This window comes from Sarcophilus harrisii, chromosome 1 (assembly GCF_902635505.1).
Source record: "Sarcophilus harrisii chromosome 1, mSarHar1.11, whole genome shotgun sequence".
Classification (NCBI taxonomy): Eukaryota; Metazoa; Chordata; class Mammalia; order Dasyuromorphia; family Dasyuridae; genus Sarcophilus; species Sarcophilus harrisii.
This window is the reverse complement of record NC_045426.1, coordinates 584455044-584515991: the sequence shown is the minus strand read 5'-3', so window position 1 is coordinate 584515991 and position 60948 is coordinate 584455044. Positions and strand designations below refer to the sequence as shown.

General features: G+C 35.6%; 1 protein-coding gene across 1 annotated transcript; it reads right to left on the bottom strand.

Moving 5' to 3' along the window:
* Nucleotides 1–11240: 11240 nt before the first annotated feature.
* Nucleotides 11241–34457, bottom strand: ODF1 (outer dense fiber of sperm tails 1). The gene is made up of 2 exons (XM_012541740.2): nt 34003–34457; nt 11241–12415 (listed from the first exon to the last, which is right to left on the bottom strand). Exons 1-2 carry the CDS (start codon nt 34317–34319, stop codon nt 11734–11736), a joined length of 999 nt encoding a protein of 332 aa, XP_012397194.2. The 5' UTR covers nt 34320–34457; the 3' UTR covers nt 11241–11733.
* Nucleotides 34458–60948: the final 26491 nt, after the last annotated feature.

The following is a 60948-nucleotide window of genomic DNA, read 5'->3' as shown; positions in this document are numbered from 1 at the left end:
TAAGGTAAAGTGACTTGCCCAGAGTCATATAGCTAGGAAGTGCCTGAGGCCAATTTGAACTCAAGTTTTTCCTAACTCCAGGTCTAGCACTTTATCCACTGTGCCACCAACCTGTTCAAAGACTAAATAGGTCAAGGAAAGAAAAACTAATTCAAATTTAATTAAAGGCTCCAATCCCTATTTTTTTTTTTTTACTCAAATTTAGTGAATTTTTTGTTTCTTATACAATCAGCATTTTCAAGACATTTTACAAATTTTGACAATATTTTAAATATATATTATTTATTATTTTATTATGTAAATTATTATTTACTAAAGGTATCAAGAAACAACTAATATTTGACTTGTGGTTCAGCCCACTATCTTGAAACAAAATAGTATTTATCATGACTTTTCAAATAGGCATAACTTCTGTTTTTTGGCAGATTTCATTGAAAATTGATGTATGGGGTGAAATTATGGAGATATTGAATTATACCAACTTATATATTTAGTATATAAAGGTATTAATTATTTAAATGATTATAGAGATAATGCCAAATAATTGTTTTTTAGCTTTATAGTAAAAATAGTTTCTATACTTCCAGTGCTTGTAGGGTTTTACCTTGCACTTTCCTTACAATGATCCTAAGAGGTAGGTTACCCAAAGGTTATCATCCTACTTTACACATAAGAAAATTGAGGTGTAAAGACTTTTAATTACTTGTTGGGACACACACAATTATTAAGTGTTGAAATCTGAGCCCAAATAGAAATTCTTCTCATCACAATTACTCTCCCTTAGAACACACTATGAGAAACTTTAGAAAAAAAATTGTTTGCTACAAACTTGTACCCAGTCTGGAACATGACACCAATGCAGGTTTTGTAGCCAATGCTTCTCTAACCTGTAGACTTAATTCAGTATGATTAAAAATAGAATCAACAGGCAGGCTCAAAATTTTTCATGTTTTACTATATCAGATATCCTTTCAGCATACATTTTAAAAGTAATGTGCTTTGTGTATAACACATTGGATTCTGAAAAAAACTTGTTTTTGGGGGGATGACTTTGAAAATGTCTGTTAATACAAAACTTCTCACTGATTTCATTTTTGTTTTCAAAATGGCTTCTTAAAAAAATTAGACATAGTGGCTTGGGGAACATTTCTCACATGATAGACAAGATATATTTAGATAATTATATATTTGAAGGTTTAGCATTCTACTAAATGAAGTTTATATATCCCCCCCCCCCCCCAAGGTTTGCTTGTTACTCTGTTATGTGTGGTATTTTCTGTTCTCCATTGTTATTAGTTCAGTAGTTTTCTGTGATATTTATCAATTTGGTTTGTCCCTATTCCTAGGTCAAATATACTACAAATCATCTCAAATTTCATCAGTATAATTCAGTGGGTTTTCTTCCTTTCGCTTTATTTCCCTTCCCTTTCTCTTTCCTTCCTCTTCTGTCTTTTTCCCTTCTCTCTTTCTTTCCTCTTTTCTCTTTCCCCTTCCCTTTCTTCCTTCTCTTTTCTCTCTCCTTTCTTCTTTTCCCTTCCCTTCTTCCTTTTTTCCTTCCTTGTCCCCTTTCCTTTTTCTTCCCTTTTCTCTCTTCTCTTCTTTGGTAATTTCAATCACTCTCAAAAAGTCAACTATTGCTTCTACATAAATAACTCCCATTTCTACATCTTCAAATCCAATCTGTCTATTGTGAGCTACTTCTTAGTTTTCAACTGTGCACTAGGCAGTTCCACCTAGATACTGCTCTAATGACTCAAACTTAAAAAGTCCAAAGTAGAAATTTATCACTTTTCCCCATGAAACTGCTTCTCTCTAATTCTTCTATTTCTAGCACTCTTCCAATCATTTCTGACTTCCGCCTTCCTCATATTTTATGTCCTATCAAATGCTAAATTTACCAATTCTCTTTGCACAGTAGCTTGTATTTATGTGTCTTTTCTTTTCATCCCTATTGCAACCACACTATTCAGGCCCTAATCTCTTCTTACCGGGACAATTGCAATAACCTCCTAAATGGACTTTCTATTTCCTAGGCTTTATTCCCCCTCCAATTCATTCTTTACACTTGAGTATGAAGTAATCTTCCTAATTCACCTTCTTATATTACATTGTTCCTGTCCTCAAAAATCTTCAATGACTGATTTCCTCATTATCTAGTAAATAAAAGTATAACTTCCAACAAAAGTCATTCAAACTCTACAATATGACTCCAACTTTTCAGCCTTAGCTCATACTCTTCTCTTTCATAGAATGTATGGGAGTACAGTAGAAAAAACCTGAGTTCTTAAGTCAGAAGAACTTCCTTTAAGTATTACTTTTTTTTTTTTTTTGCTGAAGAAATTAGGGTTAAGTGACTTGCCCAGGGTCACACAGCTAGAAAGAGTTAAGTGTCTGAGGTCAAATTTGAACTCGGGTCCTCCCGACTTTAGGACTGGTGCTCTAATCACTGCGCCACCTAGCTGCCCCCTAGGTATTATTTCTGATATTTATGTAGCCCTTTGTACCTGTAGGTCAGGAGGAAGTGGCTAAAGGCACTACGGGGCAAATGTTCAACAAATAACTCCTCCAGAAAGAGTTGTTTTCCTCTTCCTTAACCTGGGAGAAGATAGGGAAAATCTTAAACAAAATTTGGAATTACATCTCATAGGGTTCACAAGTAATTACAAATTACATTTTTGAGCAGAACCCAAAAAAGTTTTGAGTTTTTCTCCACAGGAGAAAACCTGTCTTCTTGACTCTAGCATAGAAGCAGCAGTTCAGAAGAGTTGGGGGACATAAAGGGGACAAGGCAGGGTTGGGACACAGAATCACACAGCTATGTCTGAGACCTGTTTCAGGAAGATAAACCTTTCTGATTCCAGACCTGATACTGTTCCACCTAACTGTCCATCTATCTATAACAGACATGGCAAATAGGCAATGAAATTAGGGCCAGAATTGAGAAGGAGTTGTTAATCATCCTTCATTTTTGAAGAGGACCAATATGTGGGAAAAGCAGAGCTGGTGGAATTGTCTTTGGGAAATTAAACACTGAGGTGGGCACGGTGGTATTCAATACAGAGCACAGTCAAAAGTTTCACCCAGAGGAGGAGGCAACAGAGGGAGTGACATATCAGGAGTTCAGTCTCAAGCTTGGTGAAGACTCCCTGGTTGCAGAATCTAGGTAGCAAGTATGACCCTCTTCATTCCACTTTCTCTTCTGTTAGTTTGGAGTGACCAAAAAAAATTGATTTTTCTAATTTTCCTATCCTCCACTGTCAATGGCAGTTTGTAAGCCTGATTCTTTTTCTCAATAGTATTTTATTCTTCCAATTACATATAAAAAACGTTTTCAAGATTCATTTTTGTAAGATTTCGAGTTCCAAATTTTCCTTTCTCCCTCCCTTAGCTCCCCATTCTCTAAGAGAGAAAACAATTTGATATAGATTATACATGTACGTATCATTTTAAACATATTTTAATATTAGTCATGTTGTGAAAGAAAAATCAATAAAAAGAAAAAAAACATGAAAAAGAAAAAAAAAGAAAATAGTATGCTTCAATCTTCAATTTCCATAGGACTCTCTCTGGATGTGGACAACATTTTCCTACCTTCTTGGTGTATTGGAATTGTCTTGGATCACTGTATTGCTGAAAAGAGCTAGGTCTAACATAGATCACTCCACAATTTTGCTGTTACTCTGTATAATGCTCTTTTGAGTCTGCTCTTTACTCAACATCAGAGTTCATTTAAGTCTTTCTAGACTTTTTTAAATGCTGCTTTTTTTTTTAAATAAATGAGTTTACTTTGTTGTCTACAGGCATGATATTACTAAACAGAGTATGCTTTGGGGTAGCTCTGGAGGGGTTTGTATATACACACACACACACACATATATATTTCCTACAGTATATAAACTATCTGAGCCATACTTGGGTATATTTGTGTATGCTGCTCTAGGAGTCAGGCAGATGAGTCTGAATCCTTCTTCTGATACTTACTAACCTTGCAAACATGTGTGACTAAAACAATGTTTCCTTCAGTGTTCTCATCTATAAAGTGGAGATAATAATAGTTCCTAACTCTAGGGTTGTTGAGAGGATCAAATGAGATATTTGCTTTGTGATTATTAAGAGACCTATATAAATACTTATCATTATATCATCATCATCATCATCATCATCATCTTGGTTACCCCAGGAGGCAGTGGGTTTCCATTTGTGGAGATCTTCAAGTGAATCTAAATGACACCTATTGAAGAGATTTCTGTTCAGATTTGATAAGCATCTGAAGCCCCATCCAAATCTGAGATTCCATGATTCTGGGAGTAGAGCGACTGGACGTCATGACCAGAATTAACTTTATAAGTACAAATGGAGTGAGGAAGTATGTAAGATAGAAGGACAGGAAACTAAAATGCTTCTAATTATAGAAGTGGAATAGTTCCAAATAATGATATGGAAGACTAAAATGTGTATTCTCATTTATATGAGAATATTTATGTTAGATTTATATGGAGGTGGCTAAAGTGAAGTAAAGATCTTAGGAGGTCGAAGGAGTTGAAAGAAGGCACCGGACAATGAATGGTTAACCTTTAGTCACTTTTAGGTGACTGATTCAGGGACCAAGAATTCTCCCTTCTGTTCATCTAGTTTGAGGCTGTCATTATATATCTAGGGGCCTAGGCAAGGGAGGAGTGGTATGAATTAAGAGTATGATATAAACAAACTACTCCATGTACTTATATTTTTATAAGCAAGACTGGAAAGACAAGTACAAGCTCTAGTTCCAGTCTCTTTTTAAAAATTGCTTCATGAAGGCACTTTTATGAATAAACATGTCAATCCTAAGATTGAATACCATGGGATCCACTGGGGAGTTGTTGGTCAATATTTTATGATGGCCTTAAAACCTTAGTTTAGTTCCAGCTTCTAATTCCCAGCCCCTCTGATGCAGGTTTAATTAGTGCTTGGCTTGAAATCTAGCATAGTACTATAATTCAAAGACTTTGGGGTCTAGGATATATACCATACTCCTATCATAGGAGTCCAAAACTTTAAATTCAATCATTGTGCTCTAGAGGGGAGGAGGAAAGGTCCAAATGACTAAAGGGAGGGAGAGAATATGGTGTTATGTAAGCCAGATCTGAGGAAAAATAAAGCATGAATAAATAATTCATGAAAACAAAAATGACTCCATTTACAGCTATCATAATTCAGGACTAACATATTCATAGAAAGACATAACAGTAGGACAGAGGGGATTGATGTTAAGGAATCAAATGAACTTGGGGTCAAGTTCTCCTTCTGACTCACTTTGGCTGTGACACCATGGGTAAGCCATTTAGCTTCTTAATACCGTGGGACAACTCCCCAAGACTATAAATCACAGGGGAATTTTTGATCTGCATGAGAGAAGGAGTTTCTTACTCATCATCGATGAAATCACAGTTCTGGACCAAACATATTTATATGTGCACTGGAACTGTACATCTGTCTAGCTCTATCCATAAATATAGTTCTAACTATACAACTAGGGATAATGCACATGTATATGAGAATGAGGGGCAGGGTAGGGAAAGAGAAGAGAGGAAAAAGCAAGAGATATATGGATAGCCACTATTAACTATTAGAAAAAGCTAGATTCAAATTACACTTCTAAAACAGGGACTATGGAATAGTGGATAATTTACATAATTTCTCAAACTACTCTCTTTGACTTTAACTTGCAGAACAGGTGATAATCTTTGGTGGAGGGATTTTCCTCCCTGGGAGTTCCCATTACTATAAAATCAGAGATATGACTCAAAGTGTATATGTGTGTATATATGTGTTGTTGTGCCTGATTTGCTCCATGATTCTTAAGAAATTAGACTGTCAGCTCCTTGAGAGCACCATACTAATGTGGTTTTTTGGGGGGTTTTGCCTTTATTCTCAGCACTTATCACAGTGCCTAGCACATAGCAGGCACTTAATAAATGTTTGTTGAATGAATGACTGAAAACAAAACAAACAATCCCTTCTAACCACTGGATATTGATATTGAGTTAGCCCATTCCTAAAATGGGGAAAATTTCAGCTCATGATACATTAATTAAGTACCTCTTAAGCTCTAAAATATATTCAGTATTCATAGAGTTGTGCAATTAACCTCTTTTCCATGCTTAATTCTATAATATTTACCCAGCATGCTTATTAGTCAGGGTTTATTTACCTAATTTGTGTTTACATTTATTAGATTTACTCTACAACCAAGTCAAAGTCTGTGTGATTTTTCCTGGAACAAGGCAAAAACACATTCCCTCCTTACAACAATGTGAATGAACAACCCCCTAAAAGGAAGCCAAGCTTTCATTGATGAGAGAAAGAACAAAGAAGGACAAGAGAAGATTTTGGCAATGAAATCCTTTCCTTCCCCTGGCACAGAAGTGGGGTACTAGTAGGATGGAATACTGCATGCATTGTTAAGAAACATGCTCTGTAACTGGATGTTTTAAAATTGTTTTTCTTCGTTTCAAGGGAAAGTTCAATCTGGGTGGAGGTGGTGAAAAATAACTGATGCAAAGGCAAAAAGCATCAGTAAACATATATTTTTAAAAGTTCAGTTTAGATTTTTGTCCTGCAATTCCATTGCAGAAGAAATTTGTTTTCAATAACCTTCATCATCTCTTTTTTTTTTTTTTTTTTTTTTTAATCTCCTTTACCCTCTCTCTGCCCCATTTCCAGGCATCTGTTGCCTTCATTCTACTAATTCTAACTCCTTCCCAAGTCCTCTCTAGATAGTTACTCAGATTCCAAAATAATTCCTATTCCCAGTCCCTTCTTGCTCCCAACATAGAAAATACATTCCTGCAATGCTTTGATATCAACTAACTGTAGCATATGAAAACTGACTAATTCACACTAATGTCCCATAAATGATGAACCATTAAAGTGCTATCTCTCCCAAAAATATTTGCATTTTAGAAGAACACTCTTGGAGAAGTCTGCTTTAGCCAGAGGAATAACTGTAAGAGCTGAATTTCAGGCTACATATCAATCAACTTGAAGAGCTATATGGCCCAATGGATAGAAAACTGGGCTTGGAGTCAAGAAGCCTTCAGGTCAAATGTGGCCTCAGACACTTAATAATTGTGTGATCCTGTGTGACACTTAATCCTGTTTGCCTCAGTTTTCACATTTATAAATTGAGTTGTAGAAGGAAATGGCAACCACTCCAATATCATTGCCAAGATAAGTCCAAATGGGATCACAAAGAGTCATGACAGAAAAACAACTGAACCACAAAATCAATCATATCAGTGATGGAGGCAGAAGATAAGATGCACAAATGGGCACAATATTTGGGGACAGGGAGAAATAAGTAAATGACATCAAGCCTGCACATAAGCCATATCATGATTTCTCTGGAAAAAATCCTTGGTATAGTAAGGATCAACCCTTAGAGAAGACATGTTCTCTGGAAAATCAGCAGTGAGTTCATCACCATGGAATGTGCAGTGGTGGTCAAGAATTTACATAAACTTATTTCTTGTAACTGAGTAAAAGTTTTCTCAAGACAGGGCCATTATTTATAATGGGTTGAGGGAGAGGGATAAAAAAGCTGACTGGCTTGGTGGAAGATTCCAGCCTAAGAAATGATTTTTTCAATACATCAATAAACATGTTTTGAGTGTCTACTGTGTGTTTAGCACTATATTAAGTTCTGTAGGGAGACAGAAAAAGGATGACTTGGGTTCTCACTTTTAAATCCATTTAGGGGAGACCAAACATATGTATATATGAAATGACTAGTGGGCAAGAAATCATATATACATGAAGGAGCTGATATTTCACTGAATATTATTCAGTGAATTATAAACCAGATATAATCAAATAGACAGAGATGCCTGAAGCCCAGAATATAAAGGACTTTCTAGTACCACAGATTCCAAAATAGAATTTGAATCAATTTTCCTGACTCCAGATCCATCTATCCCCATGCTTGATCATGCTGATTCTCTCACTACTGTGTAATGATAAAATAAAAAACTAATCTGGGTAGCAGAAAGGAACAAATTGTCAGAAAGACTTATCAGTATGAGTAGAATCAGGGATGTGCTGAAACTAGGTCATACTATCTTATCAGAGTCAATTGTTAAAATTTTAGTGTAAGCATAATCAAGCCTGGTAAATCAGCAAACACTATAAACTAGGATTTGATTTTGTTGTTGTTGATCGTCTAGACTTCAGGAAATGATGGAGAAAATGTTAATCATGGCAATTAAATTTAAATGTATGTCCTACATAATTTTCTTCCCCAGAGATCCAATTTTAAAACATTTAGTAGAGCATCATTGGGTGCGTAATCAGTAAAGATTGCATGGTGGACATGAGATTTATGGTGACTTCTGTAGAAAGAGTAGGCTAAGGAGAAATGTACTTTTGCGGATTTAGGGGTGTTTGGGGAATGTATTGAAAAGAAGAGAAGATAGGGAGAAAAGATAGCTTTTTAAAGATAAGGAAGAATGAGAAAACCAGAAGTTAAGAAAGTTGAAATGAAAGATTGTAACCATTATTTTATCAATAATCTACAACTATCATTATGGCTTTTACATTGAAGAGGAATATTGTTTATTGAAAACAAATCTCTGATGAACCAGTCATCAATGCAATGAAACCATAGCTGACAGATTATTCTATCAGATAAGAGAGGGTCATATGATTTTATGTGAAGACTTGTTTTTTTGAGAAGTGTTCATTTAGATATTTGGGAGATTAGATGAAAGATCGTTATATTTTTCAATTAAAATTTTTTGTTAATAACTATAAAGAGAGGAGAAGCTAAAAGCTACCCTGGCCTCTTCCCTTTTCTCTAGATCAGGATTCTTAACCTGAATGGATTTCAGGGGATCTATGAACTTAGATAGGAAAAAAAAAAAGATCAATTAAAAATTTAAATGATTTAACTGAAATTTGCCACATCCTTTAGTTTTTTGGAAGAATATTCTAAACTATGTCTAAATCCTAATTATTTATTAGATATATTCCAATTCTACAATCTATTTGTTCTAAACCATATTCTAGGCAGCTAGATGGCGCAGTGGATAGAACTCTCAACTGCAGTCAGGAACATCTGATTTCAGATAAGACCTCAGATACTAGGTGTGTGCCTCTAAACAAGACACATAATCTGTCTGCTTTGGTTTCCTCACCTATAAAATGGGAATAATAATAGAACCTACCTCTCAGGATTACAGTGAGGATAATATTTTAAAGCTTTGTAAGCCTTGAATATGTAGATATTCATATAAACTCATAAATAAAATTCATATAAATAAGAAGTTGTTGTTGTTGTTATAAGAGGAGGTCCAAAGGCTTCACTAGATTGCCAGAGCGGTCCAAGACCCAACAAATTTAAGAACTCCTGCCATAGGATAATAGGATAATCATGTTTATGCTATCCTCATTAAACTTATATGTCCAAATTTACAAAGGGTAGAAGAAAAATGATTGAAAACCAGTGACCTTGAGTTACCTGAAGCATCCTTTGATATACTCTTGAGAGGTGCTATTTGTCACCCTGCAGCAACAATTAACAGTGATTATTTGGGGGAATAAGTAGAAATCTGGACACAAATTCTCTGTATTTTAAAGATAGGTTTGTACTATTCTCTAATAATTTTGTGTGTATCAATCTACTTACCCTGGTTAGATTACAAGTTCATTGAGAAAGCTCTTTTTGAGATTCCCCACAAGATCTAGCACAAAGTAGACACTCAGTAATGGCTTATTGATTGAACAAGTCCACTTCTCTGTGAATAGAAGTGACCAATCTATCTACCTATTCACCAAAAGAACATATATTTGGTTCTGATCTCACAGGACAGTGACACAGTACAGGACAGTGATAGTTTCTGTGGATCATTCACACTCAAGAGTGATTTTAACAATGCAGTCTGGGGACGTATAAGGATAAAAAAAGTTCTTTTCCTAGTCACCTATAAACAAGAGGAGGGAGAAGATTGGTAATAGCCCCTTTCTCCTTATATGTATACATACCTCCACACACACAAGCACAAACACATACACCCATACACACACATTTATGCACACACATTTCTGAGGGCTATATTTAAGTCTTCATATTCATACCCTGTTTGTACAATGAGCTTAATTCATCAGTGGAATTCTATTGACTGGAAGGAGAGGCTGTAATCCAAAAGCACTCCTAAACCTCCAATTCAATTCAACAAACATTTATTAGGTATTTGTTGTGTGCAAGGCTCTGTGCAAGGTGTTGAGGATACAAAGACAAAATAAAATAGTTTCTGCCCTCAAGGAGCTTACAGTCTACTGGGGGAGGGGAGGGATAGGACACAAATTGGTATAACACTAAGGTATAATATTAAAGGGGTTTGGGTGGGGGGAGCTCCAAATAATATTTGTTCAAAGAAAATTGAAGAGGGAAAGAATACTTTCAAATGAGGGGCTCAGGGAAGGCTTAATAGAGAAGTTGATAGTTGAATTGAACACTAAAGGTAGATTGGGATTTTGATAGATAAGAGATGAAAAAAGAAAGGTCTTCTAGACTATGGAATAGCCTGAATAAATATACAGAGGAGAGAGATAGAATGTTGGTTTGAGGGAGAACTGGGATTCTTGTATGTAGTGTGTGTAGAAGTAAGTAGTATGAAAAGCCTGGAAAGGTAAACTGGAGCCAGATTATGGAGGGCCTTAAATGCCAGGCTAAATTTTTGCTATTTTTAGGCAACTAATTGAAGGTTTTTGAAGCTGGGAAGTGATCATGTCCAAATCTCTTAATTCCTCAGATCAGGAAATGAGCTGATAAAAAGTTAAGGGACTTTTCCAGGATTATATAGCTAGTTAACTGTCTGATTTAGAATTTGAACTTGGATCTTCCTGACTCTCAGATCAGCCATTGTGCTGCTCAGCTGCCATATTGTGGCACCCATTGTGCCACCCAGGTGCCTAGGCCAAGAAGAGCAAGGGATTCAAGGGAGAGAGAACCTTATTAAAGTGGGCAGGGGGTGGGAGATGGGGTCAACAACACAGGCAAGACTATGAGGGAGGCAAGTCAAGACCAAAAATGAATGGGAAATAGATAGCCTTTGCACAGGGAACAAAAATATCTCAAGACAACTGTTGTGTTGACACCAATGTTCTTCAGTCCTGAACCTGAAGAAGCAGCCAGGAGATATTCAGCTTAGGAAAAAATTCTAGGTCCATTTAGCCCATCACATCACAACTCAGACTGGTTAAACAATATTTATAGTGCAAACTTTATGGTTTTTGTGATATCTTCCAGGGACAGGTTGAAATCAACAACTTACTCCCTTTTTTTGGCCTCTCCCAAGTAAGTCCCTTTTTCATTCACTTCTTGGTCTTTTCCCAGGAATCCAGCATATAATATGGTCTGTCTTCATGATTTGGGGCATTTCAAATATTCCACTTTTCTTTAATTCCTAGGTAGAGTTCCCAAGGACCATCATTGAATAATCCATGCCTGGGTCTTTGTGAATGGATCTCCCATGCCATTTTTCTTTCCTACCATTCCTTGGAACCCAGGAATTGTGTGGGGATAACCCCACTCAGCGGCAGGCAGAGCGGAAAGATTCTCACACAACACCAACATATTTGCAGTTATGTATTATGGCGCCTATGAATTTCAGAAAGCAGGGAAAGAGAAACACTGAAAGAGCTGCCTCATGTTAAAACTAACTAACTCCTAACCAGCCTATTGATTATACCCCTCTATGTTATGATCTTCCGGTAGGAAATTCGGCTTCCACATGGATAGCATGGATCGCACGGATCGCAAGGATCACAAGGATCGCATGGACTGCATGGGTCGCATGGGTCGCACGGATCACACGGGTCACACGGATCACAGGGATTGCACGGATCGCAGGGACTGCACGGATCGCAGGGACTGCATGGGTCGCAGGGACTGCAGGGACTGCATGGATTGCATGGGTTGCATGGGTTGCATGGGTTGCACGGAACGCATGGGTTGCAAGGGCCACATGGGTTGCATGGAACGCATGGGTTGCAAGGGCCACACGGATTGCATGGAACGCATGGGTTGCAAGGGCCACATGGATTGCATGGCACGCATGGGTCACATGGACCGCATGGAAGGCATGGGGCACAAGGGGCTTCAATGTTCACACAACTGCCAAGTCCATAAGAATAAATCACGTCTTTCTCATCCACACAAGGGGGCAAGGTAAACTCTTTGCAGATGTTCATGTAGCTGTATTTTTTCGATCCTAGGCAATCGTATCTATTCTCGCGTTCCGCTGACACAAACACCTTTCCATCTTTTACTTTGACTTTGACTTGGTCAGGCTCAAAGCCGCACACATTCACTGACCCTAGTAAGTTACTACTGCAACAGGATGCTGCCAGAATCTTGTTTGTTGTTCTTCTTAGTCTGTAATTAAAAAATAAAAAAAAGGCAGCTCAGAGCAGATAATACTTTAAGAAGGAGACAGTTATGTCATTTTAAGTGGAGATGGGAGTGAGGATAAAGTAGTCATCTAGAGGTTATGAGATGCACATGGGATTTGGGATCCGGAGACCTAGGATTATAGTATCCAGCTCTGCTACTTAGTAGGTGGATATCTTTAGACAGTCAATTAACTGTCTGGGTCCTGATCTTCTCATCTGTAAAATGAGAGAATGGAGTTGTAGGGTTACTGCTGTCCCTTCCAGGGACTCACAAAGACTCAAAGTCAGTTATTCAGAGGTGAGTATCTAGTTGGCTGCCTATCTCAGAATAGCTTATGCAGAGCCAATGGTATATTTGGATTAAATAGTATGACTGCTCAGATCCTGGACTTTGTTAAATGGGATTTAAAGGATCCTTTGATCTCTGGATCAGGAATGAGTTATACTTTCCTTCATTCTTATAGTAGGCTACATATCATAGCTACAGCTGCTGCATTTCCCCATTCTCTCAGGAGTATGAGTTTTCCTTTGGAGAAGGGTGGGTGGTTTCCTGAATATTCCCAGATTGGGAATTTTGGGAATTCCTGAATATTATCAGATTGGCAGTAACCTGTGCCCCACCCACTATGTCTCATAGGGGAAAGCAGATTACCTCCTGCTATCCCTGACTTGACATTGGGATTTCTTTAGCTCTTTACCACTTGTTGAATGCAATTGGTGCCATTACCTGATTCTAGAGCTTTGACTTGCCCAACAATTATCAAAATCAGTTTAAACAAAAAGAATGTCGATTACAGACATCAGAAAGGGACACCTGACTTTGAACTCAACAATTTTCAGGATTGGAGGAGGTTTAAACCAATTTCCCTGTGGCTGGATCTGGAGTCCAAATCTGCTGTTCTGATGAGATGTTACTCCTCTCCCCAAGCTTCCCTCAGCTTTCTCTATGGAATTTTGGTTGTTATATGAAAGAACTTATGTAACAGCTTCTTGAAGTTGTATCTCCATTTAGATTCCCTTCCCATTGAAATAATTTAACCCTGCCCTTTCCTCTATCCCAGATTAATTTTTTTTTTCCTTTTCCCCTTTGTAGTCTGAGATAGAGGAGGGAAAAGACATAGTAATAGAATATTATGGGATCCAAAAATAGGAAAAAGTTACAAAAATTTTTTTTTGAGATGGTTTTTTCCTCCAGATGCTCTCTTTCCCCTCTTCAAACAATTAATTTGAATAAGCCCCTTACCTTTGATCATGTTGCTCACTGAGATATATAAATCTTTGCCAAAAAGGAAAAATTGCCAGAAAGGTAATTTACACAAAGGGGCAATTGCAGGGTGCAAACACCTTGATTTTTTTTAACTTGCATTTAACTAATTTGCTTCTAACTAACTGAAATTTTAATTAGGAATTGATCTTGAATATTAGAAATTATAAATCTAGATTTAATTGAACATGAAAATTAAGGTTTATAGATTATGTTGAAATTGAATCTGGCGAACTGTCTGGCTTCTCATCCACCAAATAGAGTTTTAAGTATTAACTCATGGAAAAGAGAAAAGTTTGGTGAATTGGGGATCAACCAAAAGATAAATTGGATTTGATTGCAAAATCTAAACTGAATATGTGGGAATGATAATATAAATTAATTTAGAAATAATTTTTGAATTGGGGTATATGTGTGTGTTTTTAAACTTAGAAATTTTGTTGTAATTTATATGAGATTTCCACCCATTTTTTATAATCAATTACATATTTACATTTTAGGGAACTCTTTTGCTTGGTGCACACACAAAAAAGACAAGCTTACTTAAGAAAGCAACTTGAAATGTACATGAAATTTATTTAGAAAAATGTTATTTCTCTGAATAATATACCAACATTTAATTGTTATTAGAATAAGTTAAGTTTTTGTAAGCTGTAAAAAGTTTTCATAATGTTAATACTTTCTAAACAGGTTTTTGGTGTCTTCATTTTCATCTTGTAACTGATTGGCCATAACTCAACAGTTTAGTTGTTACAGGTATACTGATAATTATTATAGCACTTTGAGAGTAAAAGTCAAATGATTAGTTTTATTTAACAATATAGTATGTGCCAAAATTTTAAAGGAAATTTTTCAGTGGAATGAATACAGACTGGGTTATTGTAGAAATGTGAGGAATGTAGGATTTGAAAAAAAGGTGTGGATCACTAGAGGGGTGTGTGTGTGTGTGTGTGTGTGTGTGTGTGTGTGTGTGTGTGTGTTTGAAGAGAAAGAAAGAGAGGGAGAGAGAAAAAGTTGAGAAAGGTTTCTAATTTGGTAGAAAGAATAAAAGATATGGGAAACTTCCATGTGGTTATTCTTTGTGACATGCAGCTTGGAATTCCTGGGTTCTGTAGTTGGGAACTGAGAATGGGAAACTTATTCTTATCTGGAAAACCTCAGATAGTAAAATGAATCCTGAGACTAAGAATTGGTCTAGCTCTTTGAGGAAATAAGGTTGGATAAACATACACCTTTCAGGATAGTTTGTAAGAAGCTTTTATAGAATACTTAATATCAGGTTTTGCCTGATATTATATATCAAGTACTATAAAAATGTTTAGTTATTGTGATTTTAAGTGTTCTATTCATTGTATTAATTCTCTTTGTGAAAATTCTGCAGTAAAAATTAATTACAATGTATAATGTGAAATTTAGTAACACTAACATAGAAGAATGACTTCTTGTAATTTAGAAATAAAGTCAATTGTTGAAGAGTTGTCTTAAAGCTGCTAATTACTTTTGTTGAATTTATTTTTTAAATCTCTTCATTTTATCTAGTAAGATCTATGAGACTTGCTATTTTGACAGTTCCAGTGGTGACAGTATAAGTTCTAGAATTCTCACAGCTAAGAAATACCTTTCAAAGTTGGTTCTTCCTATCATTGTGAAGCAGAATTCACCTTGCATTGGATTGTTTACCTAAGAATCTTCAGGGTTGTAAGCAGGAAGTGTCAGAAAAGTTACCACAGGGATTGGCTTGTGGAAGCCAAGTGATCATAGCAAACTCCCTTTCTGATAGAAGCCAAGGGATCATAGCAAACTCCCTTTTGGAAGGAAGTTTCACCTAAATTTGTTCTGTTGTATTAAAGTCAATTGTGATTTTATATGTAAGGTAATTTTGAAATGCATTCAAGTGAATTGAGGTCAACTCAGAATTGATTCAAGATTAATAGATTTTGTTTCAACTTTCAAATTCATCATCACTTTTAAAAATTGTACAGTTTTGTGAAAGATTTGTATATTGGTCCACTTAGAAAACTGCTTTTCCTTCCCCAATGCAAATGCTCCTTATGAGAGGAGGAGAGTAAGCAGACATTTGTTTATGGTATAAGACTATTTATTGTGAATTAGAAAGTTATATCTAAAATAGTCTATATTGATATTATATCTTTAACCAACTTGGTCTTATTTGTAGAGTGTTGAAACTCTGAAAAGGTGTACTTGAATCAGACAGCAGAGCACTCAAGGCTAATTACCTATTTGATGTGAGATAATGGTTCCATATACATGTATTTAGATGAGATGGTGATGTGATGGCTCTCCTCACTCTGCCAGAGGATGAGGAGGAGACTGACTTCAGGATCCAGACTCCAGAGTCCAGTATTCATCTTTGGGAAACCACGTGGCAGCTTGCCTGCCTCCTTCAATTCTTCCCCTAAAGACCAAGGACTTTGATTGATCCTGACTCTGACTGATCTTGAAGCCCTTTCCAGGGAGCTAGCCTGGACATAATACTAATTAGACTAGTCTTAGAAATGTATTTTTGCCTTAAAGGATGAGTAACTTTATTAAATTCTAATAACTGCTTTTTTTTTTGTCAGGCTGAATTTTAACTTGTATTTGAAAAGAAAAGCATGTTACACAAAATCTTTTATATGATTTATTAAAGACCTGATAACTTTTTATTTGCTAGCTACTTTATTGCAACAGCTTGACCCTGTTGATAACAATTGTGTCCAACCCCACTGTGGTTAGTGAGACTTTGTGGTCTGAGGTGAAATCTTTTGGGGCCTTGAATTTTTTTTTAACTTCTTTTAATTTAGGTTTATTATGTCTTTGAGCCAAGCTTTCACTGCTCAAGGAAAATGCCAGCAACTCAATAGAAGTGAAGTCTATGACTACAGTCAGTGGATATCTGTTCTTAGGGAAAAGATTGGGAGAGTAGCCTTGGAAAGGCCAAATGAGGACCTTCTTAAGTCAGCTTGCCATAAAAGAAATCTTTCTGCCTGGTTGATTCTGAGCCAGGCTGTCGTATCTCATGATATATTTGGCTGCTTATGTTTATTCTTATCTAAAAGCAATTGGAATTATGCATGTTTTAGCCATTGTGGAGTCCTTGAGCTTCATCCTAGAGTCTGTTAAAATGGTCCCAATCTGCTTCTTCCTCTCCTAGCAAAATCTTTATAACCACTGCAAGTCCTTCTTCATGTTGTTGTAATACCTTAGCACGCCCTATTGTTTTCAATCTGAGATTCCATACCCTAAATAACCAAATGAATGGTCATGGCATCTGCCTGTCTATATTTATATATTCATGTATATGATAAGTTCCTTAAATTTTCCAAAATGTAATGGAAATAATTAGACATACATACAGGAACACATATTTACATATGTATATATACATACATATTAATTAATTCATAGTCAAATCTCAAACATCTTTAATTTTGTTTTTAAAAGATTAATTTTAGAAGAGAATAATAATTTTTGCACTATCCTGAAAGGGAATTATAATTTAATGTAGGATTAACATTTGTATAGAAAGCATCTGAAATGCAAAGAAATAGCACAAGGATTTCAAAGAGGATTTGAGAGCAGTGGTATATGTGGATATATTATCCAGTTCATTTGAGTCTAGTTATAGACAATTCATTTGAGAAAATCTGGAATGATTTACTTACTCTACATGATACCCCACACCACAGCCTTTTTAAAAAATCAGCATCTTTTGGATGAATTCATTTATGTGACCATTCTTGGCAGCACCTCAATCTCCTAAGGGAGAATGAGTGATCCCATTTTTTTCCCTGTAAGCATTATAGATATTTCAATTTTTCATGCTCTTGGCATTCAAATATTATGATGGCTCTGTGAATTTGTTTGATATTTTTTGACATGTACTTGAGGAAGCACTTTATTAAAAATACTTTTTATTTAAAACAATATTTTAAAGTAATAGATACATAAGAGTATTACAAATTAAACACCTTGTGTTCTGTGTGTAGGAAGATTGTTTTGTTTCACAATAGAATATCTAATTAGTATTTGTTTTATTACTATTTGGTATTTCTTTTTTTTTAAAGAAAATTTATACCATTTAAATATTTTTCTTTCCATTACCATTATTTTGTTTCATTGCTGAATTTATGAATTCTTGTAATCTCTGTTCAGTTTTTAGTTTTTGTCTACCTAACTTTTTAAATGTTGTCTTACTTACATCAGTATAATGGTATTCTTAAACAAACCATTTTTTACCCAGTGTGACATATTAGATCCAACCTAAATGAAGTATCTTGTATTTTAATTTTTTTTCTTTCCTCTCTTAAGGTAATTAAACATCTTTAAATCTGCCATAATATTTCAATATATATAAGCAGCCATTATTATAATATATAATATCACAGTAATATGTAATAGATTAATACAATGTAATAATACATAACATATTATTACATTATATATATATATATATATATATATATATATATATTATATAAGCTATAAACAGCCCTTGTAGTATATGTAACTGCTGAAGGAATTTCTAGTGATTACTGTAATTTCTAATGAAAATGTAAAAAGATGCTGCTAAAAACATGTTATACATTAAATTAAATAAAGATGGATCATGAAATTAATGTCTACTACTACTCTATGCATCAATGCCAAATGATTTAAAATCCATCAAGACATTTCAATCAGTACAATAATGTTTCATGACTGTTGTTGCTAACACTGTAGACAATTCTTCATTGAATGCCTTACAATAATTTAAAATCAAATTCATGTAAGGTCCACTGTTAAACAGTGGAGTTCAATTTTGCTTAGATAGATATAAGTTATAGAGATAGATAGATATCTATACACATGCATACTTAAAGAGTCATCTGTTCCTTTTGATAATTTGATTATAGATTTTATTTCATAAGTCAGAATCTCATAGATCCTTTTAGTTTCCTCCTTTTGCTTGTTATTGGCCATGTTCAGAATTTCTAAGGAGGGACATTTCCAGAAGACTGATGACTGCAGTTCTCAGAAACTAGACAATTGTATGAGAAATCTGAGCCCTAAGATATGATGGACTAATGAAATGGACAGTGGGGATGGACTACCTTTCTTGTACTTTCAATGTGCTTTATAAGGCCCTGCTTGCTGAAAGGAGACTGCCCTCAAAGACTCTTGTCAATATGTCAGTCTATCTCTTTGCTTTTCCCCTTGCATACTATTTTTTTCCCTCATAGTTCTGTACTTTGCTCCTTCTTGGGGGTGGGGGGGGCGGGTTAAGGGGATTAAATGTTGCCTACATGTCTCTCCTTGTGGTCCATGCTACTGTCATGGTCCAGCAGCTCATCAAATTCCTCAATGTTTCCCTGGGTCAACAATAGAATTTGTCTTGACCAAAAGTGGGGAATGTTGAATGCAGCCACTGATCTTGCCTGATGCTAGAACTATGAATTGCTTGAGGGTTACTGAAGCCAATTTTAAAAAAGAATGTTGAATTGAGGGTTCAAAAGAGGCAACCTGACTTTGATCTCAATTGTCCCTGTAATTGGAGCAGGTCTAAAAGAGTTTCCTTATTGTTGCACTTGAAGCTGAGACCTGATGTTCTGACCAGAAATCACTCCTCCCTCTCAGCCTTCTTTATGAACTTTTAGTTGTTATATACCACAACTTATATTAACAGCTTCTTAAGACTGTGCCTCTATTGAGACTCCTCCCTGTTGAAATACATTTAACCCTGCCCTTCTTGCGTACTGTCCAGTATTGTGGCACTACTTAGTGACCCTGGGTTGTAATTCCCTTTTCTCAGTTAAAATACTATAGTTTGGCACTATCCTTTATTTCAGTTATTCAATAATTTCCAGTTATTTCAGCCTCCAATATGGCTTTCTAAAATCCTGCATAGAATGACCTCTCTGGGTGACAAAGGAAATCTAGACTGCATTTATACATCATTTTGTTTGTCTCAGAATTTTAAACATATTCTGATTTTTGCTACATTAGGAATTTATTTTTGTTTTCCTTGGGAAAAAAAACTGAAAAAAAAATAGCCTAGTTTAAGAAAAACACTTTGATATATAAAAGAATTATTCATGTGTACTTAAATGTTGTTAAGGACCATGCTTAAGTGAAGGAGCAGGTCAATTCTCCAAAAGCCTCCATAGCTATAAATCATAAACTTGAAGGGGTTGCAAAGCAGCCTTCACAGATGTTCCTTGTGGATTGGGAATGAAATAAATTGGAGGCAGAGGGAAAAGAAGGTCAGAGAACGCAACTGCCTCTCAGTCTCCTTGTATCATCATCATCCTTTCACATGAAGAGGTCCATTCTGCAGGTCTGAGTTAGACCTCCAGCAACCACTGGCAGGTGGTTCCCATATCACAACAAAATGTGAACTTAAAAGCAGAGCAATTAAATCTTTAAGCAAGTAGTCTAAGTCACTAGCCTGCTAAGTAACAAACAGCCAAATTTCCAAAGTGCTTTCAAGTCAGACATTGACATATAAAGCTCTTTTCTTACAAAGGACCTCAGAATAGAAAAAGGTCATTGTCATGAAGCTCTACTCTTTCTTTGGAGCTCACCAAAGTGCTAGAGATACATACTCTCGGACACTAAGGAGAAATCCACCAGTAGAATATGCCATTTATATGAAAAAGGATGCCATGAAATCCCTTCCTACTTCTCCCTGGGCTATGTGCTCTTTTGCAAGAAGCCAAGTCAAGAACTGACTCACAGATGCTGTAACAATGTTCAGTATTCAACTTGGGCATGGGGAGAGGCAGCTTCTCTTTCCAACACATAATAATACCACCCCAAGGAGATGGGAGTATAGGGAAAGGAAAAACAAATTGGGTCGATAATGCTGCAGATGCAGAAACCATACCTGTAAGGTAAGTAGGAAGCAAATATAATATCACTATTAAGAAAGCTGCTGGAGGGCGAGCAAATATAATAAAGATGACAATATTACCTAAACTAATCTATTTATTTAGCGCTATACCAATCAGACTCCCAAAAAACTATTTTAATGACCTAGAAAAAATAACAACAAAGTTCAAAAAATAACAACAAAAGGTCAAGAATTTCAAGGGAATTAATGAAAAAAAAATCAAATGATGGTGGCTTAGCTGTACCAGATCTAAAACTATATTATAGAGCAGCAGTTACCAAAACTATTTAGGTATTGGCTAAGAATAGATTAGTTGATCAGTGGAATAGATTGGGTTCAAGGATAAAACAGGCAACAAATATAGCAACCTAGTCTTTGACAAACCCAAAGATCCCAGCTTTTGGGATAAGAACTTACTGTTTGATAAAAATTGCTGGGAAAATTGGAAACTAATATGGCAGAAACTAGGCATTGATCCATACTTAACGCCGTACACCAAGATAAGGTCAAAATGGGTTCATGACCTAGGCATAAAGAATGAAATTATTAATAAATTAGAGGAACATAGGATAGTTTACCTCTCAGACCTGTGGAAGGGAAGGTCTTTATGACCAAAGCAGAACTAGAGATCATTACTGATCACAAAATAGAAAATTTTGATTATACCAAACTGAAAAGTTTTTGTACAAACAAAACTAATGCAGACAAGATTAGAAGGGAAGCAATAAACTGGGAAAATATTTTTACAGTCAAAGGTTCTGATAAAGGCCTCATTTCCAAAATATATAGAAATTAACTCTAATTTATAAAAAATCAAGCCATTCTCAATTGAAAAATGGTCAAAGGATATGAACAGACAATTCTCAGATGAAGAAATTGAAACTATTTCTAGTCATATGAAAAGATGCTCCAAGTCATTATTAATCAGAGAAATGCAAATTAAGACAACTCTAAGATACCACTACACACCTGTCAGATTGGCTAAGATGACAGGAAAAATAATGATGATTGTTGGAGGGATGTGGAAAACTGGGACATTGATTCATTGTTGGTGGAGTTGTGAATGAATCAACCATTTTGGAGAGTAGTTTGGAACTATGCTCAAAAGTTATCAAACTGTGCATACCCTTTGATCCAGCAGTGTTACTACTGGGATTATATCCCAAAGAGATTATAAAGAAGGGAAAGGGACCTGTATGTGCACGAATGTTTGTGGCAGCCCTTTTGTAGTGCTAGAAACTGGAAACTGAATGGATGTCCATCAGTTGGAGAATGGCTGAATAAATTGTGGTATATGAAAATTATGGAATATTACTGTTCTGTAGAAATGACCAACAGGATGATTTCAGAAGGCCTGGAGAGACTTACACGAACTGATGCTGAGTGAAATGAGCAGGACCAGGAGATCATTATATACTTCAACAACAATACTAGATGATGACTAGTCCTGATGGATCAGGCCATCCTCAGCAACAAGATCAACCAAATCATTTCTAATGGAGCAGTAATGAACTGAACTAGCTATACCCAGAAAAAGAACTCTGGGAGATGACTAAAACCATTACATTGAATTCCCAATCCCTATATTTATGCCCACCTGCATCTTTGATTTCCTTCAAAGCTAATTGTACAATAATTCAGAGTCTGATTCTTTTGTACAGCAAAATAATGTTTTGTCATGTATACTTATTGTGTATCTAAGTTATATTTAATATATTTAACATCTACTGGTCATCCTGCCATCTAGGGAGGGTTGGGGGTAAGAGGTGAAAAATTGGAACAAGAGGTTTGGCAATTGTTAATGCTGTAAAGTTACCCATGTATATATCCTGTAAATAAAAGGCTATTAAATAAAAAAAAAAAAAAAAAAAAAGAAAGCTGCTGGGCTAGTAAAAAAGAAAGCTGACAGAAACCCAGTGTTTCCAGATAGGAAATAGCTCAAACAAGCAGCTCTGAGCTAACTTGGAAATTCTAGGTACCAGGCTTCCTGGAGCTGAGAAGAGGATTTGGAAGGGGCAAGTTCTTATCTCTTTTGATGGGAGCAGCCTAGACTGAAGGTTCCAAGGAAGTATGCAGACCCTGTTCTATTCCTAATTGGAAGGGGGAATCTTACCCAGCTCAGGAGGGCTTCTTCCTGTCTTTAATGGGAAAAATGCAAAAATGCTTTCTTTCCCACACCTACAAATATACTCATATTTCACCTTTTAAAATAAACATGAATGATTAAAAACCCTCAATGAACAATTTTTTTCACCCCCTTAAATTTTTTCTGTGTTTTCCTTCCCTATCCCAGTCAATACAATGATTGTCTCAATCTATTAGTCAATCAACAAACATTTATTAAGCACCTACTTAGTGCTATGCATTGTACTAAACTCTGGGAATAGAAGTAGTGGTGGTTCTCCTTCATTTTTGAAGAGGACCAAGATGACATCAATAAGTTGGGGTCAAGCTACAGTGTGTCCAACTATGATTTCTCATACCAATACTAGCCTGGAAAGCTCTGTCACAAATCTGGCACAAATAGTCCATATGAACATTTGGAGTCTCTAAATTTGTGCATCTCACATCTCTTTTGAGCTATTGCAATTTTGGGATAGAAATACAAAAAAATTAAAAAATGTCTACTTGCTATAAGGCTTACAAATTCTAATGTAAAAATGTATAAAGTTAGCAAATATATGCAAACACACAGCCTAGATGTGTTTGGGAGTATTTGTGTTTATATCCATATGTATGAACATGTATGTGCATAAATGTGTATATTTATACAAAATAATTAAATGCCGACTAATAATTTGGGAGGGAGAGCATTAGTAGTAAAAAGGAAGTGGTCAGAAAAAATTTCATGCAGAGGATAGTGCCTACGTTACATCTTAAAGAAAGAGATGGAAGGAAAGAGGGAGTGCCATTTCAGACATAGGAGATGGCAGTGCACAGAGACATATGGAACAGTGTCTTGAGTAAGGAACAAGGTAGCCAGTTTTTCATTTTTCTTAGTCATTTCCTTTCTTCTCACTCATCAAGTCATTGCAATGTGGCTTCCAACTTTGCTTCTCAACTGAAACCACTTTCTACAAAATTACCCAAAATCTCTTAAATACCAGACAGTCTTGTCTCAATCCTCATTTTTTCCTAACATCTCTGCATCATTTAATTCTATTACCCCCTCTCCCCCTTCTCTTGGATACTCTCTTTGCTCTGGTTTTTTGGTAACTCTTCTTCCTACCTGTCTGAACACTCCTCAGCCTCTTCCTATGTTGAATGATCCTCTATATCGCGGCCCCTAACTTTGAATGTTCCTCTAGGCTCTATTCTTGACCAGCTCTTTTTATTTTATATGTTCTCTCTTGTGGATCTTACCTATTTCCATTGATTTAATTGTTATCTTTATGCAGATGACTTGCAGAAATTTTTATTTTTATTTTATTTTGCCTTGGTCTTTTTCTCCTAAATTTGCATGTTTCTGAGTTGTCTTTCTCCAACTGTCAACTCGAAATTTCCAATAGAATGTCCCACAAACCTCTTAAGTTGAACATTTCTTAAACAGAACTCATTATCTTTCTCCCCAAATTTATTCCTTTTCTGAACTTCCTATTTCTGTTGCTACCATCCAATCAGTCAGTCACTCAGAGGCTTTATAGTGTTGGCATTGCCACTGATTCCTTACTTCCCCTCTCCTCACATGTCCAACTTGGAATTTCTACATCTACATCTTTTGTATATGTTCCCTTTCTTACTTCTCATAGGGGCACTGCCTTCATTCAGAATTTGCTCATCTCTCACTTGTACTATTCCAATTCTAATTAGTCACACCTCCTCCAGTGTCGTCCTAATCCCACCACACATCAGAGTTGCCAAAGTGATTATCCTAAAGAATAATTTTCATCTTGTCAGCTCTTTTAGTCTATAAAACTCCAGTGAATTTCTATTACCTTTAGGATCAAATATAATCTTCTCTGTTTGACATATAAAACCTTTCATCACATGATCCTTATTTACCTGTATAACCTTATTATACATTAGTTACTTTCTTGTACTCTATGGGTTAACCATACTGACCTTATTATTGATACTCCATCATCCCCATATCTCTACACACTATCCCTTCATGCAAGGAGAATATATTCCTTCCCCACCTTCATCTCTTAAAATCATGTTTCCCTCAAAATTCGGCTTGAGTACCATGTTTTTTCTATGTGAAGCCTTTCATTGTCCCTCTGTCTTTTAGCATTCTGCCCCAACTCCCCCATCATAACTTTGCATTTAATTTAAAAAGTTTATATTCTTATGTTGGTTCTTCCCAATGAAATGTAAGCTCTTTGAGATCAAGGGCTATTTAATTTTTTCCTTTTGTATTTCCAGTACCTCCATCAATGCTGAGACAAAGCAAGAACTTAATAAATGCTTATTGATTGATTGGAACTGAATCTCAGCTTAGTCAGAAGTTCTGTTGCCTAAAGTGGGGTGTGGCAAGAATACAATCCCTTTCTCAAATTATAAGAGATTGACAGCTCAGTGGCTCAATAGATAGAATGTTTAGCCTGGAGTTAGGAAGACTGATCTTTCTGAATTCAAATCTTGCTTCAGACACTCACTAGCTATAACTAGGCAATTCACTTAATCTGGTTTGCATCAGTTTCCTCATCTGTAAAATGAGTGGAGAAGGAAATGGCAAACCACTGCAGTATTTTTGCCAAGAAAATCTCAAATGAGCTCATGAAGAGAGCTGGCCATGATCAAAATAACTGAACAGCAGCAACAGCACCCTAGGCCTTAGAGCCTCTCAAATTTTTCCTCACCATTTAATAGGAGGAAGCAAGAGGTGGCCTTCCTCCTCCTGTATTTGAATTACTCCTGTTCCTGCTCTCCTTCACAATATAGGAATCAAAGAAAGTCTGGTCTTGTGGAAATGGTCCTAATTTGACTCCTTCCAAAAAATACTCGGTCATTCCCTTATCTTGTTTTTGAGTTGACACAACTGAAAAATAAATGAGCAACTAAACCACAACAAAAGCCAAAGCTTTGCTGTGGACAAAGTTTATTCACCAGATTAAGGATAGGGATTGGAGTTGTGAATATTAGTATAGGGAACTCTCAGATGAGAAAACTTCCTTTCCCCAATATGCAGGTCAGCATCTTCTTGGCCATTGTGAGGCACAGAGTTGCAACCAGCATTGATAGATTAAATAACTTAATCCAGTTTCACAGAGATAGTCCCAGAGGACTTGAATCCAGGTCTTTCTACTACCACAATCAGCTATGGGTAAAGAACCATGCTGTCATAATGCCGTGATATTTCTCATTCACCAAAGCCCACTATAACATAACTCTTTCAGGATTATCATGCTCTGTATATATGCCATCTCATTTGATCCTCACAACAACCTTGAATGGCATATATTTATTATTATCCTCATTTCATAGATGAAGAAACTGAGATTCACATGAGACTTGTATAGTGGACTCTGAAGTCATCCCACTTCCCACCATATAATGGATCATCACTCCCGTGTCCTAGCCACAGGAGAAATCCTGTAATTCCATCATTAAGAGAAAGTTCAGTTGCAATGATCTTAGATTTTAACCAGATTTAGAGCATAAATGACAGCCTTAGAAACCATCAAAAGTCTAATGCTCTCATTTTATTAATGAAGAAAAGTATTTGTTCAAGATCACACACAGAGTGAATAGCCAAGCTAAGCTTTAAACTTAGGTTCTCAGATTCTGAAGTCAGCGTCCTTTCCACTATCCCATCTTAACAGAAAGAGGTGACTTTCTGTTCTTTGACTGGAATCTTACAAGAACAGGCAGTGCTGGGAAGAGGGCTATACTCAGGACTCACATCTCCTTCTACTTGCCATTCCATAGGGTTGCAGTTTTAAAGCTGACCAATCCTTTTGTTTTATAGAAAAGGAAGAGAAAGCCTCAGTTACTCAGAGACTGAGGTGGGATTTGAAGTCATCTAGTGGATCGAGTGCCAGACAGGAAATCGGGAAGACCTGAGTTCAAATGTGAGTCTAGACACTAGCTGTATGATCCACACAAGTCACTTCACCCCTGAAGTTTTTCATCAGTAAAATGGACTGGAGAAGGAAATGACAAACTACTCCAATATTTTTGCCAAGAAAACCCCAAAGGGGATCATGAAGACTAGGACAAAACTGAAATGACTAAACAAAAAAATGTTCTTCCTCTAGAACAGTGCTTTCCCCACTATTCCACATTATAGATGACTGCCATATCTTTGGAGGAGGAGTTTGGGACTTGGGGTTCACAGTAAGGGGATCTGAAAAGTGGACCAAAAAGAACCAAATCTTTGGTTCTTTGGGGGAAGGACAATTATAAACTTATTCCCTCGTTTCTCCGTGGATTTAAATAATTCCAAAGGTCTATTTCTGACTTTCTTTTCTGTTTCATCTCCTCCAAGTCCCAAAATGGCACTTGGGCAAGCATTAAGTTGGGGTGGTATGCATAATTAGGGGTCAAATAAAAGAATTGTTCCAGTCTTTTTTTAAAATAGCATCTGAAGCTTTAAAGAGATTGTAATCTGAATCACCAGCTACAAATCAATGTGACCTGTATATGAGTGTTCAGGTCAGGTGGTGATGAATACTATTCTCCTAAACAGCAAGGTCATGGCACAGAGTGCAGTGGAATTAAATTTAGAACTAAAATTGGTAAGCATGAAATAATTCTTTTTTTGTGCAGCCATTGAGTGGCTGAATGATGATTGGAAAGGACTAAGGAGAAAGCACATAGCATGACCTTTTGATACACAATCCCTGCTGCTCTTATGGATGAGAGAAGGTAGATTGTCTCATTCCACCATAAACCTGACTTTAAGACTTTATTCTGAAGGTTTTCTGCAATTCAGCCTGGGCTTTAACCCTTGGCATCAGATAATGGACTTACTCAATTATACATAATAACTAACTTTTCCATAACCTTTTTCATTTCCAAAGTACTTTCACTACATTATCTCATTTGATCTTTTCAATGATCTTGTGAAGTAGGTACTACTGATATTAATTCCCATTTTCTGAATGGGAAAATTGAGGCTCACGGATGTTAAGTAACTCGCCCATGAAGTGAGAAAAACAATAATTTATTGGAGCTAAGATTTGAGATTTTTAGTTTCCTGGCTGCAAGCAGAGTCCTACCTATTCTGCCTTGGTGCCTTGTTTACCATTTATGTTAGGAATACCATTTGTGTATTTTTTTACTATATTTTTATAACTCCCCCAAAAGAAACCCAACCTGATTTAATATAAACATTAAATTTAGAGCAGGTTGGTGTCTAGGTACCTGGGAACCAAAGTTTCTCATTATTTATTTCCTCATAACACTAATTGTTCACCAGTCTCTACTCAAAGTAAAGTTGATGGAAGAGGAAATAAGGGAATGGAAACTTCTTGAGGCTATGATGCCTAATGTGTTTGAGGATTTTCTCCTAAAACAAAAAACACAATGCTTTGCATAGAAAATGTAAAACGATAAGTTCAAGAATTTAAGAAAAAATGCTTAATAAGCATTTTTATATGAATGAATGGATTTATGCTTGAGAATTTGAGATCAGCTAGAGAAATGATAGATTTAGTGGGGGTAACCCAATATAGAAAATAACATCTTTATGGATATTTGATAAGTAAAAAAGCCATGTTTCATTTTTCTAGGTTGATTTCAGTCACAACCCCTTTCTTATTATGCAGCTATTATCAAAGCTTACATAATAACAAAGTTATTTATACATAGAGATGGAGGAATTTCAGAAGCCACCTAGTTTTACCTTCACATTTTACAGATGAGAAGACTGAGGCCCAGGAATTTTAAGGAACTAACACATTAAATACTAGAGAGAGGTTTTGAACCCAGGTTCTCTTATTTCAAGATCAATAGCTCTCTCCACTCTAACATGCTGCCTCTAATTGCACAGTTTTTAAGTTCATGAAGCATTTATTTATTACATTATACATTCTGAAAGGGTAAGATTTATATAGCTATCTTTGTGCATTTATCAAATGGAAAGACAAAGACAAATGAGATGAAGGCCAACCTCAAAATTCTGATAACTAAAAAAATAAAATCAGAGAAAAATCTTATAGAGGGATTTAAAGTAAATCCAGGATCAATGATTCTTTACAACAAAGGAAAGGTAGGGAGTAAGAGGAATCTTTATGGGGTGAAGGATGTTTAGTGCATCTTTCGCTTCACTTTTTATTGATGAGATAAAGATTTAATTTCCAATCATCTCTTGAAGTCACAGGTTGGACTATAAAGGTCAGATATAGGTAAAGACAGAGGACCTTCTCAACCCAACTAAACATATATGTATGTGCCTATGTGAGATTGTATATATATGTGTACAGAGAAATACACACAGTGCTATATATACAATATGATATACATTATATTATACACTCAAGTGTGTATTATACTATATATATTATATATGTGCATATGGATAGAGATAGATAAACACAGACAGATAATTATAATGGAATGGAAGGACATGGAGCTAGGACTTCTAAAAAAAAACTTCATTAAGAAATTATGAACTATTTGATTAAAAAAAAAAAACCTTTGCAATTTGTTGCAAAGGGGCCCCAAGGCTAGAATTTCTTTGGCTATTTTCAATGGCCACATATGCTCAAACATTGTTATACTAGAAGGTCGGTGTTTGGCTTAGAAGCTTGACCATTCAGAGCTAATGCTGCAAAGGGCATTATAGAAACTACTGGAGGCATACTAATGGAATCAGTAATAAATATGCAAGATCACTGAACATCTAAGCATAATTAGAATCTTTTTTTAAAAAATTTAATAGCCTTTTATTTACAGGTTATATGTATGGGTAACTTTACAGCAATTTTCCCCCTCTTACCCCTCCCCTCCCCCCCGATGGCAGGATGACCAGTAGATCATATCTTAAATTTCCTTCAAAGCTCATGTCAATCACCATCTTTTATTTGAGATCTTTTCTAAATGCTTTTAGACTGGTCCTTCCAGCTGCCAATGCCCTGACTTCCTTTCCCACTAATTACCTTATATTTCTATGCCTTCCCCAATACAATGTAAGCTCCCTAAGGAAAGGAACTGTTTAATTTTTAGGTTTTTTGTTTTTTAATCCACAGTACTTAATATAGGACCTGACTATATATAATAGGTTCTTGTTGAATGTTTGTTGATTAATTGACCAACAACCTTTGCAGATAAGTAAGAGGGTTTCTACAAGGAGAAATATAGCTTACTCTATTCAGGGCCCAGGAATTAAGAAGCCTCTTGATGAGGATGAAAGAAGAAAGTGTAAAAGCTGGCTTGAAGTTTAACATTTTAAAAAGTGAAGATCATGGGAAGTGTTCCCATCACTACTTGGCAAACAGAAAGAGAAGAAATGGAAGCATTTTCTGTTCTTGGGCTCAGAGATCATTGCATTGCAGATAGTAACTCTAGCCATGAAATTAATTTCATGGCTAGAGTTACTATCTGCAATGCAAATATGGCAAATCTGGATAGCATGCTAAAAAGCAAAGGCATCACCTTGCCAACAAAGGTTCCTATAGTCAGAGTTATATATATATATATATATATATATATATATATATATTCCAGTAGTAATGTAGGGTTATGAGAATCGGACACAAAGGAGAGCTGAGAACCACAGAATCAACATTTTTGAATTGTGCTAGAGAAGACTTGTGAGACCCTATTGACAGCAAGGAGATCAAATCAGCCAATAATTAAATTAATTCAAACTACTTATTGGAAAGATAAATGCTGAAGCTGAAGCTGAAATCGTTTGATCACATAATGAGAAGATGATATTTACTGGAAAAGACCCTGATGTTGGAAAAGGGTAAGGTAAAGGAAGAAGGGGATGGCAAAGAATGACATGGATAGATAGTGTGATAGAAGCAATGAACATGAGCTTGGAAAGACTTTGCAAGATAGAGAAGGATACAAGAGCCTGGCATGTTATAGTCCATAGGATCAAGAAAAGTTGGAATTGATGGAATGAATGAAGAACAGCATAGATAGTTTGGAGAACATCCAGAGAAAGGAGACCTAGATAGTGGAGAATCTTGAATTCATACAATGTATGGGTTAATTGAAAGAACTGTGGATGTTATCCTGAAGAGAAGTTCAGATAGGGACATAATAGCTGTTTTCTAATGCTTTAAGGGCACTTTTGATAGCATCTAGATCAATTTTACTCTTTTTGGTTGCAGAGGTCAGACCTGAGAGCAATGGGCAAAAGATGCAATAGGTTCCCCCTCTTTTCCTTTTTAAGCAAACGCTGGTTCACCATTTTTAAGGTATGTTAAAATATGGATTCTTTTTCAAATATAAGTTTGAACTGAATAAGCTATGAGACTTCTTTCAGCTCTGAGATAGTGCAGTTCTGTGAATGGGACTGACTTGTATCTTTTAAATGCCATAGAAGAGGGTTCTACATCAAAAATTATTCTAAAAAATGTCATCTTGACATGTGAGGTATGGGACCATCTTTTGAGAACTCAGGGGTAAAATTCCTATGACTATTTCTATGAATAATCATACATTCCTTTAGAAGTATTTTCTAGGGTGGAGGAATTTTTCATAGGTGCTAGGATAAGTTTTATTTGATTTTTTTTCTTCAAAGCCTTAAGAAAATTAAAGAATTATATCTGGAGATGATACCAAGTTTTTCTACTTAGTGAAATGCCAAAACATCAGAGACAGAGGTGAACAGACAAGGAAGTGTAAAATGAATTTCTATATGGGCCAGGTAATGGATTTGGGGTAAAATAATTGAGAAATAAATAAAAATCATTTATAAATTGAATATATATTGAATTGAATTCAATAAATTGCATGCAATTATAAATTGAATGATTGATAATTGGTAATATGAATATTATCAGAATATTTACCCATGAATACAAGAAGAGAATTAGGAGTTACTGTAGACTGGACTATTGTAGCTCAAAAGAACCAACAACATCATACTGAGTATTTTTAAAATACCACAATCAGAATAGAATAAAGTAGAAATCATGAACCTGTTACATATAACATCACAGGATGGTCACACCAGGTAATTATAATATAGCCAGTGGAATCTAATCCCTGTATCTCCAGAAAAATGTAGCAAAGCTAGAGATCAAGATAATGGAGATGCTTCTTCATAATATTCCAATATTACCATCCAGCTACCCCAAGAATGAATTATTAAGGGAAATGCAGCCTAATCTTTCTAGGTAGATTATAAAAAATGAGTATGTCCTTCAGATAAACATCCCTTGATGTTGTTGTCAAATCATTGTAATATTGGACTGATGGAATATGCATGGATCTGACCCACTATTTTTACATTGGTTGTGCTTTCACTTTTTTCCTGTAATATAAAAAATGGGACAAAAGAAATAATATGACCAAATAGAATGTGCTAAATGATTTTTATCTTTTCAAAAACAAGTTCATTTGATGACATCTGAGATTTGTTTGTTTTTTAAATGAACACTTCTGAATCTTTCATAACTGGACCTTTCTCTTGCACCTTCATCATCATTCAATTCTTGTACCTTCCTGTTGTAGTGAATGTGGTGAATTCTATTCTCCTATATCCTGAAGTGTGTCAAACATGAGAAAGGGTCACATAAAAGGCCTTCAACAAATGAGAGAATGATGCTTCAGTGTACAAGGGAGCATGGCATTGCCTACACTCCCTCCTTCCATGCCAATGGGAGAATGGTGCTCTCTTTCTCTGTCAGCATGTGTGACGCAGCATTGCCTACTTCTTCCTATTAGTGAGAGGTCTTCAAGCACTAATTTTCATCAATAGGAACAGCTAAACTTACACTGTAATCAAATGGACAGAAGGAAAAAAAAGTTACAAAGGAAGATTTGGTCTGGGAAAAAAAGAAAAATATAACCTCCCCAAAAAGAAGTTTAAAAAATCTGCACTTAAAAGTTTTGCTCCCTTTAAAACTGAAGTATTTTAGAGTATAGTCTGAAAACAAGCAGCAATTTTAGATCAGCTCTATAAAATGTAAAGCCAGAGATAAGATCCTGGAGAGCCAGAGATGTCAAACTGCAAGCATCCAGAAACTCCAGAGTGCTACCTGAATCAAAAGATCAAAATATAATTAAGAGATATTTAACAAAATCAATAAAATACTGTATTGATGAGGCTAATTTGCACTTTTCTACGTCAATAGGCAAGGATACCACTCTAGTCCAATACTCTCATTTTACAGATGGGAAAACTGAGGACCAAGGAGGGACACTTTTCCAGGGTGACAGGTATTAAGTGATAGATATAAATAAGAAATATTTAACAAAATAAAAAATGCTGCATTGATTAGGCTAATTTGCAGTTTTCTAAGTCAATATTTTTTTGATACCATACTCCAATATTCTCATTTTTCAGATGGGGAAACTGAGAACCAAGGAGGGACATCTCTGAGATCAGTTTGAACTCAGGTTCTCCTGACTTCAGGGCTGGTGCTCTATCCACTACACCAACTAGCTGTCCCTCTAGCATATGTTTCTTTCTGTTTTCTGATACCTTACTATTTGGGGTTAAGGAAGCAATGCAATAAATACAAATTTCAAGACATCATTTGGCCTTTTGGTGGGGAAATTGTTATTGCTTGTATTATATCATCTTTGCTCCCTTGCTGCCAAAACCTAAAGCATATATTAAGACATCTTTTATCATTACTCCCCCCATTGTTATTTCTCTAATTTCAAAGAGATTCAATTTACTTATCCCCTAGGCAGGAAAAGATGCTGAGTTTGTTGCCTTCAATCATTCGGAGCCCCACACTATTCCCTCAAACCTGGCTGGTTGTTGCCCCTCCTTCTTGAAGATTTAGAGTAGTTTTACAGTATGTCTGAGCTCAGAATGCTCTTCCACAGGTAGGACACAAATAGATCCTGCACTCTCTAACTTTGCACATCTCATGTTTCTTCTGAGCTAATTCAATTCTATTTTGCACCTTCTCTGATGAGGGCACACTGTGCTGGGAGGTCCTGTGCCAGTGTCTCCCCTATCCTACAATTAATTCTAAACCTCTTAAGAGAGACCTTGAGAGTGTCCTTGTATCACTTTTTTTGACCACCTTATGAGCACTTGCCCTCCATCAAATAACCTTTTTGGCAAGCACCAGTATTCCATCAGCTAGCACTACACCATCTGTCTGTGGAACCATCTTCAAACCTAATTATAATCATAATAGTAATACTATAAACTCACGTTCACATCACACAGTCACTTTTACTACCTCCCTTTCCTCCTTGAACTCATTGTCTTTCTTTTCCTTGCTAAGGCATCCTTTTTATTCCCAAGCATCATTTCACCTTTGTGTAAGAACCAATCATTGAACCTCTTTCCTTATCCCATCTTATCAGGTTAATATTAGCAACTATAAATATCCAAGAATAAGTTTACTTGGTCAGTTCTTTCTTTTCATCCAGAATGGCTTTAATGGCTTTCCTCTCCAAACTTCTGATTGATGGTCGAAGACAGAATAGCTTGATATCACACAGGCAATATGGATATAGATCACATAGCCCACAAACGCGTGAGCACTTGGTATAGCACTGGCAATAAGGGTATGGATGTAAGTCACAACAGCAATAAGGATGCACATATAAGTCGCAGAGGCAACGTGTGCATTCGTCGAGGCATTTCAATTGCCTTAGTTCTCTGTCCACCTTCCTTATATCCCTTCTTACACTGTCCAATAGACAACTTAGTGCAGCCATTACAGTCACACCTTATTTGTCGGTGAGTACCTTTGGAAAATGGCACTCGAGGGGGAAAAAAATTGTTCTAAGCTCTTCGCAGAAGTTTCTTTAAAGATAAAGGAAACCCCCATAATTCACTTATTTTATAGCATGCATTCTATGACCTCACCACCCACTGAGGATGTCATAGTCTCCGTTACCATGTGAACTGAGTGGCTAGTTTATTGCCTCCAGAAAAGCTCTTTCAGGGTCAGAGCTGCCCTTCATGCTCCTAAGGTTCAGAGCTCAGAGTCCTGGAAGTTCCCCAGGTTCTTTCCAGCTCAATGGTCCTTGTTGGGCTTCACCTTGGTGCATTCTGCCTGAGTGTGCTTCCTGGTCCTGATGGATTTGTATGAGTATGGGGGTATTTGTTGTTGTATCCCTAGTCTACAAAGCCTATCTAGCCTCTCCCCCTTATTGTTCCTGGAGTTGCTGCGCCTCTCTCTGGATTTATGGATGCCATTTGGATATTGACTGATCACTGTGCCCAACCTTCACAGATTGAGACCTGGTGCATCTACCCACTTGCCCTCTCCCTTCTGATTTCTTTCAGACCCTCTTCATCCTTTTGGACTCCCATGCCCATTCCTCTGGAAAACTAGATTCCCAGCCTTTTCCTGCATCCCCATACATCTATCCAAATGCCTTCTTAGGACAGGTGCATGTTAGATATAAGTCTAAAACTACTACCTGTTCTCTGAAATTTTCTTACTTTGGTATTTGGTTTCAACCCTGCCCTCCCATAGGCACTAGCATTTACCTAAAAGGAGCAAGGTAGAATATTCTGTTCCCTGGTTCTCTCCTATTTTCCCTCTACTATTTTTTTTTTTTGGGGGGGGGGAGAAACGAGTTTTGTGTCTTACCATGAATTAAAAGTTTCTAGGATACAGTATTGGAGAATATTATTTAATGTTAAATAATAACTGTGATCTAAAGTAAGACTCAGGGGCAGCTAAGTGCACAGTGCATAGAGCATGAAGCCTGGAATAAGGAAAACGAGTTCAAATCTGGCCTCAGGTAGGTGTGACTTTGATCAATTAATGTTAATTTTCTCATCTATAAAACAGGAATTTGTTGTGAGTCTCAAGTATGATAAAGTTCTGAGCACTGTGTCCAGCACATAGGAAACACTAGACAAATGTTGGTGGTGATTCTCAGACTGGGGAGGAACTGAGAAAAACCACCAATATTTGTATAGTCCTCCCTGGGGAGGAAGGCTTCCTATCCTTAGAACACAAGCAATGATTCAATGAGAATTTCAGATTCACAGGAAGATATTAGAAGAACTACTTCCAATGCTTGTTTATTTGCTTTTAACACAGAAAATTCTTTGGTAGCAGAATCCTTATCACAACCAAAGTAGAAGACAAATATTGGGAAGGCTTTTCACTTTCAAAATTTCTTTACTTTTGTTGTTCTGTCAAATCCCCATTCATTATGACCCCATGGACACATTAAAAACCAGAGTTTTTTCTGGCAAAGATCCTGGAGTGGTTTGCTGTTTTCTTCTCCAGTGGATTCAAGCAAAAAAAAAAAAAAAAAAAAAAAAAGTTAAATCACTTGCCCAAAGTCACACAACTAGAAAGTATCTGAGGCTGAATTTGAACTCACACCTTGCTGTCTCAAGGCTGATGCTCTATCTACTGAGCTACCCAGCTACTCCATACCTTCTTTAGCCTCTGAAATAATGGTGCCCATGTATGCCTGAGGATTTTTCTGCTAAAAACCAAAAAAGCAAAATGCACTTTTTTAGAGCAGTCATTCAAAGAATAGTACTTATAGACATTTACAAAATCACTAAAGACCTAGCTCATATCCCATTTTTGATGCTTACTCTCTCTATGATGTTGGGCAAATCATTTAACTTTTTCTAAGTTTCAGTTTACTCAAATGCAAATGAGAAGATTGGACTAAAGGGTCTCAGAGGATCAGAGCTAGAGACAAGGTTATATAAATTTCTTGATTCGATTGAGATGAAGAAGGCTGCATCTGTCTACTAGTAGTTCTGCATCCTTGCTGAATATCCTTTCCAAGTTATTATTAAGTAAACTTTTTGTTAAATGATTGATGGCTACTAATGAAACATTTCACTCTCATCCTGAGACTGAATCATTGGACTGAATCAAGCATGGCCCAGAACCTATAAAGGGTTGGATTAAACTATTGGTTTCTGAGATTCTTTCCAATTACAGATCCATGAATGTGGATGCATATACTTCACCTTTGGGTCATGTCATTCTGTCAGAGAGTATGTTGGGTCAGAAAAGTCTGTTGACCTATGAAGAAGTAGGAAATCCACCAAGTCTGAGTGTTTCTGCCTTATTATGGGCTTTTTATTCCCAAGGAACCTGGAAAGTCATATCAACAGCTCCCAGCCTTGTCTCCTGGCATTTAAGTCTCAAGGACTGTTTTCTTGTCTTTTAGGGAAAAAAAAATAATCCCAGCCCAATAGATATTGCTCTTTTCTTATTCTCATTTTTACAAATGAGGAAACTGAAATCTGGGGAGGTTAGCTCTTGTGCCTGAGGTCACACAGGTAATCATATCAGAAGGAGGATTTATACTTGGTACTCTAAAGTCATTATCCTTTCTATTTTAATGTGGATAACACATAGCCTTCTCTGACAATGCATCTTCAACTCTAATAACCATTGCTGGTAAGCAGTATCAAACTTACTGTTAGTAAGAATATATCAGTGGACTATTTGTGGAATAGTTATATTTGAGCTCTGTGATTTCTTCCAAAACTTTTTGCTTACATAGACCAGATTAAATCTGGAAGCTGTATGCTGAATTATTCTTTTTTGGTTTATAATACCCTTTCACTACTGGGAAAACTCGGAGTATAATTTGAATACATATGTCTAGATTCCCACATGTGTGAGTAAAAGGGGCCTTAGATCCCAAACATGCATTTAAGATAATATTGTATAAACTGAGTGTAGTTCAGTCTTTAATGCTCACAGGAAATTAAAAAAAAAAAAAAAAAAAGATAAAAGACTCTTAGTAGTCCATAAAAATCAATGCAGTTGTCTACCTTTTCTGAAGAGTCCCATAGTTCTCAAGATTCTAGAGTCCTCCAGACTCATAGCACAATCTCATAGTTTGAAACTCCTTTTGAAGGAAAGTAAATTTGGGGTTGCTATCAGGACAACTCCCCTCACACTATCTTTCCAATGATTTGCATTTTGTACTGTAGAGTTTCATAGAGGCATCCAGCTTTATGGAACTGGGTTATAGTTTAGATGTGCATTGGAAGAGAAACAAATTTGGATATTCTGGACAACTTTCCCAGTTAGCATAAGAAAAGATGTCAGTCCTTATTACTGCTGAAAAAGTTGTGTAAGGAAAAAATTCTGATCTATATTCCTACTTTCTACACAAAATATTTTATGGGATTCATCCACACACTTATTGAGAACAACTGAGAAGCAATACTATTAATAAATTCATATTAATACAATAAAAATTTTGCATTATATACAATAATAAGTACAAAACAAGCAACATAAAAAGTGGTATCTTAATCACCAAGACCTGTTGAAGAAAATGAAGAGAGATTTTATGAAGAATTGATAAGACCTTCCAAATACATATTTTGATAGTTAGTGATGTCAATAAAAGATATATATTGGAAAATATGGATCAGTGATAAAGTATCAGAATGACCAAAGACATCAGAAATGATGTAACATTATCAAAAAAGGGATTTAATTTTGTTTTAATGGTGGGATACAGTCTTTTACTGCAGCAATAAAAATGAGAGGTCCTTGAGTTCAAAAATTTTTTAAAATGAGGATACCTGATAAGATTCTTTTACCTGGTTTTTTTTTCTCTTGGCAGCAAATGCCTCTTTGAATGAATGGTTACATGGGATTGTGGTACCTGGACAAGGAAGAAGAAAAGGAAAATTATACAAAAATGTACAAGTCCAAAGGAGATTTTCCCCCCTGAGGCAATTAGGGTTAAGTGACTTGTCCAGGGTCACACACAGCTAGGAAGTGTTGAATGTCTGAGATCAGATTTGAACTCAGGTCCTCCTGACTTCAGGGATGATCCTATTATCTACTGCGCCCCCAAAGGAAATTTTTAAAAAGAATACCCTGTAGCCATCTGGAGATAAGATTGTAAAACTTTAGATTTTGCAGCTATATTAGGGTGAAGTGTTTCAATTCTCCATACTATAGAGGTATGGCATCTCCAAAGATGGTTTCCCAAGTTTTCCTTTTCATATAGAAAAAGTGTCATCTTTGACCTGTATTAGAGATGTTCCTACATTTTTAGGGATTCCTGAATGGAGATTGTGGGGAGTAAGACATTATCCCTTATCTTTCTTTCCCTATCAACACTTGGGGATCTCTGAGTGCAGCATTTGGTTAAGGGGAGTGAAAGTTTGAGACTGATTATGCAAAGTTAGCTGAGGACGATGTAGAGAATTTTTACCTATGATCCTATGGACCCATATAGGTCTAGATCAATTTTTTGTCAACTTCTGAAATTATTAGAAAAATAAGGGGCATTGTCGGTTGCTTTTAAGTATGAAAACCAAAATTGAAGAACGTATTTATGTAAAATATACCAATTATTTGGCAATGCAAGGAGAATATCCTTGGGTTTTTATTTCAAGTGAGGAATTAAATGCTTTACAGAGTACTTTATGCTTTTTTTTCTTTAAGCTTTTGTATATGAAATGCTAACTCATTCAAGAAGGTAGGTGTGGGGAGAGGTAGAATCAATTTTTTACATGAATCTGAAGAGGATAAAGACCTTGCTTATAAATATATATCTATGTATATACATAAATATATTATATGACAAGCAATATCAATTCATTTATATTCCTTAAAATGAGGAAGGATAGTACTTGCAGTTACAAAATTCTCAAAAGCATTGTCGTATCTTTATATGCATAATATTAAAAGGATTGTGGAAATCGCAGTGATCAGATATGATGGAAAACATTCCAGCAGTTAAACTGTTGGCCCAGGGGCAAACCGACAGGAAATTATTTACTATTGAGACAGTAGTCTTTCTGAATTAGCTCCCTGTCTACAGATAAGCAAATACCAAAATTAGTATAAAACCAGAAGAAAGATTAAAAATGAGAAAAAGATACACTGTGTAATGAAACAACTCAATCTTTTTTTTATTATTATTATAGCTTTTTATGTACAAAACATATCCTTGGGTAATTTTTCAACATTGACCCTTGCAAAACCTTCTGTTCCAAATTTTCCCCTCCTACCCTTCACCCCCTCCCCCAGATGGCAGGTAGCCCCATATACATTAAAAATGTTAAAATGTGTTAAATCCACTATATGTATACATATTTATACAGTTATCTTACTGCACAAGAAAAATCAGATCTAGAAAGAAAAAAAACCTGAGAAGGAAAACAAAAATGCAAGCAAACAGTAACAGAAAGAGTGAAAATGCTATGTTGTAGTCCACACTCATTTCCCATAGTCCTCTCTGGGTGAAAACAACTCAATCTTGACCTATTTAGTCAAGTTATTGACAATGAAAAAAATGGGTAATAGATATAAAGACACAAACACAGATTATGAAAATCTCGTCTTAAAATTAAGTGGATGCAAATAAAAAACCATAACAAGGAGAGTAAAAAGCATCTCAGTCAACAAACATTTTATTTAGTTGCCAATTGGAGAGTTGGCAGTAAAAAGCAATAGCAGTTTAGAAAACAAACCTTTTTATAAAATCTTATGGAGAAGAAAGATGTAAATTTGGTGAAAAACTTAACTCATTGAAGACAATTCAAGGGTATTTAAAGACGAAAGCAAATATAGAATGACAAACAGATGGAAAAGATCTATGAAATCAAAGTGTCAGAAATATTTTTTTTCATTTTTTTTAAATTTAATAGCCTTTTATTTACAGGATATACGCATGGGTAACTTTACAGCATTAACAATTGCCAAACCTCTTGTTCCAATTTTTTCACCTCTTACCCCCCACCCCCTCCCTCAGAGTGTCAGAAATATTTAAAGAGAATTAAGAAAATGTCACTAGAGAGAATATAGCCTGGAAAAGCAGTGGAATTAGACCAAATGTACATAAAGGATATCCAGACTGACGTGATAAAATTGTAAGAGTATTGAGGGATCAAATCATGCATGTGAAGGAAGTAATGTATTAAAGTTATGAGGGAAAACATCACACATTCTTTTTTTTTTTTTATAGCTTTTTATATACAAAACATATGCATGGGTAATTTTATAACACTGACCCTTGCAAAAACTTCTGTTTCAACTTTTCCCCTTCTTTTCTCCACCTCCTCCCCTAGATGGCAGGTAGTCCCATATATGTTAAATATATTAAAGTACATGTTAAATACAATGTATGTATACATATTTATACAGTTATCTTGTTGCACAAGAAAGATTGGATTTAGAAAGAAGGTAAAAATAACCTGAGAAGAAAAAACAAAAATGCAAGCAAACAATAACAGAAAGAGTGGACATGTTATGTTGCTAAACATACTCATTTCCCAGTGTTTTTACTCTGGGTGTAGCTGGTTCTGTTCATTACAGATCAGTTGGAACTGATTTGGATCCTCTTGTTACCAAAGATAGCCACTTCCATCAGAACTGATCCTCCTGTAGTATTGTTGTTGAAGAGTATAAGGATCTCCTGGTTCTGCTCATTTCACTTAGCATCAGTTCATGTATGTCTCTCCAAGCCTCTCTGTATTCATTCTGCTGGTCAGTAATATTCTATAACATTCATATATCACAATTTATTCAGTCATTCTCCAACTGATGGGCATCCACTCAGTTTCCAGTTTCTGGCCACTACAAAGAGGGCTGCCACAAACAGTTTTGCACGTGTGGGTCTCTTTCTCTCCTTTAATATTTCTGGGATATAAGCCCAGTAGTAACACTGCTAGATCAAAGGGTATGCACAGTTTGATAACTTTTTGAGTATAGTTTCGAATACAGCACACATACTTAATAGTGGAAAAGGCAACAGAGAACTGATAAATGAAACTAAGAACTGCTTTTGAAACCTAACAAAATTGATAAGCCATTAGTGAAACTGATTAAGAAAAAGAGAAAAACATTAAATGACTAAAATAAAAAATGAATAAGGTGAATATATAACAAAAGGGAGGAAATGTAAGGAACTATTAGTAACTATGAAAGCAAAACTAACATCAATGTTAATTAAATTGATCTTTATCTTTCCATAATTTATCCTTCCCTGGCTTATTTATCAGACACATTTATTCCATAAAAGGAATTTGATTTATATTGCCTACGTTATTCCTTTTTTGAGACAATTCCAATTAGAGTAAGGTTCAATATGTTCCAACACCCGATTTTCCCTTTTCCCAGTGCAACCCTCTTTCTCACCCTCATGTTTTTATTTGTTTGATTTTTAGGAAATCATCCCAAGATAATTGACTTACACTCATCTCCTCTTGCTTTATATACTCCCATTTGCTCTAATAATAAAAATGTTTTTAAGAGTTGCAAGTATTTCCCACATAGAAATGAAACAGTTTGATTTTAATGACATGTGATTTCTCTTTCATGTTTACCTTTTTATGCTTCTCTTAAGTCTTGTATTTGAAAGTAAATTTTTCTATTCAGTTCTGGACTTTTCATTAAGAATGTTTGAAAGTCTTCTATTTCATTAAAAAACCATTTCCCCCACTGAAGCATTATACTCAGTTTTGCTGGATAGGTGATTCTTGGTTGTAATTCTCATTCTTTTGCCTTCTGGCATATTCCAAGACCTCCAATCTTTTAAAGCAGAAGCTGCTAGATCTTGTGTTAGTTTGACTGTGGCTCCACAATAATTGAATTGTTCCTTTCTGGATGCAGGCAATATTTTCTTCTTCTAGGAACTCTTAAGTAGGATTTGGCTATAATATTCCTGAGAGTTTTCATTTTGGGATTTCTTTCAAGAGGTGATCAGTGAATTTTTTTCAATTTCTATTTTATTCTCTGGTTCGAAGACATCAAAGCAGTTTTCCTTGAACTTGAATAATTTCTTGAATTGAACTTGAATAATTTCTTGAAATATGATGTCTAAACTTTTTCTTTGATCAAAGCTTTCAGGTCATGTAATAATTCTTAAATTATCTCCCCTTGATCTATTCCAGATCAGTTGTTTTTCAGATGAGATATTTCACTTTTTTCCCCTATTTTTCCATTCTTTTGACTTTGTTTTATTGTTTCTTGATGACTTATGGAATCATTAACTTCCACTTGCCTAATTCTAATTTTTAAAGAATTATTTTCTTTAATGAGTTTTTGTTTTACAAAATTCCTTTTCTACTTTTGCCAATTCAACTTCATAATGAGTTTTTTTTTTTAGTGAATGTTTGTACATCTTTTTTCATTTAGCCAATTCTGCTTTTTAAATTTCTTCTATTTTATGGTTTCTTCCTTTCTATGGGAGGTTTTTGTGCTTTTTTTAGTGCCCCCCCCCCTTTAACCATCTGACCAATTCCATTTTTAAAGGTATTATTATTTTTTTTTAATTTTTATTTTCTTGCCCATTACTTTCATTTCTTCTCCCAATTTTCCCCTTACCTCTCGTTCAATTTTTAAAATCCTTTTTTTAGCTCTTCAGAAGTTCTTTTGGGGCTTCACATTTCACATTTTTTCTTTAAGACTTTTCATTCTATTATTTTCATTTTCTTATCTTCTTCTGGATTTGTGCCTATCCCCATGGTTACTTTCAGGGTCAGATTTGTTGTTGCTGTTATTTGTTCATTTTTCCAGAATATTTCTTGACTTTCAAATTTGTGTTAAAGTTGGGCTCTCCTCCTGGAGTCAAGAGAACAGTCTCAAGCCTCAGATTTTTTTATGCTGCTGTTTTCAGAGCTAGTTTGGGGGATCTGAAAGTTTTGGTTCTTCCAAAGTGGTATGATCTAAGGAGAAGTGCTGTCACTGCTCCCCTGGCCTATGCTCTGGCCTGCAAGTTTCCAGAAGCTCTTCTCTCTGCCCCAGAACTGCAAGTTGGGCAACTGTTCCTCTATGACTGTGAATGTTCTCATTCCCTCTGACCCTGTTCGTGGCAGAAGCAAAAGGTAACAAATGTACAACCTGAGTTTTCTACTGGCATCTTTGTGAAAACAGGAGATTGGGGGGAAGGAAAGTCCCCCATAATATTGTGTGGACTCCTTATGATGAAGTTATAGGAGAACATGGATGTCAGTCACCCAGGATGGGCAGACAGAGAAAGGTTACAATCTGCTTCATTGAAAGGAACAGACAAATATATGAGAAAATAAACCTATTTTGAATATAATAGCAGAGGTCAAAGGCCAGGTTTTTACTCTTTCCTCTGCTATCCTCCCAGGGAATGTGTGGAGTCTTTCATGGATCCTCCAACCCTATAGCTGAGTTACAATCTTCTCGAAGAATATAGGATTGTCCAGGAACTCATGCTCCTTTTTGGCCTTCCTACCTTTTTGGCCTCTTCATGATTACCATTTCATTAACTTCATGCCATTGTCTCTTCAAGTATGTCTCCATAAGTTCTCAGACTGCAAGAGCAAGAATGTTGGCAGTTCCCATGTTCTCTGTTCTCCTCCTCAGGCTCCAGCAAGATCTCTCCAAGTGGGAGATAAAAAGAGTTAAGCCATAAAACCCCCTCCGTTTTAATAAATCAGTATAAAAGAATAGTTCCAAACTACAGTCAGTGAGCAAATTATATTGTCCTTATTCGTTGATGAAACTGGCCCAGAATATGTCTGTCCCCTCAAAAATAAAAAGTGTTAACGAGCATGTACCACTTATCAAACAGACTCTCCTCCCCAATCCTCTCAGGGAGATTATTAAACAGACAATGTGTTTACCCACACCCTTCATAGATGTTCTCAAAGTTTCAAACAAAGATTACCTTATAGCTCATAAAATTGATCAGTATCTTCCCTGATCGGCTCCTTACATTTGTAATCTCTGAAATTACAGTCACCCCCTTTCCACAGCCAAGAACTCCTTTCGTGCATGGGTCAGCAACTCTCCCTGTCACTATGTACTCCAATTGCAAATATATTTGCTTTTTGATGGTTGCTGCTCTTGTGGTATAAGACTAGTTCCAAGCCTTCCAGGCTAATGTTACTGTGTAACAAGGATCCCAAACACAAAGAATCCCATAAATGAACAATGTCTGAAGCCACTGACCAAGTTCTTAAAATAAGCCTCTTTATGCTTCTCCAATAAACATTTCCAAATAGTGCTAAAGAAATTGGGTCAGCTTGACTTTTTCTTCTCCTTACACTTTCAGTTCATTTCCATTACTTATACAGGAATGAGTTCACTGCAAGATAACCTTGCTGGTAGAGTACATAACAAATTTTTGTTAGTGAGAATCAAATCTTGGAAAAAATGTTTGATAGGCTTCTAGGTGGTATGATGGATAGAATACTGGAAGATTTCAGTTCAAATGCGGCTTCAGACATTTACTAGCAGCACAGCTCTGGAAAAGTCATTTAACTTCTTTTCATTTATTTTTGTAAGGCAACTGGGGTTAAGGAGCTTAATTTATATAGCTAGCAAGTGTTAAGTGTCTAAGACTGGATTTGATGCCAGGGCCAGTGTCTATCCATTATACCATCTACCCACCTCTCGGTTAACCCCTTTTTATCTTAGCTTCCTTAAAAAATAAAATGGGGTTAATATCACCTACTTCCCAAGATTGTTGTGAAGATCAAATGAAATAGCATTTTCACTTTTTGTTGTTGTTTGCTTGCATTTTGTTTTCTTTCTCATTTTTCCCTTTTTGTTGTGCAGCACAATAATTGTATAAATATGTATACATTGGATTTAACATATTTTTAACATGTTTAACATATATTGGATTACTTACTATCTAGGGGAGGGAGTGGGGGGGAAGAAGGAAGAAAATTTGGAACACAAGGTTTTTCCAGGGTCATTGTTGAAAAATTATCCATATATATGTTTTGAAAATAAAAAGCTTTGATTAAAAAAGCGTATGAACAAAATATTTTAATAGAATTGACACTTAGGAACTGATAGCTGTGGACCATTATCTTGCAGCCAAAATACCTTTTTTGCTAGTTTTTTCTTATTTTCTCCAAAAAATCTTCTGAAAAAAAATTAAAAACATTCAGCAAGGCATCAATACATCAATACCTCCCAATAATTCATATTTCCAATTACCTTCTCTTTTTTATTTAAAATTTTTGAGGAGGCAAGAAATTCCACATCCATCCTGCATATGACATACTATCAAACATCTTACCATATTATCCATGTTCAACTACATTCTCCAAAAGTCATTGAAAAAAATGGCAGGCAAATTTAAGATTCCTTGGAGTTATCAGTTCAAAATAGTTGAATCCTGGTGGGCAGATGAAGGTTGTCTTCTCTTTTGCTTCCTCTGATCATACTCACCGTGCATATCTAAGACTGAAAATGCCCCCTTGCTTAGGGTATCTTGAAAACCCAGCTTGGTGTACTGACACACTTTAATTCCCTCACTCAAAGCTTGATAGTTCTTGGGTATCTGCATTTTTCAGGGTGGTTCTTTGAAACCATCTTAGGTGAGGATTAAGAATTTCAGGACCCTATAATTATGCCATTGACTTAGAGATATGCAAATATTTTCTGATGTCTTCAACCCCAGGATGATATATCTTTTTAGATACATCTCTAAAGCACTGGGAAACATTGATGTAGATTCTCTGTTACTCCATGGTCGCATTCTTTTTGTGCAATGAAAATACACCAGTTCTTAAATTGAACTTATTCTTAAATTGGTTATTCAATTGCTCAGGCACTGAGGAATCAATAAATTAAACTTCCCTGGATTCTCTCAAAATGTAGGATTCAGCACTCCTTTGATACTGTTTTCTACTACTGACTTCTTTCCTTTGCTGATTATCTGAACATGAAGCAAGGATTGCTAGGTGTATTGATCCTCAGTTCATATCCATAATATTCTGTTAATACTTTGAACAAATTGTAGTTAGTCTTAATTTACTCTGGCACACCAGATATATTTAGGGACTGGACATACTGGCTTCCTTTTTTTCTTCTACTTCCCTGGGGAACTAAGCTGACACTAAAAGTGTCCTATTATAAGTGACCCACAAACATGCAATTCCTACAGAGACTATAAAAGTATCGGATACAAATGTCTTTCATAAAATGACTGGAATACAACTGTCACTTGGGATTCACTGTCCAACATAGCACAGCATGCTGTGTATCCAATCCTCCTTATCATTGAGTATCAGCTTCTAATAAGTTCACATGGAAAGTTCCCCTTCATGGGGAGGAGGGAGGTGGAGAGAGACACTTACTGTGTGACTCTAGGCAAGTCACTTGAATCAAATCATTCCACACCAAAAAGAGGAAACAAAAAAAAGGATGTGAATAGAGGAATTCTTACCTTTAACAGGAAGTAGGTAGGTAGAGAATGTGAATATAGGAAGGGAAATCATGCTTAATAGAACCATAAGCAATGAAACAATATCAGTACTAAATATGTAACAAATAGCATAGCATCTAAATTTACAAAAGAAAAATTAAATGAATTATAAAAAGACTTCAGTGCTAGTACAATAAGTACAGGAGGTTTTGCTGTTTTTCTGTTAGAGAATGAAAAAACAGTAGAAATATAAACAAAAAAGAAAATGTATAAGTGAATAAATTATTAGTGAACTTGAAGCCAAAAGACTTAATAGGATCTTCTGAATGGGAATAATAAAGAATATTCAACTTGTTCAATGCTACATGCTACCTATACAAAAATAGACCTGTTCTAGGGCATAAAGGAATTATAATGTAAAAAAAAGCAAAAAATACTAAACAGATCTTCTACAGACTAGAATACAATAAAAATAGTAACACAGGGAACACAAGCAAAAAATAGAGACCTAAATGGAAACTTAATAATGGCATACTGAATGAGTGGGTCAAAGAACAAATCATAGAAACGGTAACTAAGTGAGATAGACTGAAAATGATGAGACAAAATACCAAAATTTCTGGGTGCAGCTAAAACAGTCCTCAGATGAAGTTATATCTCTAAAAATAAATATGAACAAAATAGAAAAAGGGAATTAATGAATCAAATATGCAATTTTTAAAAAAGAAAACAATAAACTAATTCAAAGAATAAAAAGATTATAGAATTGATAAACAACTCTAAAAGCTATTCCTTTTGCAAAGCTTTACAAAATTGACTAAAGGTTTAGCTAAGCTGATCAAAAAGAAGATAAGGAAAATAAAATTACCCTACAAAATGGACTAGACAAAATGACAATAGAGAAATAAAACTTATTATTATAACCACTTATACACTATTTTGTACCTGAAAGTTAAAAGAAGCTTAAGTTAAATTAAAAGAAACAAATGATCATCAACAAAAATATAAAATGTTCATATTTAACAGAACATGAAATAAAGATCTTAAGCATTACAATTTCAGAAAATTAAACTGAATGAATTATTAACTATAGAAAAATCGTAGTCCAAATAGATTTACAGATTAACTCTATCAAACATTCACAGAAAAATTCATATGCCCATATGATACAATTTATACTCAAAAATTGAGAAAGGAAACACTCCACCAGGCACCATTTGTGAGGCAAATTTAATCCTAATACCTAAACTAGGAAAGAGTAAAGCAAAGTAATAGAACTCTAAACTAACATCACTAATGCATATTGCTTAAAAAATTTTAAATAAAATCTTGGTGGAAAAAGATAAGATTATGTATATACATATATATATATAAACACGCATACACACATATTTCATTGTAACTTAGATTTATAACAAGTTTAATTAAACTTAGTAAAAACAATTAACACATTTAAAAGCAATGCAAACCATAGAACTCTCTCAATAGATGAAGAAAAATCACTTTTTTTTTTTTTTTTACAAAATCTAGCATTCATTTATCCTAAAAACTTTATAAAGCACAGTCATTGAACAGCCAGTTTTAATATAATTAAGAGCATTCATCTAAAACCAAGAGTTACTTAAAGAGTATAAAGAAGAATGCTTCTCACTCCCACTGTTATTCATCATAATTTTATATAAGCTTAGTGATAGCAAAGGCAGAAGAAAAAGAAATTCAAGGCTTAAACTTTGGCAACAATGGGATAAATGGAACACAGTAGGGAAGAAAGGAAGAATGATAGGATAGAACTTATTATCTCAGGGTACATGAGAAGAGGACTATAAAAACATGGAAGAAACTGAATGGGGGGGGAGGGGAGGCTAGGCATCACATGGATTTCACTTTCATCTGAACCAGACAAAGCAGAATTGAGTTGATCTCTCTCCTCTTCCTCTCCCTTTCTCCTTTTCTTTCTTCCTTTTCCTCTCTCTCTCTCTCTCTTTGTCTCTGTCTGTCTCTGTCTCTCTCCTTTCCTCTTCCTCTCCTTCTCTCTCTTCTTCTCTCTCTTCTCTCTCTTCTCTGTCTTTCTCTCTCTTCTTCTCTCTCTTCTTCTTCTTTCTCTCCTCTATTCTTCTTCTCCTTCTTCTCTCTCTCTTTCTCTCTCTTCTTCTCTCTCTTTCTCTTGTTCTTGTTCTTGTTCTTCTTCTCTCTCTCTCTCTCTCTCCTCTCTTCTCTTCCTCCTCCTCTTTCTTTCTTCTTCTTCTTCTTCTTCTTCTTCTTCTTCTTCTTCTTCTTCTTCTTCTTCTTCTTCTTCTTCTCTTTCTCTCCCTTTCTCTCTTCTTCCCTTCCTTTCCATCCCTCCCTCTCTCTCTCCCCTCCCTCCCTCCCCTTCTCTCTCTCTCTCTCTCTCTCTCTCTCTCTCTCTCTCTCTCACACACACACACACACACACACACTGTGTGTGTGTGTGTGATAGTGTTATCAAATGCAATAGGTGAGGGCAGGGAAATGGTATTGGAAGATATAACCAGAAAGGGATTTGCCTTAAGCAAAATGTGGCAAGGTTCTTGACTTTATTCTATAAACCTTCACATGTTTCAACAGGTTGGGTTCCTATGTCTCACCTAGCTATATTTCCTCATCAAGAGTTCTAGGGGTACCCCCTGAGGCTCTTTTAAGGCTACTGGCTCAGGCTCTCATTCCCATATAGTTCTCCCAAATGTTGTTATAAGTGCCAACTAATATTTCTTCATATGATCAAAGAGCAAACAATATAAATTAACTCTTAAGAAGGGATCATTTCTGAGAAAAGATGGTAAGAAGAACAAACAGATCCCCTCCCATACTTTCCTCTCTACTATTTTAATCTTTTTAAAAGAGATTACTGGGAAGCATTCACTTGCCAGTTTAATTCTGAAATGAATTCCATATCCATAAACTTCCCAAAGCAGATTCCCAAGCATTTACATGAGTTGGCATGAGGTAGAGTTTCCAAGAAATGAATACTCCTAAGACTGGAACATCATTGGCTAAGCCTCAGATACAAAGATAAACTTCAACTTTGAAGGGTAGATGATAAAGGGAAGAAAAAAAGAAAAAGGAAATAAAGAAGCTATCATCAAGCTATGGGTCCTAAAAATGAGAGCAGCAGTAGAGTAGAAATTCACATTCCTTCTCTTTCCCTAGCTTCTTCTATGTAAATAAAGGATATGGAGGATAAAGAAATTTAAATGAAATAAGTGAATATTTATAAACACTTAAGATATTAGACTAACAGAACAGGAAATAGACGATTTTAATAAGCTAATTACAGAACAATTAATAAAACATAAATGAACTCCAAATTTAAAAAGAAAACAAAACCCTACCACCATGTGGATTTACAAGTAATTTTTATCAAACATACAAAGAACAATTAATTCAAAAATTATATAAACTGAAAAAATAGGAAAATATCTGAAGCTATTAGCTTTATTATTATCCCTTATACTTGGATCATATCCCCCTAACTCACCACTATTTTTCTTCTAATGTCATTCCTGTTATCATTGATTGTATATAAGTCAGCAATTTTCAACTTTTTCCCCACTATTTTAGTGCAAAGCCCTTTAGGTAATTCAGTGATAGAATTCTCACTTGTCATGTGACTAAATTTGAATCCTGGCTCTCTTACACAATATTTGGGAGTCATCATGATAGAGTGGGAAAATAGTTGGGTTTGGAGTCAAAAGATTAAAATTTTAATCAGCCTCTGATTGTGTTTTTCTGCTTGTAGCCGTGTTCTTGGGCTAGTCACAAGATAAAAAGATAAAGTTAGATAACAGTTTGTCTGAAAAAGATCCTTGGGAGCCTGAAGACTAAATACAAGTCAGAAATAGTGAAATAACTGCTCTGTCCTACCACATCTGGGATATATTCTACCATCCCATTTTAGAAAGGACTTTGATAAATTGGAGAGCTTTGGGAGGAAGGCAATCTGGATGTTGAGAGTTCTCAAAAAAGGAAAATTAATAGAAGGAACTTAGGATGCTTAGCTTGAGGAAAGAAGTGGGATGGGAGGACAAGAGAGCAGCTTTTTTCAGATATTTGAATATCTGTGACTGGGAAAAGGGATTACAGTTATCCCTTTCACATGGAAGGTGTGGTAGGGACAGGACAGCCCAGAGATCTGGAAAATCTGCATGAAACTGTTTTGTCCCTCCTTTTGTACTCGAGAAGAAGTCTGAATTTTTAATTTTTCTTTTAGGGGGTGTTGATATTATATAATCCTATGCATATATTTTAAGAAATGCTGAGTTTCTAAACCTTTTTTGCATCTTCTGCTGCCCATTGCATGTCATCTACTGCTTCTATAAAACTCTCCCAAAAATTCCCTTTTAATTTTTTATGCCAACCCACAATATATCAAAACTTTGATAGGGAATGCTTCAATGTGGAAGGAATAATTATCTGCTTCTTCTGTTTCGCTCCAGGGGGAAGTATTTGGAACAGTGAATAGAAATTTAAAAAGAGGCACATTAAAGTTGGAAAGAAGGAAAAACTTCCTAATTATATATATCCCAAAGTAGAATAGGCTTCCCAAAGAGGTAGTGAGTTTACTGTTTCTGGAAGAATTTAAATAAAGTATAAATGGCTATTTGTCAGGTATGTTATAGTGGAGATGCATGTCCAGGAGTAGATTGGCCACAGAGAGCCCTTTCGATTCTAAAATGATATAATGTCATATAGGACTCAGTTTCCTCATCTGTTAAATAAGAGAGGTTAGATTAGGTGAAAGATAAGGTCCTTTCCACAGCTATAAATTTCTGATGCAATAATTAATTAGTACAGGCAACTCTTGAATGAGAAATTTTTCTTTTCTTTTTTTTTTTAAAGCTTTTTATTTTCAAAACATACACAGATAATTTGACAACATTGACCTTTGCAGTCTTGGTTTCAGATTTTCTTCTCCTTCCCCCTACCCTCTCCTGTAGATGGCAAGCAATTCAATATATGTTAAACATGTTAAAATATATGTTAAATCCAATATTACAAACATATTTATACAATTCTCTTGCTGCACAAGAAAAATCAGATAAAAAAAAGAGAGTAAATGAGTAAGAAAACAAAATGCAAGCAAACAACAACAAAAAGAGTGAGAATGTTATGTTGTGATTCAGATTCAATTCCCACAGTCCTCTCTCTAGGTGTATATGACTCTCATCATTTCAGAATCTTAATCTCTTATTCAGAAATACTTCCCTCCCTCCCTTCCTCCCCCCCTTTCTCCTTCCCCCCATCCCTCCTTCCCTCCCTCCTTTCCTCCTATTCTCCTTCCCTCCCTCCCTCCTTTTCTTCCTTCTTTCCTTTCTCCATCCCTCCATCCCTCCCTCTCATCCTTCCTTCCTTCCTTCCTCTGCTTTTTTCTTTTCTCTCCTTTTATCTTTCTTGTTTTTTCTTTTCCTGAGATAATTGAGGTTAAGTAATTTGCGCAGAATCACACAGCTAGGAAGTGTTAAGTGTCTGAGTTCAGATTTGAACTCAGATTCTCCTGACTTCAGAGTTGATGCTCTATCTACTGCACCATCTAGCTGTCCCTCTTTCTTGTTTTCTTGAACAAAATGACTAATATGGAAATATTTTGCATGATTGCAACATATATAACCTATATCAGAATGCTTATCATTTCAAGGAAAAGAGAGTGGAGAGATATGATTTGGAACTGAAAACTTCTTTTTTAAAATGTTAAAAGTTGTTCTTACAACTTTTTTTTATAATAACTTTTTATTTTTCCAAATACATGCAAAGATAGTTTTCAACATTCACCTTTTCAAAACCTTGTATTCCACATTTTTCTCCCTCCCTTCTCCCTTCCCCGTTCTCCCTAGAGAGAAAGCAATACAAGATAGATAAAAACGTGAAATTCTTCTAAACATATTTCCATATTTGTCCTGCTATGTAAGAAAAATCAGATCAAGAAGGGAAAAAACACGAGAAAGAAAGAAAAAAGCAATAATAAGAAAAAGGTGAAAATATTATGCTTTGATCCACTTTCAATCTCCATAGTTTTCTCTCTGGATGTGAATGCCATTTTCCATCACAAATCTATTGGAATTGCCTTGAATCACCTCATTGTTGAAAGGAGCCAAGTCCAAAACAGTTGATTGTTGCCGTGACAACATTCTCCTGGTTCTACTTACTTTACTTAGCATCAGGCTTTTCTAGGCTTTTCTGAAATCAGCCTGCTTGTCATTACTTTCTTTTTTCTCTAGCAAATTTATTTATTTTTAATACATATTGCTTTATGAATCATGTTGGGAGAGAAAAATCAGAGCAAAAAGGAAAAACCCTGGTAGAGATAAAAAAAAAAAAAAAAAAAAAAAAACCAGAAAAAAGAAGGGAACATGGCATGTGTTGATTTACATTCATTCTTCTTAGTTCTTTTTCTGGTTGTAGATGACATTTTCTGTCCAAAATCTATTGAGGTTGTTTGGACTACTCATCATTTCTTATAGAACAATATTTCATTACTTTCGTATATTTTAACTTATTCAGCTGTTCCCTAACTGATGGGTATTCACTCAGTTTCTAGTTCTTTGCCACTACAATAGGGCTGCTACAAACATTTTTGCACATGTGGGTCCTCTTCCGTCTTTTATGATCTCTTTGGAATGCAGACCCAGTAAAGACACTGATGGATCAAAGGGTATGCATAGTTTGATAGCCTTTGAGTATAGTTCCAAATTGTTCTCAAAATGGTTGGATCAATTCACAATGCCACCAACAATGTTTTAGTGTCCCAGTTTCCCCACATCTCCTTCGATATTTATCACTGTCTTTTCTTGTCATCTTAGCTAATTTGAGAGGTATGAAGTGGTACTCAGAATTGTCTTAATTTGCATTTCTCTAATCAATAGTGATTTAAAGCATTTTTCATATGACTAGAAATGGCTTTAATTTCTTCATCTGAAAATTGTCTTTTCATATCCTTTGACCATTTCAAAAAAGAAAAAAAAATAATAGCTAGCATTTATTTATCATTTTGGAGGATCACAAAACATCTTCCTGTGATCATTCCTAAAATATTATCTCTCCTAGAAATGTTAGTGCTCATTACCATTCTGTGGATTCTAAGATGTTACTTCCCCAGTCTCCTGAGAAAAGCCTGGATCCTCTATTCTTTCTTTTTCTTCCTTGCTTCCTTTCTTTTTCTTTTCTCTCTCTCTCTCTCTTTCTTCCCTCCCTCCCTCCCTCCCTCCCTTCTTTCCTTCCTTCCTTTCTTCTTTCCTTCCCTACTTCCTTCCTTCTTTCTTTCCTTCCTTCCTTCCTTCCTTCCTTCCTTCCTTCCTTCCTTCTTCCTTCCTTTCTCCTTCCCTCCTCTCTGTCTCTGTCTTTGTCTCTGTGTCTCTGTGTATGTTTCTGTGTCTCTGTCTCTCTCTGTCTTTTCCTTCTTTCCTTCTTCCTATATTTTCTTCTAGAAACACATCTTCCATTCTTTTGTAATCTGTTGTAGGAGAAGAGGCATTCTTCCAATCTTTTACCATCTCGACCTTGTATTCACATAACTATAAAATGGCTCTGAAGGAAAAACAATCATTATAGGTCACTGGAAAACCTTCATTGCCTTCCCTACTTGCAAAAATGGAGATCTTTAGTTCTTTGTGTCTCTAAGCACTTAATAAATGCTTTTTTGATCGACTGATTACTGCTAATTTATGCCATTAACTACAGCAGGAAACTGCCTATTTTTCATACCCATTAATAACATTGGGAGACCATCATTAGGAGTGCCTAAGAAAGATTATTTCCATAAAGTATTTTCCAGGCTTTTCTAATTTGGTACTGTTTATCTATGTACATTTGAGCAGCAATTATCCTATTCCTGCTAAGAAAACTCAACAAACATTAACTATAAGGAAAGAAAGAAATGAGTGTTAATAAGCTCCTACTATGTGCTAGGTACCATTCTAAGTATTTTTCCAAATATTTTTTTTATTTGAACTTTACTACAACACTGTGAGGTAGCTGCTGTTATTATCATCCCCAGTTTACAATTGAGGATTGACAAGAATTAAATGAGTTGGTATCTGAGGCCAGTATTTAACTATAGGTCTACCTGCTTCCAAACCCAGTGCCCCACTTAGCTTCATAATACTCTGTTATCTACAAGTTTATTTATCAAAATCCAGCTTCCAGGGGCACTAGCAGTAGTGAGGCCAAAAAAATGGCACCTGCCTGTATAATCCCTACTCCCAAGAAGACTGAGACTGATAGAATGATTGAACTCCTGAGTTCTAAGCTTCAATGTGCTGAGCAAACCATCTGCTTGTACTTTATTTTAGTCATGCCCAACTCTTTGTGACCCAATTTTAAGGAGGATTTTCTTGGCAAAGATTCCAGAGTTTGCATTTCCTTTTCCAGCTCATTTTACACATGAGGAAACTGAGGCAAATAGGGTTAATTAACTTGCCCTTGAACTCAGATTTTCTTAACTTCAGACTAGCATTCTATTTATTATATCACTTAGCTCACACCGGGTACAGCTGGTGCTGACTAGCAATTCTATTGCAATATAATCCTGGATCCTCACCCCTTAGCTTCTGTCGAAGGTTATCTCAAGCACCACTTTCTACATGAGACCTTTTCTGATGCACTAACTGCTAATACTACCTGAAAAAAATTATCTTGTATGTTTTTTTGGCATGTGTTTATTTGTGCATGCTTTTTTCTGGCTTCAGATTATCTGTCTGGATAAGTCACTTAACTGTTTGCCTCATTTTCTTCATCTGTAAAATAAGTTGGAGGAGGAAATGGCAAATCACTTTATTTATATTTATCTTTGCCAAGAAAATCCCAGATGGATTATAAATATTTGGTTGCCACTAAAGCATCTGAACAAAAATGTACTTTTCACCTAATAGGATAAAATTTCTTAAGATCAACACTATTTAAAAATACCATTAAATTCTATATAATTCTAATTATATATAATTGACTTTGATGTTGAAAAGGAGATAGAAAAATGCATATCCCTCCCCCTCCTTTGTGTGTGGGGGGGTAATTATGACTGTAAATGTATTGATTAATTTTACTGAGTTACTTTTTTTCTCTTTTTCTCTTTAGTTTTTATTAAAAATGATGACATTATAGGTAGAGGAGAGCTATTTTAAGAAAAAAGTGATGTAAAAATAATTTTTAAAATTTAAGTTAAAAAAGAAGCAGGGATGAGAATTTTTTATTTTCAGTTTTATAAATATGAGCATCTAGTATAATGTCTGGCACAATGTTCTGAGATAGGCCTGATTTAGTCCATTCCCCTGGCAGTTTTGGTTCAATATTGGAACAAATTCTTGTTGAATTTTCATTGAAGATATTTGCAGTTGATTCAGCTGAACAAAGTGCCTTTACCTGGGTAAACCATTGGGATCCATGATAGCCAAGCATCAGAATGCCCCTGGAGCTTCTCAGGCCTGTTTTATACTCAATTGACCAAGGTGGGATGTAACAGCCTGAATCAAACAATAGTCAAATAGTTTCAAAATTTGTTAAGTGAAAATTAGCATAATTTAAATGGTAGAAGAATTTAAATGGTTAAGCTATTGCTCCTACCACATACATAGTAGGTATTTAATAAATGCTTATTTACTTCTTTACTGATTTTAGACCTAAAAGGTCGTGGATCTCTTTCCATGTAGATTAAAAGGAGGTTTTCTCTTGTCAACTGTATAGTTCAATTGATTTGAACAGAGCATTTTCATGCTAAAAATGTGGCTATATATTAATCTTTTCCAGTGCCAATCACACCTACACAGACCCAGGTGGGTTTATCCCATGAAGAATGAATGTCTTTTGTCAAAATGATAGCTACTGCCAAACACAAGATTATAGGTTAAATGAGACCTCTCTGCAAAATGCATCTCCTTATTCCCTTCAAAAATGACCTGTGGTCCATTAAAGAAAACTGGATATTCAGTAACCATTTAAAAATGAACAAAAAAAAAGAAATCAATTTGGAAGTTAGACTTGCTATATTTCACCCCTACACTCCACTGTATCATTATCCACACAAAGTTTGCTTTGCTCTACATTGTGTGACTGTAAGCATAATTTAATTTTCTGCCTTGCAACAAATCTCCCATTCATTTGGTTTTCGCTCACCATATGATTGGCACAACCACTTCTGAAGTGGGTACTCAGTAATTCAAGCCCCTAGCTCTACTTGAAAATTGATACTTCCTCTGCCCAACTACTAATGAGCACCACAAGTCCCTCTTGAAAGATTTTTCTTCTTTTCTTTATTTTTTTTTCTTTCTCTCTCTCTCTTTCTCTTTTATTTTTTGGAGGGGGAAGGGATTTCTCTTTCACATATGGTTTGGACCACTCATTTTCCAGGGAGCATTTTATTTGTTAAGTCAAACCAGAGAAGATGCAGTGAGGCCAAAACTATCACACAAAACATAGAGCTGGGTCATTCTAGGTAGAATTTCTTAGTGTTTGAATTAATCTGGGCCCCCACTTAAAATATAAACAGGAAATACAAATCCCAAATTTTCCCTAGTGTTCTGTGTTTGACAAAAATACACACACATACAAAATATATACATACATACCTATATACACACATATTTCTACTTGAAGATTCACTCAGATCCCTGCAGCATTCCTTATAGGACAAAAAAAATCAATTCAGTTTTTTTGGATAATCTCCCTTTGTCTCCCATCTAGAGAAAGATAGATCTGGGGGCTATGATTCCAGTAGGATTGACTTGGAAAGTGGCTTAGAGATTTCCAGTAACTTTTAGCGATATGGGTTAGAACATAATAGGGAGAAAAGAAAAAGAAAAAGACATTTTTCTTCTTGCTATTAAAATTCTGGATGCCATCCAAGCTCATAGAGTCTTGACACATTTGGAACTAGGGATGGATGAGTACACAGGTGCTTGGTTATCTTAAAAATTCAACATAACTTTATTTCTTCTTCATTTTCTTCTAGAAAAGGGATATGTGGTATATGGAAATCTACTTGCTCCTAACTGTGAAATGACTGTTGATGACTATTATTTTGGATTTATAACAGAATTAGTCTGGCCCTTTAAAAAGAAAAACACTTGCAAAGTCAATGCAGAGCTTCCAGGAGCTTGATTGGAAGCATCTGAAACAGAGTGACATCACTGAGACACAGGGAAAAACCCAGAGTAGAGACTCACTGCAGAGAGAAGCTCACAGGGGCAGCTTGCTTGTTATGTTCCTTTAGTCACTGCCCCAATTCAGCCCCTCACTTTCCTCCCACAATATAATACAGTAGAGTTCTAAAACATGTTTCTATCTCCACTCTTTGCCCTGATAGAAATTCATCTTTCTATGATTAGTGTAAATGGCAAAGAGACAGATTTCTGTTCTATATAAGAAAAAAACTCCCTAATAATAATTTGGGCTCTCTAAAAGAGTAATGGGTTACACCAAGAGGTAATAGATTCCTTTTCCCTGGGAGATCTTCAAGAAAAGGCTAAGATTACCTTTTGTGAGGTATGTTGTAGAGGACATTCTTGTTAAAGTACAGGTTGGACTAGATGCCTTTTGCAGTGATTCTTTTGAAAGATTATAAACCTATAGATGTGGTTATGTTGCAGCTATAGTAAGAATTCATCAGTGACTCCCTTTTGCCTAGTGAACAAAGCCTATGCTCTTCTAATCTAATCTGGTAGTCAAGGGGCTCAATAATTTGTTACTACTTTACCAGACATCTCATTGTACTGTGTGCACCCGCCCACAAACACACATTCCCCTTAACCAAGCTACTTAACACCACCAAGACTCCTACCTGCACATCTTTGCTCCCATTGTTCTCAGTTTTAAGAATGCTCTCTTTCTCCCACTTTTCCTACTGAATTTCTGTCCATATTTTAAAATCCAGTTCAATTACCATCTTCTATATGAAGACTTCCTCAATCTCCCAATCAGTATTATAAAATCTTAAAATTTTTAAATTGGAAGGAACCCCAGAAGACATCTTGTCAACCCAAACTTAAATAGGAAATGCCTCAAAAATATCTCTGACAAGACATCATCCAGACTTTCCCAGGAGAACTCTTATGAGGGAGAACCCGTTCTTTTCATCTACATGCTTTTCAATTCAGTCAAATATGCAATTGTCATGAAATATGTTAGCTAGTTCTCCTTGCTTCCCTTCATATGCAAATTGATGAGCATGCCATCTATTTTTTAATATAAATCATAGCTTGTTCTCGACACAGCACCACACTGGCTCTTGATGATTACCAGTTTCTTTTCTAAATTCCCATATACTTTAATTCAGGGGTTCTTAACCTGAGATCCATGGACCCTAAATATCTGTGGATAGATCTCACATTGTGAGATAATTTAAAAAAAAATAATAGCTTTTTATTTTTCAAAATATATGCAAAGATTGTTTTCAACATTTAACTTTGAAAAACTTTGTAATGGGTTGAAACTGAATTGATGCACTGAGGTCCGAGCACTTAAGGTTAATTACCAATTGGACAATATTCTATTAGCATATGCTTGGAGAAAGAATGGCCCTGCCCACTATTCAGTGCAGGCTGGATCTGTTGTATAGGAGATTGGGTGGAGGATTTAGAGGGTGGAGTGAGAAAGTCAGAGTCACTCCTGGCAGATTCCTGTAGTGATTCCTCTTACTTCTTATCGCTGTTCCATTCACAAAAGAATAAAGATCAAGGACTTTTGCTGATCCTGACTCAGGCTGATTCTAAAATATCCAGAGTGCTAACGTGGTCATCACAAAACTTCATGTTCCAAAAATTTCGCTCTCCCTCCCCATTTCTCTTTTCCCTAGACAGCAAGTAACCCAAAGAGGTTAAACATGTGCAATTCTTCTAAACATATTTCCACATTTATCATGTTGCACAAGAAAAATCAAATCAGAAAGGGTAAAAATGAGAAAGAAAAAAAAACAAGGAGGCAAACAATAACAACAAAAGATAAAAATACTAAGTTATGATCCACATTCAGTCCCCATAGTCCTCTCTTCATGAAGATAGCTCTCTCCATCACATCTATTGGAATTGGCCTAAATCACCTCATAATTGAAAAAAAAAAATTTTTAAATTAAAAATATGTTAATAACTACATTTCAGTTACCAGCCCAAACAGAGTTCTGGGTCCCAATTCTAAGGGAAAGAGGAATACTTGTGGTTACAGGAAAGCAACAGTTCTGATTACAGTTCTAAGGGCAAGAGGAATGCTAATTTTTTTGGCTGCAAGGGAACAGTGAAAACAAGGGAACAGGAATCTTCCTGGGTAAAAACCAGAAAACAGACCAGGAAAACAGTGACTACACCAGATCATAGATAGCACTTTGGAAGCACCAAAAATTTGACTATGAAAATAGCAGCACAAAACCCCCCTGAAATTTGGGATAATGGGTAGTAGTGGTAATCAGACTTTTGAGGAAGGATAGAATAAACAAAGAGAAAGAGAGAGAGAGAGAGAGGTTTAAAGTGGTTTAAAAAAAAAAAAAAGGAAATACAAAGTAGTAATCATAACTAACTGGATGAACTGAATGGGATGAGTTCACTCATAACATAAAAGCAGATAGAAGAATAGATAAGAAATCAACCAACAATATGTTACAAGAGATGTTCTTGAAACAAAAAGACATACGGAGTTCAAATAAAAGACTATAGCAGAAGCTAATATGTTTCAACTAAAAGAAAATGGTACAAGTAGAGTTTCAGACAAAGCAAAAGCAAAAAAACTAAGCATAGTTTTAGAGGTTTTCAGTCATGTCTTCATAACCCCATTTGGGGTTTTTTTTTGGCAAAAATGTGGAAGTAGTTTGTCATTTCTTTCTCCAGGAAATTGAGGGGATGCCTATCAACTGGAGAGCAGCTAAACGAATTGTGGTATCTGATTGTGATGGGATACTATTGTGCTATCAGAAATGATGAGCAGGACGGTTTCAAAAAAAACTGGAAAGACTTACATAAATTGATGCAAAACAAAGTGATCAGAACCAGGAGATCATGGTACATAGCAATAATAATATTGTTCTGATGACTTAAAAGACTTTGATCAATACAAAGAGAAAATGAAATTCCAAAGTACTTATGATGAAAAATGCTGTCCACCTCCAAGACAGAACTGGTGAAATGAGCAGAACCAGGAGATCATTATACACGGCAACAACAAGATTATACAATGATCAGTTCTGATAGACATGGCTCTCTTCCACAATGAGATGATTCAAACCAGTTCCAATTGTTCAGTGATGAAG

What these genes read in the sequence shown, in the direction of transcription:
- ODF1 (XM_012541740.2), bottom strand. Translation starts at nt 34,319, where the DNA reads ATGGCTGCACTAAGTTGTCTATTGGACAGTGTAAGAAGGGATATAAGG. An exon ending in GAAAAGAAAGAACTGACCAA is followed by an intron (nt 12,416 to 34,002) that starts GTAAACTTATTC and finishes TTTTAATTACAG; the next exon opens with ACTAAGAAGAACAACAAACA.